The sequence below is a fragment of the Helianthus annuus genome, chromosome 15, assembly GCF_002127325.2.
Source record: "Helianthus annuus cultivar XRQ/B chromosome 15, HanXRQr2.0-SUNRISE, whole genome shotgun sequence".
Taxonomy (NCBI): Eukaryota; Viridiplantae; Streptophyta; class Magnoliopsida; order Asterales; family Asteraceae; genus Helianthus; species Helianthus annuus.
In genome coordinates this window covers 170811539-170883627 of record NC_035447.2, presented here as the reverse complement: position 1 = coordinate 170883627, position 72089 = coordinate 170811539, and the positions used below count along the sequence as shown (strand labels likewise).

The 72089-nt window shown below is 37.0% G+C and overlaps 5 protein-coding genes across 8 annotated transcripts in view; 2 read left to right on the top strand and 3 right to left on the bottom strand.

Moving 5' to 3' along the window:
• Positions 1–8469: 8469 nt before the first annotated feature.
• Positions 8470–12948, top strand: LOC110912785 (WEB family protein At2g40480). Of its 2 annotated transcripts, none has more exons than XM_022157592.2 (3): positions 8470–8861; positions 10767–11610; positions 12238–12948. In XM_022157592.2, the coding sequence occupies exons 1-3, from the start codon at positions 8490–8492 to the stop codon at positions 12735–12737; spliced, it is 1716 nt and encodes a 571-aa protein (XP_022013284.1). In that variant the 5' UTR covers positions 8470–8489; the 3' UTR covers positions 12738–12948. The 2 variants fall into 2 exon arrangements, with proteins under 2 accessions (XP_022013284.1, XP_035839551.1); XM_035983658.1 differs by lacking the exon at positions 8470–8861 and adding an exon at positions 9960–10658.
• A 1185-nt stretch (positions 12949–14133) lies between these two features.
• On the top strand, positions 14134–17744 carry LOC110912782 (CBL-interacting protein kinase 2). Of its 2 annotated transcripts, XM_022157591.2 has the most exons (3): positions 14134–14373; positions 14497–14563; positions 15842–17744. In XM_022157591.2, exon 3 carries the CDS (start codon positions 16140–16142, stop codon positions 17439–17441), a length of 1302 nt encoding a protein of 433 aa, XP_022013283.1. In that variant the 5' UTR covers positions 14134–14373; positions 14497–14563; positions 15842–16139; the 3' UTR covers positions 17442–17744. The 2 variants fall into 2 exon arrangements, with proteins under 2 accessions (XP_022013283.1, XP_022013282.1); XM_022157590.2 differs by lacking the exon at positions 14497–14563.
• A 1436-nt stretch (positions 17745–19180) lies between these two features.
• LOC110912781 lies at positions 19181–29118 on the bottom strand. Of its 2 annotated transcripts, none has more exons than XM_022157588.2 (14): positions 28912–29118; positions 28664–28828; positions 26009–26107; positions 25775–25906; positions 25094–25162; positions 24922–25018; positions 24695–24797; positions 23751–23970; positions 22994–23107; positions 22285–22416; positions 22134–22214; positions 21033–21149; positions 20843–20947; positions 19181–19509 (listed from the first exon to the last, which is right to left on the bottom strand). In XM_022157588.2, the coding sequence occupies exons 1-13, from the start codon at positions 29020–29022 to the stop codon at positions 20861–20863; spliced, it is 1527 nt and encodes a 508-aa protein (XP_022013280.1). In that variant the 5' UTR covers positions 29023–29118; the 3' UTR covers positions 19181–19509; positions 20843–20860. The 2 variants fall into 2 exon arrangements, with proteins under 2 accessions (XP_022013280.1, XP_022013281.1); XM_022157589.2 differs by having other exon boundaries at positions 19181–19470.
• Positions 29119–49831: 20713 nt separating this feature from the next.
• LOC110914413 (beta-fructofuranosidase, soluble isoenzyme I) lies at positions 49832–54436 on the bottom strand. The gene is made up of 7 exons (XM_022159206.2): positions 54109–54436; positions 53842–53850; positions 51611–52470; positions 51301–51465; positions 50663–50898; positions 50472–50559; positions 49832–50175 (listed from the first exon to the last, which is right to left on the bottom strand). The coding sequence occupies exons 1-7, from the start codon at positions 54434–54436 to the stop codon at positions 49984–49986; spliced, it is 1878 nt and encodes a 625-aa protein (XP_022014898.1). The 3' UTR covers positions 49832–49983.
• Positions 54437–70289: 15853 nt separating this feature from the next.
• Positions 70290–72089, bottom strand: part of LOC110912780 (beta-fructofuranosidase, soluble isoenzyme I) — an 8428-nt gene continuing 6628 nt past the window's right edge. Inside the window, exons 5-7 of the mRNA XM_022157587.2 lie at positions 71218–71450; positions 71021–71108; positions 70290–70636 (exon numbers count right to left, since the gene is read on the bottom strand). Of these exons, the coding sequence (XP_022013279.1) occupies positions 70445–70636; positions 71021–71108; positions 71218–71450 (513 nt within the window). The 3' untranslated portion in view covers positions 70290–70444. The remainder of the gene's footprint in view (positions 70637–71020; positions 71109–71217; positions 71451–72089) is intronic.

Sequence of the window (72089 nt, the reverse complement as noted above, 5' to 3'; positions counted from 1 at the left end):
AACATAAATGTGTAAATATAAATATAGGTGTAGACATAAGATGTAGAAATACGAATATGGATATGAGTGTAATAAGCAATAATTTTGTATGTGGTATTAATCGTAATATACGAATTTAAGCACGTAAAAGGCCGAGATGTTTTGAGTATAAAAACAAAATGAGGGGTATATGCGAATTTGTCGTGAGATATAAACCAAAACACGTAAGATAGTATGCATGCATAGTTGTTTGAGCAAAGCGTGAAGTTTAGTTAAAATCAAAATAGATTGAGTTGACATGTAATATAGAATCTAGTTCATAAATGTAAAGAGGGTATAAAATATCTATTGGTTATGTGTGTTATACTTTGTGAAAGAAAGGAAATGCTACTCTTGCTTTAAAAAGGATTTACATTCATTGAAGATGGTTGGTTCTTATGAAGTTTCCTTGCCCACACATTTTAAATTAAATTGACGTATTGAATAATGGTTGGAAAGGTTCTAGAAGTAAATAAGTTTGCATCGTCTCGCATTAAAGAAGAAATTCGAAGCTTAGAGATTTTTGCGACAACGTCGATTCTTAAGAAAAGGATTTTGGTATACGATCTTGGTGATTGGTGAAAAAGCGTTTTTAATAAAACATTTTACTGATTTTGAAAGAAATTTTAGTAAATGATTGAATAACATTGGTAGTATTTTATAGGTGTGCGGGAAAAGTTGATTTGATTCCTAATTGAAAATAGAAGATCTCTAGTTTAAGGATATAAGATGAGCCTTTTTCAATAGTTACATTGGATACAAAATTTCGTGGGCAATGGATTTATTAAACCAACTAGGTTGATAAGTAGCATTTCGTAATTTTTGAAAATCGAGGCATAAGCGTTTATGGTAAAGGTTAAGAATTTTGTGTGTATGAGCAAAAAAAAATATATATATATATATATATATATTGTAGGATAAGGAATTCGTTCATATAAACAATGCATGCTGAAATAAATAGAGATTTGCCTAATGATAAAAGATTTAGATATAAACGTGATCATGTTTACGTAATATAGTCTATTAAGGAAAATATTGGTAACGATCACCTAGGTAAGGGAATCACCCTTAATACGTTGGCGAGGCCGTTGTAAGATGAGAAAATAAATGGAGTTAGTCGTCAAGGTAAGGAAATCACTCCCATCTTGATGATATGTCTCCATTTATTATTACAAGGGGTATAAATAAAATTATGTGAAATCATGCATGTAAATAACGTATAAATGTACGATAAAGTATTTGTACGATATATGCGTAGAAAATGAAATCTCAAAAATAATTTGAATTCGAAAAGAGGGAATAGGTGAGACTTGATCATAATGCTTGTTTAAGAAAACGAAATTGATTACATAGCATAAAGGGTCACATAGCATAAAAATTTGATTCACATAGCATAAAAGTTTAAACGTCTTATATAGCATAGTCATGAATTCCACATAGCATAATATGAATAAACGAAAGCATTGTAAATTTAGTTTGTTCACGAGGGATTATTATTGTTGGTGATTGCGATAACGTGCGAAATGATTAAAACGACATTTGGAAATGAATGAACGTTCAAGTATAAGAATCACATATAAATTGAGATACATAAAAGAGAGGCTCAATAAAACATAGGATTGTTTCGGGTAGAGAAACGTCGACAATTCCAAAGTGGGTCGAAAGTCCGTTCGATTTAGAGATATTGTGCTTTGGCCTATAAGTAAGATACTCTCGTCGAGAAGCGATTAACGATATCTCACCCTTCCGGTTACTACACATCTCTAAATGATTGGGACATTCGGGACTTTGGCGAGAATAAAAATCAAGGAATGGGACTTAATCGACAAGATGCGGGTTTCACCCCTAACTTGACGATTTCGTACCCTAAATGTGGTTGGTACTTGTCGGCCAAAATAAAATTTTGACACTTTGACAAGGGTCCACTAGAGTTGAAATGGAAATTACCATTAAGTTGTGGGTGTCACTCCTAGCTTAATGGTGAAATTTCGTGCAAAAATAGATTAAAGGTAGAGTGAGAGTCGTTTACCAAATTGTGGGTTTCACGCCTATTTTGGTAAAGTTGTCTCGTTGATGTCACAAGAGTATAAAATAGCATAAGTGTATTCGTGTTAGCCTTAGGAAAGGCATATAATTTTAATAACAAGAAGTGTAGCTAGGAAGCACGTAAGGTAGAGTACAAATGTTTTAAACAACAAATAAGAGACAAAGTTCCTAAAACTATAGACTAGGGCAAAAGCATGGCAATTTTCCTAATTCCCTATAGTTATGGCTCTAATACCAATCTGTCACACCCCAACCAATGGCGGAAACATCGGGATGAGACGAAGTGTGAAGATTGCTCGAGACATCATAACGCTATTTGTGACAATAATTTAATAATCCAAATTTCATTTCCAAACTTCAAGTAGTCATTGATACAAGATCCAAATAACAACAAGTTTAATCAAAATAACAAATCAACATAACCAAAATTCGATACAACATATTAAACCTAACGTCTAAAGTGTGTATCTAGGCATCGTGCTACCTCTTTCATTTCATCATCATCAACCTGTAACATGTTTAAAATACAATTCAATGCAAAAGCAAAGGCGAGTATACAAGTTTGGTACATACATAGCATAAGATAAAAGTGTGAACAATTCCTCATAGCAAGCATGCGATTCAAGATAAACATTAAGTATGGCATGTGTCTAACATATCAAACCAAGAAAACGCAACTTGCTCATGACATAGCCAAAGTTTCAGTAGAGGCGGGTCGTTAATCCTATAGCGCTACATATGTCACGGTTTGGCTCGTACGAAGTTAATGATAAGTTCAACACATAAGAATCACCCAAATTTAAAGTATCAAGCCATCACATATAGAAGCATGTTATGGGAATGTTAATGTGTTTAGACAAAAGTTCATGTGTAAGTTTCAATAGGTAAACATGTTACACCCCAAAAGTGGTAAAAGTAAAAAGGGGAAAAATGCGAGTATACTCACGGTTTTCAAGTCTTTAAACTTGAGAATCCGAGAGCAAGTTGGTGGATGGATTAGTTTGGAGCACCTTGTCCTTCTACACGGGAAAACAAAGGTGTGTGAGTTTGGCGTATAACGGAAGATTATAGATTCGGAGTTTTTAAAATATATAGAAAGTAACATAGGTGAAAATAATCATCTTGTACACATAACTCTTGTTCTTGACACTATTGAAACTCAAAAGAGTTGGTATGATTTCATGGATTCTAAGATCCATTAGAGTCGTAACAAGGGCATGGTCATAGATGATGTAACGTCCACTTAACAAATAACTATTAAGTCATCATCAAGTCTTAGTTACTTAGATGTATACATATAGAATAACTTAGATATTATATAGTTTACAAGTCTTATGATTCAAGCATGAGGTAGGAGATTAATGTCTCCATTTAGGTACCTCTTTGTGTCATAGAATACATACATGAGGTAGGAAGAACAAGCTTCCATTTAGGCACCTCTATTGTTCACCACTACACTTGTTGTTATAAACAACAAGGAGGGTCATGAACATACAAGTATTAAGGTAATAACAACAACTAATCTATAGAAAAACATCAAGTAATGAGTGGATTCTTATGAAGGATAGCCTAGGCTAAACCAACCATCACACATACATCGAGTTTCACACTTGAACACTACTTGTGGGTAAAACCCTAATTAAAACAGAAAGTTTGTGAGGTTTTAACCTCTGATTTAAGTGTCTCAACCATGTTTTTAAGCTTAACCAACCATAAGAGAGGTTGTAAGCATTAGGACATTGGTGTGAGATGTGTTAGACACAAGTTGGATAAGAAATAACATGTTGTTGATTAATAGTAAACAAAACAGAAAGTTTTAGTCCATTTTAGGGCAAATCCAAGCATGATTCTTCCAAGGAAAAACCAAGGATTCAAACCCAAGGACATAACAAAGCAATAGGAAGAAGAACCAAGTGATTTGGTTAAGAAATAAGCAAGTTACACTCACTTTAGTGAAGTTACAAGAATCTGTCCAAAACTCAGATTTACTGCAGATTGAGAGTGAATTTGTGAAGATTAGAGAGTTGTGAAAGTGTCAAATGGGTTGGAGAAGGTGGGTATTTATAATGGAGGAGTTAGAAGATGATTGGAGGTGATTAGAGGTGGATTAAAGGTGATTGGGTGAGGTTGGAGAGTTGGATTTCGTGCATGCAGCTCAAAGAAACACACCTTCTGCCGAAACAAGGGCGTCGCGTGACGTCTAGGACCCTCGCGTCACGCGGCGGGTAGGGGTCTTCCAACTTTCGTTTTGTTACACTTTAGTCCCTGAAGTTTGTATTTGATCCTCTTAGGTACAATCTTGAGAGTTTAGGGACTTGTTTTGATACAAAAGCATAGTATAAGGTGTAGTTAAGCATGATAATCAAAACCAAAGTATGTTTAAGCGTATAAATGTCATAACCAAGTATCGTTCTCGTTCAAAACACGTTCAATGCATAAGTTTAGATTAATTACAAGTTTCGCACATAGTTTCCAAGAATAACGATTAAACATCGATTGATTCACCAAATCGAACATACGAGCATACATAGAGTGTGTATAACATAAATGTAATAAAATACAAGCTTCATTAATGATCCAAGTCTCGGTTTGATGATGATTACAAAGAAAGGAACGATTACAAGAATACAAAGTTTCCAAAAATAGAAATACAAGCAAAACTTTCTATAAATGGAAAGTACAAAAGAGCCGGGCGTTACATTAGGGTTTTACGCGGCCCGCGTAAACCCTCATATATCTTTTACGCGGCCCGCGTGGCCGCCCAGTCTACGAGTAGGTTTGATTGGTCACGAGTAGGTCCCTCCGTTAGTCAACACGTGGCCCCGTCATACTTATCCGGTCAACCCCAAGTTGACGCGGCCCGCGAAAGACATGGCTGGTCTTTTACGCGGCCCGCCTGAGACCCAAAAATTCTGTTTTTCTTGATTTTTGATATGGTTTAGGGTTTCAGGGTCCGGGTTTATAATTACGGATATAATTTAGGAAGTTTTGAGAGTCCTTACAATATCTTTGTCATCCGCAACCAAGTAGTGGGTCATATGACTACAATTTAAGTGTAATGTGTAACGTATTGTGAGTCTCGATTTTAAACATTATAAAGTAGAGTAAAGAAAACATTTGCTGTTAAAGAAAATCTTAATTTTATACAATGCATCATTGTGTAATAAACTTACATAGATGTGTACATTTCTTTAGGCTCACTTGTGGTATGCACATATAATGTATATATGTTTGGACACTCGAGGGGGGAAAAGTGAAAGTGCACTAATTTTAAAGTTATTTTACTAAATTCGTGAAAATAACGTTAAAAGATGAGGATGGTTAATCATGCATCATGCAGTGGCGTTGATAGCCGAAAGACAAAAGGGTACATACACTAATCGGCCTTTGTCCCGATTGTTGAGTGTTATATGCCTTGTGTCAAAGGCTTGATGCAAAACTACTATCGAGTCGGAGTCTCACTGGAAGCAGTCTCTCTGTTCCTACGGGGTAAAGGTAAGATTGTCTACATCTTACCCTTCTCAGACCCTACATTAGCGTTGCTATTGATGTAATTTACTAAGTATGATGATGTTGATGATGATGATGATGATGATGATGATGGTGAGATGTGTAGATGATGATGATGGTGAGATGATAATGATGGTGAGATGTGTAGATGATGATGATGGTGAGATGTGTACTTCTCTTAATTTTGAAATCCTGGCCCACGATTCTTTGTATATATTAATCTATAGAGTTAACTTTTGTTTTGCTTTCTGTGGTTTGGTAATTTTAACAGTTTTGCTTCAATAATTTAAAAATAGTCATTTTCCTCCCTGATCTTTCGAGTTTGTCGCCAGTTTGCTCTCTGGCTCTAACTCAGTTAAAACGTTCAATTAAAAGTAGGGGTATTTCGATAGTTTACTCCCTGGCTCTAACTCAATTAAAACGTTTAGTTAAAAGTCGCGGTAGTCGTGGTCGGCAGGTGGTAGTTGCAGGTGGTGGTGGATAGGGGTGGCCGGTAGAAAGAGTGGTTGGAAAGATGGGTGATCAAAAAGAATTACTTATATACATGTAAATAAACAAGTTATAGGTTTATTTAGGTTAAAAGACTTACATACCCTTGCTTTTATCTATAAAATTACCAAAACACCCTTCTAGTTAGTGGATTTTTTGGATGGAGTTAGAGGCGGGGAACAAAATGACGATAAGTTAGAAAAATCAAGAAGGAAAATGGCTATTTTTAAACTATTGAGCCAAAACCGTTAAAATGACCAAATTATATGGAGCAAAATGGAAGTTAACAATAATCTATAACATTGTAAGGAATAGTAACTATCTCTTATTGGTTTTTTTCATGGTAAACTTAAGGTTTTCTATTTTTATAATAAAAAAATGATTTTTAAAGTTTTGCCATAGAAGTTAAATAAGTTAGTTTTTTTTTTATTAGTTTTTGTTTTATGTTTTTTCTTGGATTTGGTCTTCGTTCGATTGCTACTTAGATAGTCTTTGGTGGTCATATTTAGTCCATCATGTCCCCACAACGCTGGTAGCACGGTTTTACGCCCTCAACTCGCAACGTGAGAGACTTAAGACTAGTTTCAAATTAAACTACATGGTTATGTACTTGAATTATACGTAGTTGATCATGTGTTTTGAGTCAATTCAACAAAGTTGATGTTTTTTACATACCAATTCATCAACACTATAAAAGAATATTTTTGGGTGATATTCAAGTATCAGAATTGGTAAATAGTCAAAATTAAATCTAGAGCGGCTTTTGATTAAATAAAGAAAAATCTAAACTAATCAATTATTAGCTCTCATTAATTAGAATCATCAATTTTGAATGATAATTGAATTATTGGAATGGCTAATTACATATTTTGAAGAAAATGAAGTAAAACTGATCCAAAACAAAAATTTTGTTATTTTGTTGAAAAAGGTTTAGAAATTATAAAACTCATGTTAGTGCTTTTGGTGATAAACCCCAGGTTGAAAAAGGTGTCTTTTGAAATGAAAAATACATGATAAATTGTATAAAACTTTTAGAAACCAAAACAACAATAAATTGGTCAACTAGAATTAGATTGTCGAAATCACTAGTAAGACTATACAGAATGGACGTGAAAAATTGGCGTGGAAGCCAGTCCACGCCGTGCACACCACCCCGGACATGGCATGGGGGGGGGGGGTAGTGTGGGCGCGAGTTTTTTCTACCGGTGTGGAGGGCTTTTGTTTTGTGCTGTAGAGGCTCTTGATTGGTGTGTATAGTTTTGGTTGGTTTTGATTCGTTGATGTTTGTTTTATTTTTAATTTTTTATAACGTCACTTTCATGACTTTTTCACTCTATGTTTTTTACCACGCCTCTCTGCTGACATGGCTGACACATAACGCTTCATGCCCCTCCATTCCGTATGTTCTAAAGGTGTGATAGAGCAACTTGAAATAGGTCTCCAAAGTGAAATTCACAAGATATACATGAACTTTCATTTCCATAATAAAATTTACTAACATATATAGTGATTTAATTTATGTGATATGCGCCATTGAGTGAAAGTGTGATCATGCTTGTATTATAGCTAACTTATTTCCAGCCTAAATTGATCATGGAAAATGTTAATTTGTATGTGCTAAAACAACATAACTAAATTGTAATAACATGTTTAAATTATGTACCCTATATGTCAAAAAAAAATGTTGGTCCACCTTTCTATTGGAGCTCTACATTATGTACATGTTGAATGCTTTTTGTTACATGCCTAACCCTTACCTCATATCAATGGGTCCTACGTTATTTATAGGATTCTCTATATCGCGTAGTAAATCCTACCTTGGTATACGTCATCATTGAATTATCACAACGAGGCCATCTACAGTCTAGAGACACCCATCAAACTCACTTCGCCCTCACCTCACCTCATAAACTTCACTACTCTCTCTCCTCTCCTACATGTCGCACATTCTCTCTCTCCTCCCAAAAATATTCAATGCCTGTCACAAACAGTGCATAGCCAGTGACCTTCCAATCTCTTTCCCTACCACGTTTGCAGTAACCCTCCCTCCCTCTTTCATTCTTCTCACATCCGTCTCCGTAGCAACTAACTCCATGTTTTATATTATTTACAAATTCTTAAACCCAAAATCTTATTGGAATCAAGAACACAACGAATTCGATAGTGTGTGATAAATGAATGAGAGAATAACAATGTGGATAACAACTGAGAGATTAGATTGTCGAAATGATCCATTCCATTCTCTCGTCTATTCCATTGTTTCATCCATCCCCGTCATCATTTACGACAAACCTTTGGAATATTTGCATGTATTTTAAACAAAAGATTTCATAAAAAGAAAAGGGTATATGTATGTATATACAAAAGTGGTCAGGCAACAAACAACTTTGAACGCGTATCTTTAGCTTTTGTCCCTCCACTATTCCATGCTTTCCCTTTTTCCCCTATACACACACACACAAAAACACTCAATTTACCGACGCTTAACCCACTATTATCACTGGGACCAGCTTACAATCCCAACACTATTATTACCACCTTCTTCTTATTCTTCTTCTTTCATCATTCTCATTCTCATTTTCATCATCAATAACCATTGCCATTGCTTCCTCTTAAACATGGCAGAAATGCTTCCATCGTCCGTTGTTTCGGACAATTTGGGTTCAGAGACCGCGAAGCTGATGAACCCAAGGGTTGAGATTGATACGTCGCCGCCTTTTGGGTCGGTTAAGGAGGCGGTGACGCGGTTTGGTGGAAGTGGTTCGTGGATCCCCCTTCATATCCTTCGACTCGCCGGTGTTAGTTTCTCTTTTTTTTTTTTTCTTTTTTTTTTCTCAACGGCGAATTTCTTTTAAGCCAATTGTTTGTGTGACTTGAGTTGTTTTGAGAAACATATAGTTTTGAATTATGTCGTTTTGCCAACAATAATACATTCAAAAAAAATGTCCGTACAAGTAATGTCTTATTTTAAAACATTCCCCTATAAAAATATCTTAAACTAAAACATCCCCTATAATTAATGTCTTATTCTAAAACATTTCATGCTGGTCGGTTTTAGATTTTAACGGTATGGTTCACGATTTAACACTTTTAACTGTTTATTTCATTTCATTTCATTTCGGTTTGGGATTTGTAACCAACCGCGGTATAACTTTTACTGTTTGCATATAACTTTTATCATAAACCGTTTTTGTCACTTCAAAATTTTACTAGAAAATAATGATTTTGATAAGAAAAAGTTGGTTCAACCTTTTCTTCAAGCCAGTAAAACCGGTGAGTCGGTCATCGCACCTAAACCGGCCGGTTTGGTTTGTGGTAAAACCGTAGTTAAGGATTTGATACTTGTTAGGATTTGATAAAAGAAAAAGTGTGTAAGTCGTATATTAAATTCGTTTGTAATAAAATAGATAAATATAAAACTTCCAAGTATTTTATGTAAAATATTTTTTTTAACGGTCAACAAATCAATCCCAAGCAATCTCAGCGCACCCACTGGACAATTTATGTAAAATACTTCATACTAAATTTTAAACTGAGATAATACGGTCGCATATAACTTTTAAATTAAGATAATATGGTCGCATACAGAATTTTTTTAACCACTAAACCAAAGTAACAATATCAAGTTGTATTAAATTTTGAAATGGCTTGTCTTGGATTGTAAATAACCAAACATTTAGTGAATTATTTGATTGAAATATGGTTTATGTTCATATGTGTATAGAGAATAAAAATTTATGTTTGTTTAGTTAAATGAGTAAACACGGAAGATTTTTCGTTCGTTTACGTATATGATTTTTTTTTATATAGTAGCTATATATGAATAAAACATATAGGAACGTAGATTTCATTAGTGTTTTTAAATTAAACACTGTTTTGGTAGGTTATAATTTATTTATTTTCTGTTTGTTCATGTATGTTTATTTTTGTTTGTTCACTGTCAAGAATAAACACATTTTTCTTAATAAACGAATACAAACAAAAAAATTTGTCCTTAAACAGACCAACAAACCCGCTCATACTCATTCGGTTTGTACTTTGTAGGCCTATTTGTACCTATTATAGTACATTTTAGCTTTAGAAGAGCTTGGTGTTTGCAAAAGCCTTAAAGGAATATTAAACTTTACAAAGTTAAGCATGAGTGTTCTTTTATATAATTAAAGTAAGTAGAGGACCATTAAACACATAACCAATATTGATTAGAGAACTATGACAAAACGGTATGAACATTTGTACTTATTGCTTTAGTTATAATAATTAACGTTGTTATTTAACAGCATAACCACTAGCTGGTAAGTGTGTACGTAGTTCTCGCAATTCTCTATTTAATATTGGTTCTGTATTGCCAATGACCTCTAGCTCAAGTGGTAGGAGAATTTGAATTCTTCTTTGAAGACTCAAGTTCAATTCTCATTTGGTGCAAAAAAAGGAGTGCTGCACTGGTGGGCAGTGATAGGAGATTCAGGGAAACCTGGGTTCGATCCTTGAGCCAAACAGGGTTTTACTGGTAATTTACCGTCGTGCCTACGGGCGGGTGGGTTACCGGGTTTTCCCCGGAATTGGTTCTGTATTGAACGTGCCTAAGTTATATATGTGTATGTTTTATAACTATTAACATTTTCTAGACCTTTTACAAGTATATATGTTGTTAACTTGTTATATGCTTTATAACTCTTTAGTCTAATAAAATTTGTGTTAAACAGCATGATCTTGGAGAAATTGACATGGAAACAGTAGAGAAACAAGCAGCAGAGTTAGAAAAAGAACTAATCATAAAAGAACAAGAAACACTAGAGGTACTAAGAGAACTAGAGTCAGCAAAAGGTGTAATGGAAGGATTAAAACTCAACATCATGAAAGAAGTCTCATCAATCCTCAATCTAAATCCAGATTCAGGAACAACTGTGACATCTTCCGACAAGTCAACCGCGAGTTTGACCTTGTGTTCGGTCCCATTGCCACCCGCGATCATCTTGTCCGAGCTAAAAGAAGCAAAGTCAAAGCTAAATAGAACAACCAATGATCTTGCTATGATTCGCGCTTCGGTTGAAACTTTGAACAAAAAGATGAGGACCCATAAAGTGAATTTGGCCGAAAATGGAGACACGAAATGTGTGATCAAAGAATCGATTGATGTGTCGAATAATGGGTCCCACAAACCGACGTTTGAAGCAGAACAGTTTAGAAGAATGGAAGAGGCTGCACAATATGAGGTGATAAAGGCAACATCCGAGATTGAACACACGAAAATGAGTATAAAGATGGTGGAAATGAGGTTGTTTGCGGCTAAAAAGATGGAAGAAGCGGCAAGAGCTATGGAAGCTGTGGCTTGTGCGGAGAGTAGGCCGTTGGTTCGCGAAGGAATAACGCTTTCGTATGAAGAGTATTGTGAACTTACTCAAAAGGCGCGAAAAGCCGAAGATGTATCTAAGAAAAATGATTATCATAGGAAGGATGCTAATCTTTCTACAATGGCGTTTCTAAAGAACTCGATGGATCACACGGATGATGCCAAATTTAGACGAAAAACCCTTGGAGAGGCTTTAGGTAATACTAGGGCGTTGGCGGGTTGACAGGTTTCGGGCTGGTGGGTTGAATTGCTCAACCTAAACATAACCCATAAATTTATTCGAATAAAAAACATGAACCCCGAACCTGTGTGCAACCCAAAACACGACCGTTTAACCCATTTATCTAACTGAATCAAATAGGTTGGTGGGTTGTAGTTAATGGGTTAAACGGGCCGTAAATGGGCTGGGGGTTGACAGGTTTAGGGCAAGTGGGTTGGCGGGTTGAATTGTTCAAACCTAACACAATCCATATATTTATTCTTGTAAAAAAATCAGCCCTAGTCCGGACACACTTAAATTTGTGTAACCCATGCACGGCCCGTTTAATCAACTTATCTAAATGTGTCAGATCGGTTGACGGGTTGTAATAAATGGGTTAAACGGGTTGTCTGGTTGACATGTTTAATTAACTAAATGTGTGAGATGGGTTGACGGGTTGTAATAAATGGGTTAAACGGGTTGGCTGGTTGACATGTTTAATTAAGCGTGTTAAACATGTGAACCTGAAAAGACACTCTTTATTGACCAACTCAACCCAAACACGACCTGTTTTAAACATGTCATATATGACACCGTCTTAACTAACATGTTCCTTTAAAAACAGGGACCAAAACGGACACTGCAAACGAAAGAAATCTTGAATCCAAAGCCGGGTTTCCCCCACGAAAACCAGAAACTCATAATCACCCAAAAACCCGAAGCTCAAACCCTTTTCATGGCCATGTGCCTAGACGGTTTGAGCCATTGATTGGGGACTATCCAAGCATGATCAACAAAGAATCAAGGCCGGTGTTGAGAACAAGCGTCTCAATTGGTGACATATTAAGCCGAAAACTGATCCTACAAGATAATATAATCGTTCGTGATGATGTTGAAAGTCAAACCCAAAGAGACGATCCATCTTTAACCGAAATGCTTCGCGATCAAAGTGGTCTTATATTTCATGATTCTAGCAAAACAAACAAAGAAGGTAGAATTGATAAGCAGTTTTTTAGTCAGAGGAAGAAGTTTGGTTTCATTCATGTGTCACTACCTTTGACCAAACATAACAAGAAAAAATCAAATCCACAAACTCCCCAACCATTAAACATGAGGTACCCTTAGTATATGATTTTTCTTGATTTTTTTTTTTGGGTTTTCGCTTGGGTTGTGGTTGATTTTGTTGTCGTAGATGGTTTACGAGGCGTGTGTGACGCGTAGTTTTTACTTGGTTAATGGTTGTTGGGTTGAAATAATTTATAGTGTGTTATATAGGATATAACTTTGTTTTGATGATTGTAATCTAGATGAATATGTTATGTTATTGATTCTATTACATGGAAGTGCATTCTACCAAAGTTAGCTATACCATTATTGTTGCTAAACAAACCCATGTATCAATTAGCCACGATACCAAAACTAAGCCACACATTTAAATCGCCATATATGACCAAATATATAATTAATGTAATGAAATATTCTTAACTTGGAAATTATATCGAAATAGAAGGTAAACGAGCAACAAGTTGCACCGCTACCTCTTTTTTAATAGCAAAAGACAAGCTACGTCAATACCCATATCATTGCCGGTCATCTCATCCACCATCTACCAGCTCCTACACAACCCTACCAAATATCAATGAAACTTACAAGTTTGTTAAATTAGTAAAAAATAAGTTTAACCCACTACATAATTATAATACACGTGAAACATTTTGGCGAAATTAACCCTTTTAAAAAAAGGGAACTGGATTTTAATAGTCCTACCTTAAGATGGTTGGCCAAAAGTAATCCCACCGTCAAATATCGCCATTGATAGTTCTACACTTCTGCCTTTTAAAAAAAATTATCAATTTGATGTTTTAGGGATTTTGATCAGAATAGAATACAAGTCGATTGATGTAAAACTTACCTTAAAACGATGCTTCAATTCGGGTGTTTAAACTTCCTATTAACAAAAATCAAGTCGCGTGGAGCACCGTTTTGAGGTAAGTTTTACATCAATCGACTTGTATCCTTGTTTTGTCAAAACCCAAAACATTAGTTTGGAATTCAGACAAAAAAAAAAAACTTAACGAAGTTTAGTTTTTTTAACAGAGATTGAGTGGGATTTTTTTTTTAAATGTGAGACTGCTAGTAAAGAAATTTAAAGGTAGGGTTAATATTGACCAACCATCTAATGATTAGATTATTAAAATCCAATTTGCTTTAAAAAACCAAACAATTTATATCTATTCTTAGTTTAATTTCAACTTTTGAATCAAAAAGTCATACATCAAACTAGGGATGAGCTTGGTGCGGCTGTTCCGATACCAATCCCGAAAATCATCAAAATTAAGTACCGATATCGAAAATGCTCAATACGTTACGATATTTGAAGGCAAAAATCATAAAACACTAGTACTGTACCGAACTGAAAACCGACATATCCCTGCATCAAACACCAACAAACTATTAAGCCGAAACATTCGGCTAACCTACAAAACCAACCAATTTCAACTCCAACTCACGGCTAAAATCCCCTATACCCTACCCCCACCCGACTACCCTACACCTACACCAATCATCATCATCCACCACCCTATCCCCTACCGACACGTGTCCCCAAACACTCAAAAACCAAAGTCCCACTCTATCCTCAAATCATCATGCAATTTCTCCATATCTTCTTCGATATGTACGGATCTCGCAGTTGATCAGTTTCTCGATCCGATCTCATCGTCAATCTCTAATCTACGCCTCTGATTCTCGCTTCAAATAGGTAACGCCTACTTTCAATTTCGTTTCAGTTTCCGTTATTATTATTATGCGTTTTGTTTCATAATTTGTTAATATTATGCGTTTTGTCAAATTCGAGGAAATGTAATCGATGATGAAATGTTAGGTTTTGTTGAGATAAATATGTTTGTAGCTGTTATGATTGAAGATGCGTGTAAAGCAAGTTATTTTAGGTAATTTAATTCAACTGAAACATGTGTTTATATGCTTATCTATGTTTGTTTAAACAGTTATGAAATGTTGTGGATGATCAATTAGGTTTTAATTTTTTTTTTTTTGTGAAATTGTTGTTTGGATGACGTCAGCTGGTTAAGAATTAGGGTTTGTACAATGCTTGGTTTGAATTGTGATTTTGTTTATGAATGTTTTCGAGTTAGTTATGTAGATAGTTTAATACGTTTGAGTAATTAGGTTTTCGAGTAACAGGTTTAGGTTATATGGTTTAGTTTTTGTAACGTCTTTGAGTATTAAGCATGGTTTTAAGAAAACGCTTGAGGCGTGCGTCCCTCGAGGCGAAACGGCCAAAAAACGAGTCTGAGGCGCGCCTCATGCGGTTTTTATTGTATATGCGCCTCAGAGGGGGTGAGGCGTTAAGAAACTCTGCGCCTCAGGGGATTTTGATAGTTATTTTTGATGTTTTTGACTTTTTGTGTCAATTTCAAGAATTTCATGTCTTTTTTACGAGTGTTTTTGATGATTTTGATGAATCTGATGATGAAATTAGTTAGTAGTATTATTTTTATAATAGTATAATTTTTATATTTATTTATTAATACCGCCTCGGCCGTATGCCTCGTGAGGCGAAGGGAAAACGCCTTGAAACTCATTTCCATTCTTTTAAACCGTGGTATTAAGGCTAAGTATTAAATTTTCCGTTAAGTTTGGGTAAAATGACCAAAATACCCTTAAAAAACCTTTAAGTAAATGGAGGCTATTTGTGAAGATTTGATTTGAGCATCTGATCACTTGTTATACATGTTTTGTACAATGCTTGGTTTGGCTTGTGATTCTATGTATGAATGTTTCGAGTTAGTTATATAGATGGTCGTCGTGGTTTACCAAACGTAGTACGTTTGAATACTAAGGTTTTCAAGTAACAGGCTTAGGTTCTATGGTTTCAGTTTTGTAATACCTTTGAGTATTAAGGCTAATTGCCGTTAAGTTTGGGTAAAATGACCGAACTTCCCTTAAAAAACCTTATGTAAATGGGGGCTATTTGTGAAGAGCATGTGATCCTTGATTCTCCATAGGAGATTTTCGATTTGGAGATAGAATCAGATGGTTAGGATTGCGTATTAAAACGGCTTATCTGCTTAAGTTAAATCTGCTAATTAAAAAGTTATATTGAACCGATGGCCCTATCTTGGATAGTCATAACTCGTATGTGGATTAGATTAGTGATAAATGTGGTTAACAAACTTGACATTCCATTTTTTTTTCATTTTCTGCAGAAGTTTAGTTATAGAAACTGTCAACTACCTAGGAATGCGGAATGATGTGTTCAAACGTCGGTAATACCTTCCTTAAAAGCTGCGTGGTTGCAAGCCCATATGATCTACTCGTGTTGCTTGATGAAATTGGATTCAACCATCAAAACACATTCATTCTTTATGCGCAAATGCACAATCGATATGCAATTCGTGGGCTTCCTGTCGTGTTAAAACACGACCTTGTTGAAGACGGTTAGTAGTTATCCTAACAGGTAATAAGATAAGTTAGTAGCGGTTAACTAGATTTTAATTTTGAAATATGGAGAATATGGAAAACGTGTTGATGCAAAAGTACGAATTTGGGAAAATGCTCGGTCAAGGTAATTTCGCTAAAGTTTATCATGCCCGGAACTTGATATCGGGCGAAAATATAGCCGTTAAAGTGATCGACAAAGAAAAGGTTTTGAAAGTCGGACTGATCGATCAAACTAAACGCGAGATATCGGTTATGGGAATGGTAAAACACCCGAATATCATTCAGCTTTACGAAGTTATGGCAACCAAAACGAAGATCTACTTCGCAATGGAATACGCAAAAGGCGGTGAGCTTTTCGATAAGGTAGCTAAAGGACGGTTGAAAGAAGATGTTGCAAGAAAGTATTTCCAACAGTTGATCTGTGCCGTTGATTTCTGTCACAGTAGAGGCGTGTATCACCGTGATTTAAAACCCGAAAACCTGCTGCTAGACGAGTATGGAAATTTAAAGGTAACGGATTTCGGGTTAAGTGTTCACGCGTCGTGCACGCACTTAGATGGATTACTTCACACGACATGTGGCACTCCGGCCTACGTGGCGCCTGAAGTGATTAGTAGAAGAGGGTATGATGGTGCTAAATCTGACATTTGGTCTTGTGGGGTGGTTTTGTTCGTTCTTTTGACCGGTCAACTTCCGTTTAAGGACTCGAATATCATGCAGCTGTATAAAAAGATCAGCAAGGCTGAATATAAGTGTCCGAGTTCGCTTCCACCAGACGTTCGTAAGCTGCTAAAACGAATTCTTGACCCGAACCCAGTTACTAGAATATCCATGAACAAGATTATGGAAAATTCGTGGTTTAACGAAGGATTCGACGCTAAACAGATGAAGAACAGTTTGGAAACGGACCCGCCTTCGTGTCATGCTGATGTCATCGTCAAACCGCTTTTTGACCCGAAAAAGCCCGACTTCAATAAGGTTTCGAGTTTTAACGCTTTTGATATCATCTCTCTATCAACCGGATTCGACTTATCGGGTTTGTTTGTTGAAAATGATCAAAAGGATGAAGTTAAGTTTACTTCGTTAAAGCCCGCATCGGATATTATATCGAAAATGGAACAAATCGCCACCGGTTTAAAGATGGAAATTGGTAAGAACAAAGGAGGCTTGTTAAAGTTTAAGAAAGTTTGTGAAAGTGGAAACACTTCATTGTTTATTGATGTGGAGATATTTGAAATCACTACCGGTTTTCATATGGTAGAGGTGAAGAAATCGGGTGGTGATGCGTTCGAGTATCGGAAGATACTGAAAAACGACATAAAACCGGCTCTTGGAGACATTGTTTTCGCTTGGCATGGCGAGTAAGAACTAAGAACGTTGGATGATTTACCGAATTTGCTGTTGCTTTTGCGTCTTTTATCATTTAATCTTAGCCTATTCTCAGGATAATATTCGATTTGTGTTGTGTGACATGATGATTAGATTTGTTTTGAATGGGGCATGATGTTTCATGATCTATGATTAGAAATTTATGGTTTCATGTTATTAGAACAGATTCAAACATGTCTATAACTGGCTATGTTCTGATATGCAGTTACTCATTACCCATCGGGTATCAGGTGTATCTACAAATCTATACATATAATAAAAGAAACCAATTGATGGACACATGTCGATACAAGAGACATCTATTTTTTTTAGTTTTCTTGCCATATATTTATGTTTATTTTTATCTTAAAAATTACAAGTTTTAAAATAATTTATCAAGTTATCCCATATTTTAAGTCGACGTTTATCTATAACTATATCTCTATATTTATATTTATCTTCTAATATAATCTTTATACTTATCTTTAGTTTATTATTTTGCGAGTAAATTGCACAAAACGTCCTTTATGTTTCCTCAAACTTGCAGGTTCTAGCCTTAATGTTTAAAATTTGCTAAAAACATCCTTGAAGTTTATATTTGTTGCTGGTTTAATCCTTTATGACTAACGAAGTTAATTATCTCAGTTTATTTCCCTCACATGCCAAACATGTGAGGATCCCACTATCGTTTGATGACCGACATCAACTGACTCGCAAAATGAAATGGGGATGTGGTGCAAACGCAAAACTGCCTGAAACCCAAACAAAATTGCCTCTGTTTTCACCGGAGATGTAGTCAAACACAATTGGATCTCTTAAATTTATGGGGTCATTCACATGGAGCAAGCCCCTTTTCATTCCGAGCTATCAACATCCACTCGGAGGAAAGATCCAGCCCGCGTTTCGCTGACTAAATGCCAAACAAGCTATATTTGCAGGTTGATAGCCTCATGTTAGTTCTGTATGTGAATTCAAATTGATAAGTGCATATTATTTTTTGTAATTGTTTTCCTGTTTAGTTTTAATTACTTGATTGAGATTACATGTATTAAGTAGGGAATAATAAAAACTAATATTTAGGTACAAAGCAATGGGTCATGAATGCGGAAAGAAGAAATAAGTGGATTTAATGGACTTTTGTAATACATAAGTTTATAACCTAATAATAGAAAAATAAAAAACAAAATGTTCTAATAGGTAAATAGCATATCAAAGTTCTTTTTATCAAAAACGTATTTTGACGACTATGTGTGTTAACTGATTACATTATATTTGTTCAAGTCGTGTAGTACACGTGCTTATTCAACTCATGTGATACACGGATAATTAAAAAAGTAACTTTTTATTATATAAAAATATATTTAATCAACCCGTGTAATACACGGGGTTCTAACCTAGTAAAAGTATAAATAAATAAATAAACTGAGTTTTTACTAATCTCAAACTTTTGACTAGTGATGAAGCATAATTTCTTGTTTGAAAGAAGTTAGATCAAAGTAAAAGAAGATTTAACCAATTTTGGACTCACTGAATCAAAACGGAGCGTAAACCATCTTTCGCTTTGGTCTTACCGGCACTAAGCCACTAACCTAGAAGAGGACCGAGAATGTTGGTTTATTGTTTTACAAGTTACGATCCAGAATCTAAGCCCGATCTCAAATTGTAACCATAGATTACGAGACGAAACCTCTTTATTACATGCGATCATATCATCATGATATTCAAATCGAAACACAAACAACAAAATATAGAGCATTAGAGCAATACCTAGTTAAGAAACATTTTACTTTTAAGCTTAATGTACAAGATTCCTGCCAAGTTTTGGAAAATTGGTGAGACCTTGTTACCCATCCTAAAATGTTAAAATCCTAAACAATATTGTCACGATAACTTGTACAAGTTTCGGATATTTCATCATAGAAAATGTATTAGAAATGTTTGTCAGGAATTTCGCGACGGTTATCCATCCGCTAGTATAGATTTAGCATCCACTATGAATCAATGTCTAGAGTCCATGTAGAGTCCCCTTGTATAAAGAGAATAAAAAAAAAGGCTTTAACTTTACCTACAAAAGAAAGAAAACCAAGAAACAAAAGGAGCTTTCAATACTTGAGAAGCATTCACATCCCATCATTTTGGGACAATCTTCCTTTTTATGTAGACAAAGTGAGTTGATAAATCATGAACCAACTCAATGTATAAATTAATAGATTCAACTATAGTTATATTACAAAATTATTATAAAATAATCATCTAAAGATGCATGTGTGGATAGTAATGTTATGACCCCGAGACCTATGGACGTAGTTTTTTAAATACTTAGTTTTGCTATTCAAAAAGGGATAGCAGCGCGGCTTGTTGCCCGTTTACCATCTATTTCGATGTAAATTCATAACAAGTTTCAATCTAAAGATATAAGGATTTTTTTATATAACTTACACTATATATGTGAATATAAAACACACACACACACACACACACACATATATATATATATATATAGAGAGAGAGAGAGGAGCATTTCAGTATAAAACTAAGCAAAGAATTGTGATAACCACATAAACACATGTACTTATTATTTCAAGTGTGATTCGTAAGAAAGTTGTATAACCGCTTATCATCTCTTTCTCTTATCTCATTATATATGATTAGGGGTGTGAATTTCTAACACGCCACACGCCTAACACGTAATTCACGGATCTAGTTTAAGTCTAAACAGGTTTGGATCGGTTTCGAGTCGAGCGTGCAAACACGTTTAACTAAATGGGTTGTCTTTAGGTCGACCTAGCGAGTTCGCAGGTTGATTCGTTTAACTCGATAATTTAATAAATTTTAAAAGGAAAAGTTTTATTTTATAACATAAACTGATGATTATATAGCTTAAATGTCATTATTTTATATATTTGTTTTTTTGTCGTAAATTTGTAAGCTTAAAATATTTATATACAAAAAAAGAGTATTATAAAGTAAAAAATCCAGGTTAAACGGTTTTGTTTGTGCCAACCCGCACAAAACTCGTGCCGTGTTTAGGTTCATCTGTCTGACACGAATTTTAGGTCCGTGCCAAATTTTTGTGTTTGTGTCAGAATCGACCAACTAACCTGCATACACGACCCATTCAACACCTCTATATCCCTATCTAACATTCTAACCGGCACTACGTACGAAAATATTTAGAAGTTTCTCTACTTAAAACTGTATTGAATATACCATATACAGTGTGTCTCTGTGTGTGTGTGTGAGAGAGAGAGAGAGAGAGAGGCAATGCTTTGCATAGTTCATCTAAAATTTAATATTACCCCCTCCCCTAACTTATCGAATTTGGAACATTACTATGTTATTTTGAAATCCATTCACATGAATTACGAAAAACCATGTAACAACATATGACAACTTACCTCAAACAAAACAAAGTTTTACGAGGATGGAAGAGTTTGGGACTTCGCCAATTGTGTTTGTCGGCGTCCCAAGTGGAATCCTGTAACCACCCATATAACGCAGACCTAACAAAAAAAAATCGCGTATTAAATTTTATGTATTTTATATCGAGAACATAATAAAGTAACAACTGACAAAGAGTCTGCATACAGGCAAAGCATAAAGAGAAATGTGAGTTATTTTGCCATCAAGCGTGCTATGAAGTAATTTGTACATCCCAGCTGCCGTTGCATCCCCAAACCTTTGTACAAGAACATCTATACATACCTATACAAAATATACATATTGTGGTGAAAAAAGATAAGGGAAATTGGCCTGTAATAATCCCACCTAGACCTTATTGGCCACTAATAATCCCACCTCAGAATATTCCCCCCACCAGTCCCACCTTTCACCTATTTTTCCTACAATGGTCCCCCGTTAGAAAAACTTAACGGAGTTAAGCTTTTTTCCAAATTAAAAACAGATTTTTTAGGGCTTTTGATCAGAACGATGATACGAGTCCATTGATGTAAAACTTACTTCGAAATGTTGCTCCAAGTGACTTGATTTTGGTTAATTGGAAATTTAAACACCTGAATTGAAGCGTCGTTTTCATCGTTTGGAGCACCGTTTCGAGGCAAGTTTTACATCAATGGACTCGTATCGTCGTTCTAATCAAAAGCCCTAAAAAATCTGTTTGTAATTTGGAAAAAAGCTTAACTCCGTTAAGTTTTTTTAACGGGGGACCATTGTAGGAAAAATAGATGAAAGGTGGGACTGGTGGGGGGAATATTCTGAGGTGGGATTATTAATGGCCAATAAGGTCTAGGTGGGATTATTACAGGCCAATTCCCCAAAAGATAAAAGACATTTGAATAGAGGTAACAATTTTGACCCGTTTATCAATACGTCGATTTTGGATTAGGTTTTATCTTTAACGGGTCAAACAAGTAAAAACAGATAAATTAGCAAAAAATGAAACATGTCAGTAGGGGTGTGAATTTCTGACACGACACAAACCTAACACGAAATTCGTGGGTTGCGTTTAATCTAAACGGGTTCAGGTCAGTTTTCGGTTGAACCCGTTTAGCTAAACGGGTCGGGTTCGTGTCAACCCGCTCGGGTTGGTGGGTTGAACGGGTCGTGTTTGGGTCATATTTACCCGCAAATTCGACCCCTTTAGCACCCCTGCATGTCAGTTTTGGGCTTATCTGACACACTAACTATTTTAGATGAACAGGTTGGGTTGTGGGGGGGGGGGGGGGTTACCTTTGCTTTGTATTTCTCATCCTGTGAGACGACAGTAAATAGTAATTCTCTTCCTGGCCTAGTTACAACATATGTTACCACCTGCAAAACGATATCGGGAATTTAAGTTAAGGAAACGAATCTATAGCTTCAAGGAAATAGATAAACAAACCTTCCGAACGGTCTCTGAGATAGCAACTGCTACATAAGTAGGCCAAACAGCAATTGCGATTGAATTCAAGAAGGCAGTGAATGGTGCAGCGCAAAGAGCTATAGTAATCCCAGCTACCGTAAGAATCCGGCCCTGAATTTAAATTAAAAGATGTGAATACAACAGTTGGAAAGTATCATTTACGGGTCGGTTTTTGTGTAAAACTAAAACCAAAGTACCAAACCGAAAAGTTTGGTTTTTTTTGGATCCGAATCCGTTCGGTTTCAGTTAACTTAGTTTTTGGACAGAGTTTGGTTCGGTTTTGTTAGTCGAAATGTGGACATTTTCTATTTACCAAATAAACTACTTAAAGCTAGCATTATAAAAAAAAGAGTTAATTGCCCGGATGGTCCCTGTGGTTTCATGTTTTTTCACGTTTAGTCCTCACCTTTTGGAAATAGCAGGTATGCTCCCTATGGTTTGTCATTTTATTACTCGCATAGTCCCCTGACATTTACTCTGGGGACTATCCGAGTAACAAAATGACAAACCATAGGGAGCATACCTGCTATTTTCAAAAGGTGGGGACTAAACGTGAAAAAACGTGAAACCACAGGGACCATCCGGGCAATTAACTCTAAAAAATATATAAAAAATTAAATGATATATATGGATTGGGTCACTTTTAATAAAATTATATCCAGAGAACTAAATATAAGAGATGAGATACCGTTAAAGTAAGCTGTCCAGCTAGGATAAAAACAGCAATAAAACTATTGATCTGTGCAAATAACCGTCGTCTTCCGGTAGGAGTTGTAACAGTTAAGGCAATTACTGTTACTTTCTGCAGATGAAAATAACAAAATAAATCAGCATGAACATAAAAAAATAATATAAATATTGAAATCATGTTCGAGGGTAGTTTATTATATAAAATATACTTTTTTGGACAAATAAACATCTTTTAGCCAGCGGGGAATTGGCCTGTAATAATCCCACCTCAGAATTCCTCCCACCAGTCCCACCTATTTTTCCTACAATGGTCCCCCGTTAAGAAAACTTAACGGAGTTAAGCTTTTTTTCCAAATTACAAACAGATTTTTAGGGCTTTTGATCAGAACGATGATACGAGTCCATTGATGTAAAACTTACTTCGAAATGGTGCTCCAAGTGACTTGATTTTGGTTAATTGGAAATTTAAACACTCGAATTGGAGCGCCGTTTTCATCGTTTGGAGCACCGTTTCGAGGCAAGTTTTACATCAATGGACTCGTATCGTCGTTCTAATCAAAAGCCCTAAAAAATCTGTTTGTAATTTGGAAAAAAGCTTAACTCCGTTAAGTTTTTTTAACGGGGGACCATTATAGGAAAAATAGGTGAAAGGTGGGACTGGTGGGGGGAATATTCTGAGGTGGGATTATTACAGGCCAATTTCCCCTAGCCAGGTCGCCCATTTTATTACATCTACAAATAAGACTCGTTTTTACCTGAAAATAGAAGAACGAAGAGGTGACTGCACTTAGCCACAAGAATAACGAGACACACAACAAATAGTTTGATGACCATATAAGCCAGAATCCATCCAGTAAAGCCCAGAACCGAGGCGTTGTAGAGTCGATAGTTGAACTCGAAGCTTTCGGTGAAGATTCTTTGTGATCGGATGTATCTACTTCACCGATCTCATCCTGCTGGTCAACTTCAGTCTTTCTAAAAAACAAGAAAAAAAAAAGATTAAAAAAAAAAGTCACGATTCTATGTTATGTGGTACAAATGAAGCAAAATGTAATAAACTAGTTCTTTTGCCCGCCGCGCGTTGCGGCGCCGCCATACGCGAAGTGATAAATTATAGACTACAATCAACCCGACTTGTTTCTGAATTAAACTTACGTTGAAACGTAAAGTAATCCGAATTCATACCATTGAATGAAAATATATTATATTTGACACGACTGGTTTCCAAACAAAATTTACGTTGAAACGTAGACCAACTCAAAACGTACATAAAATAAACATGCGTGTTGGCGTCATACGCTTAAAGTATAGACTACAATCGACCCGACTCGTTTCCGAACTAAATTTACGTTGAAATGTATAATAACTCAAATTTATACCGTCGAATGAAAACGTATTATATTTGACCCGATTTATTTCCAAACAAACTTATGTCAAAACGTAGTCCAAGTCAAAACGTACATAAAAATAATAAAATATTATATAACTGACCCGACTCGTTTCCAAACAAAAAATTACGTTAAAGCGTAGACGAACTCGAATTTATACCAACACGTACATAAAAATAAAAACGTAAGAAATTAGTTTTAGGGTAAACTCGAAACTTTAAAAACTTAAGGGGGTCAAAGTGACATTTAAAAATTAGAGGGTTATTTTTGACATTTTGTTTTAAGGTATTATAAATAACTAATATAAGGACCTGAGAGGACGTAGTTCTTCCAAAGGATTAGATAATTCTTTATTGATCATTTTCGATGATTGCGCAGCGAATTCCATCATCAACGAAGCAAATAGCAGGAGATCTGGCAAAACGAGAGGCCAAAACAATTCGAATACGAGAAACGAAAGTTAATAAGCGAATATTAAAACGCAGATTAATTATTAATAGCGAAAATCAATTTCCAAAAGCAAAAACTGGAAGCATACATGGTCCCAACCAGGCCATTCCGGTGGCGAACAATGAACCAAAAAGCTGACCGAAAGTCGCACCCGCACCGATAAATCCAAACAGTCTTGAACCTGACTGAACACAAGATGGAATTAAAGCACGCATGACCACCGTACCAAAGATATACTTGCAATACGGGATCATATTTACCTCGTTGTCCATGACATCAGCGACTCTTGCCCATGTTGACGATATAGTTATAAGATTTAGCAGAGCAACCTGAAGAAAAGGGAGAAATTACTTCTTTATTTGTGATCATCTATGTAGTTAATATCGCGATATATCGGTTATCGGTCCCCTGGTGAGATATCGGTGCAAAATAATTGGTCAGAATATCGGTACCGACATTATCTGCGATCTCGCCCGATATTTGACCCTATATCACCAATTTTCCCGATATCAGTACCTTTCTTCTTAATCCTCCCCCCCCCCCGAACTTTTCGATGCGTAGTGTTATGAATAGTACTTTCAGTGGCGGATCTTGCCCGTTGAACGTGCCAGGGCCGAAAGACACGGGCACTAAAAAAAGCCCGGGCAAGCCCGGGCCAAACATAGTATATATAAAAATTTCGATCGAAATGCGGAAAATTAGCACTACGGCCGAAAAACTTGCCCGGCCCGTGGCCCTGCCACACCCCTACTATGAACCGCCCCTGAGTACTTTCGTATAGAAATTTTTTAGGTATATATGTTTCCGCGATTACCGATATCTCAACTAATATAAATTACCAATATCCCACCGCGATTACCGATATCTCAAATATCGGTCCTTGACCGATAACCGATTTTTTACCGCATTAACTACCAAGTTGAAAACGGAACAGCCTATACCCATAAGAAGAAGCATATTCTAACGGAAATGTAAAACCATCCATGTTTGTCCCAATCGGCAGGCTTTGTAGAAGCGGACGAAGTTTCAACCTTTAAGTCTTCTTTTATGGTGGATGACATGTTAAGGAAACCCTAAAAAGTTTACAAATGATTCAGGGAAAATGTAAGAAAAAAGTGTTTTAAGCAACAACTTTAAAAAAAAAAAAAAAAAAAAAAAAAAAAAATTATCTTTACCTTAAAGTTTGGTAATGTGTTTTCGGGAGACGACGCCACCCATAATATAAAGAATAGCACAAGACTTGCGCTGAAAAACCTGTATATTAATACCAAAGCCTGGAAATCCAACGGAAACTTATTACACGATGACGTACAGAGTCCGGATTCACAATGGCAATCAGAACATAAAATCATATGTGTTAAGATATTTGATGCTTATGGACATGGGCGGACCCAGGTGAAGCCCAGGGTGGGCAGGCGCACCCCTTGAAAAAAAATTAGTGTATTTTTTAGGCAAAAATCCCGACCGCACCCCCTGAAAATCTGCTTGAACCACTCATCCGCACCCCCAGCAAATAATTCCTGGGTCCGCCACTGCTTATGGAAAGTGTGGCATGTAGAACAGATAAACACAAAATGGACACAACAATTGTAGTCCAAAATGTGTGGCGTCAATGAAGTGTTATCTACTTAACAACTCAACTCGGGTATCTTTATTGAAGTATCGTAAAAAGATCAAGCATACTGGATTTTAATAATCCAAACTATGACCCATTGGCTGATAATAATCTGTAGTTGTAAAAGTCGCTAGGCGCTCCCTAGTCGGTCGACCGGGGAGTTGAGAGTACTCGGCCTAGGCGGAGAGTACACGGGGAGTACTCGGAGATGCCAAATTATAAAGAAATTAGTTTTCGGAAATTAAATTTATGTAAAATAACATAAATTTACTAATATTTATAATAAAATACGTGAAATTGATATTCATTCTTTAACATGATAGGCATAGAAATTATTTTTTATTTTATTTTAAGTCAAACTCGGCCCGAGTTGACCTACTAGATCCGATTTTGACCAATGTTGACCGCATTTGATCGATTCCGAGTAATTAGTCGGAGTTGAAGAAAGTCGCCTCGGCAGCCTACCTTGTAGCGACTACTCAGGGAGTACTCGGCCTTGGAGACCTTGTTTTACAACCATTCTGTACTAGCAATATGAGCAATGGCACTCCTAACTTATATTTTTGTTGTTAACGGCCGTTCCACTTTAACAAAATAATTACTTCTGACCCTAACTTTCATTTATCTCGTTTACATTCTGATTGAGGCATGGTTGTTTATGGCGAATAGTGACAAATAAGGATAGGATATCTATATGCTACATAGCGAATACCAATAAATAATAGGCGCTCCGCGCTATTTTATAAATAGCGATGCACTAGAATTTAAAAAAAAAAATCATATGTATATTATATCAAAATACCCTGGTATATACGCTATTTTATACGTGTATTTAACAAAACCTAAAAATCCAACTATTTCGTAGCTATATTTAATCGCTATTTATATAGAAAATCATCATCATCATCATCACACTCGGTAAATCCCACCAATAGCAAAGCTAAGGTAGGGTCTGAGGAGGGTAGATGTAGACAACCTTACCTCTACCCCGTAGGAATAGAGAGGCTGCTTCCAGTGAGACCCACGGCTCGCCACATACCCTGTAGCGACCTTCGACCTATACGCTACGCTATTCGCTATAGCGACCGCTATTGAAAACTATGAATTGAGGTAAAAACCAGTCAATCGTTAAGGGCAGACAAAGTTACTTTTCCGTTAAGAGTGGAATCGTCCTTGTCAACAAAAGTAAAGGTTAAGAGTGTCAATGGAGATACGGTCACAATGGATTATTATTATTATTATTAGCCAATGGGTAATAATTCGGATTATTAAAAACCCAATTTGCCAAAATATTATATAAAATCATAGATATCAACATAGTTGCTGGAAATTAAGCAGAAAATAACCGGCTAAACGCATTCTAATTAAAACTAACCAAAAAATCAAAATCCAAAACAATCCATCTCTCCCAAATAAATAGTTGTTAATGGCGAATAGCGATAAGGTACCTATATGCTACATAGCGAATAGCGATAAATTGCGGTGCTATTTTATAAATAGCGATACACTAGAAAATTATTTTCTTAATTTTATATGTATATTTATATCAAAATACCATGGTATATATGCTATTTTACATGAGTAAATTACGTTTTTGGCCCCTGTGGTTATATCACTTTTAATATATTAGCCAAAAATAAGAATTTTTAACATATCTGCCCCCATGGTCTCTATAACTAACCATTTTGGCCCCTTAGTCTAACCATTTTAGCCCCCATGGTCTGTATAACTAACCATTTTGGCCCCCATGATCTCTAGACTTATGGGCCAAAATGGTTACTTATAGAGACCATGGGGGCAGATATGTTAAAAATTCTTATTTTTGGCTAATATATTAAAAGTGATATAACCACAGGGGCCAAAAACATAATTTACTCTTTACATGTATATTTAACAAAAAACTAAAACCCAGCTACTTTATAACTAGATTTAAATATTGCTAATTATATTAAAAAAAAACAAAAGAATAAATAAATTGTCGCTATTATCGCTATTTATCGCTACAACCCTAATAGCAAGCCTAGACCTACACGTTACGTAGCGCGCTATAGCGATCAAATATCAAGTTAACAATAATCAACTAACCTCTTTACATAAACAAACCTACCCATAAAGCAGAATCAACTACTAATTTATCAATTCAACAAAACCTAAACATAAAAAAAAAAAAAAAAAAAAAAAAAAAAAAAAAAAAAAAATCAGTTTTTCAGTGTACCTTAGGTTTAGGAAGATTGGGCAAAGAAAAGATAAGTGTAGAAAGAGGTGCAGCAATAAGGGTAAGCATCAAAGACCCTAAAAACAGTCCTGGAATATTCCCTATACCCAATGATATAGCCCCTTCATCTCTTAAGGGTAAAACCACAAAGTAAGCACTCAATACCTGCAAACAAGAGTCGAAAAAGATTAGATTGAAGGTGGGAATGGTGATGAAAATTGAATTGGTGATGTGGGTGTAGGAGTTACGAAGAAGAAAGATGAAGCGGAGTAGAAAACGGTGTGGGTTTCATGAGGGTGGATGTTGAGGAAGATTGAAAGAAATGAATGAAGTGGGGATCTGTTGTTGTTCATGATCATGGAATGTTGAAGATGGTGATCGATAAATATAATGGAAGTTGTTGTTGATCGTCCAGATTCAGATTCCAATGGTAGACTTGGAGACCGACGAGATTCTATATAGAAACTAGTTTGGTTCGCCTTAGGGCTGAGCAAAAGGAAAAACCAGACCCTACCCGACTATTACCCGATCCGACCTGAGAACCGGTCAAACATAAAATACAGAACCGATTCACTACCCTAAATATAGGGTCGGTTCCGGTCCATAGGTCCAAGTCGGGTTTCACCATGAAAAAAACCGAGAACCGACCCGACCCGACCCTGTTTTATATGAAAAATTGGAACCGATTTAAATACCTAGGTACTTGGGTTCGGGTCGGGTTGGGTATTTTTCGGTTCGGTTCTCGGTTATTTTCGGTCCGGACCTAAATTTGCTCACCCCTAGTTCGCCTAATGGTTTTGACCAAGAGATTTTGATTTTAGACCATTAAAAGTTAGTATAAAGCTTAATCGTTTAGATGTCTGATTCATTCAGATTAGAGGTTTTAATCATTCAGATTCTATATAATACTTAATCATTTAAAGACAGATGTCTGAAAACAAATATTCAGACATTTATTCGTGAAACAAACAGTTTGAACCATTAAAACCACATTAAGAGCTAAACAAACAGCCCTAAGGCATGAAAACAAAAAAAAAAATACAAATAATTAAAAAATAAAAGTATTTATCTTCTGTAGGGACGTTTTTGACAAGATCATATGGAAGACTAAAGTGTGTATTTTCATCTCGCAATGCATTAGTTACATGGTGGTCTACAAATGCATTAGTTGGAGGGTCCAACATGTAATTGGATGATATTGCATTTATATCATGCCTTATAATAGTAATATTGTGCAATGTGCAATATGACGCATGTGTACATAAAATTTTGTGTTTTCTTAGGTTTTATTACCTGTTGCGATCGATTAAGTAAACACCTTCTACCTTTTAAAACACCAAACCCTCATTTGACATCTTTTCTTAGTGACTTTTCAATCTCTTGAACTTTTTTTTTTCAGGTTTTTCGGGTCAACGGGATCTGGACATGTAACACCTCGAATTTTTGCGTCCAATAATGTGTTAACACGTGTCATTTGATTACACGTGGCATTTGTATTTAATAAAGGACTAATTTTGACAAACCTTGAAAGTATGTAAATTCGAGGGTTATAAATGTCAACAAGGGTAAATATACTGTATAGTAACCCTAAATAAATGCTTGAACCTTCAAATGAATGTATCATGGATCGTACGAAAGCGAAACACGAAAGAAAGTGAGAGATTATAAGCTACAGGGGTTAACTGTGTCAACATGTTTAATTATACCTCTGAGTGACCCTTTAACGTTCCCAAGGCTTTGTAACGGTATTATACACTCACTAAAATATAATATATAAATTTCGCGAAGTTTCGTTATGAAACGAGAAAGTTACGATCGAATTCGTAGGAGAAGGGTTAAAAGCGTCAATAATGAAAGTGAAGGCTTTCTGAATAAATTAATAAACTAACCGGGGACTTAATAATGCGGGTAAATAACACGAGGTCCTTAGTTGTAATTAACCGAGGGCCAAACCGCAAAGTTACCCCTTCAAACCCGAAAGGTCAGGTAAATCATTACGAAAGATTTTGTTATTAATTACCAGATTCTGATAATCATTTCAAAAGATTTAAAATTTCTGGAAACCAAGCCTCTCGCGACCCGCGTTAAGTAATAGCCTAAGTGTAGGCGGGCCGCGAGCCTCCTGTTTTACGCGCCTGTTATTTGAATCCCAGGCGACCCGCATTAAACAAGCATGGAACTCTCATGCGGGCCGCGTAAAACGCCCAGATGCAGAAAGTTAATAACTATTTGCCTTTTGAGCTTGTGAATGATCAAAACCTCAATCAATGAGGCATGGGCGCCCCCTACTCGACCCATATCACTTAGGGGCACCTGCCCATCATCCATACTCAGTGTAGCATGTGTTGTAATGATCCTAGAGCCCAAATTTCACTATAAATAGCCACATTATGTGCATATCATTCACACAACACAAAACACATTCATCTGATCATTCCAAGAGCTCTCTAGCATTCTCTTCTGCTCTCTAAGCAAGATACCACTTCTGTAAGTCGTTCATAACCATTTTGGTCTTACATTTCCATAGTTTTAGCTTATAAACCAACCATCGTAACTAACGGTTGTCATTACAATAACTTGCAAATGGTTCAGTCTTATGACGAATCAAAAGTGGTTTTGAGTTGGTATTTATGTGGGTAATAAACCTCTAAAAGGGTTCCCCCTGATCACCACTCTAACTATGTCAAATATCGAGTCAAACGCGCACTTAAAAAGTCAACAGAAAGCTATTTTAGCGATTTATGCATAATCTGTAATGTACATACTAAGAAACCTGTTTTGACACTCATAAAATATGATATTAAGTATATAAACTTGTTTGCGCTCGTTTGAATCGACCATTTGCTATATTGACCCGGTTCGGAGCCGAATGTCGCAAAAGTTTGACTTTTGCATTGACTTCAGTTCTGACCCGTTTTAGTGAGGTATAGATATACCTTAGGACACTCTTAGGACCAGGTTACATGATGGTATAAACCTCTGTAATCGGTTCATGAGTTATCCGAGTCTTTTGCGCATTTCCGTTAATCGCCTAAAAGTTGACCGTAACGCCATTTTGAAAATAAAACGAGTATTTCGGACACATGAACGGACCAGAACCTTGCTTATTGAATTATAAGCATGTCCTTAAAGTTTCACGTCAATCCGAGGTCTAGAATGAGAGTTATGCTAATTAGCGTAATTTAAATAAACTTTTGTAATAAACGGCGCAATTAGCATAACGCCCATCTAAACCAAGATTCGTCACCAAAACTTTTACCCACTGTTATAAATTAATATTTTGGGAATTTTAAAGATTTTTAATAATTTTTACCTCGCTCATAACCTGCGGTTATGGCTACGGTTCGGTAAATACCGAATATGCCCTTTTCGGCCAAAACATGAGTTCTACAAGGTCTTTTGACCCGATTCCAGTTGCTACTGATTTTAAATAATAAATAAAGTATTTTAAGCTTTATAAGATGTTCGGGAAACTCAGATTTCCAGTAGAACTCGAAAACCCCTTTTAAAAGTCTTTAAAATGACCGAAAAACCCCTACGGGGCGTAATATTAACTAAAACTCGTTACGGGCATCACGGAAGGTATCCTACTGATACCACAACCTCTTTAAGGCATATTGACTTAGGAAATAAGCGTAGGACTCTCATGGTTAACCGTTTCGCCTATTGCGCACACGGTTCGGCTTATGAAACTAGTTTTCATAAATTAGCCGATACGGGTCAAATTATATTATCTGGACCCCAAAATCCAGAGTGTGAACCATGAACCCATATAAAACAAGTCTCTGAACTTGTTGGGTCAGAATCGCACTCCATTCTCGGTTTTCGCCTTTTCACGCGATTAAACCATATTCACATATCGGAACCAACCGGTCTAGGCTACGGCCATTATAACGACTCGTTAGGATTCTAAGAGGTTAATTAAAACCTTCGTTCCAGATTAGGAGCCCCAGTAAAAGCTATCGGTGACTAAATCAAATTAAGGAAATATACTTGCAAAGGTAAATACTTTAACTTATTTCCCCTATATGGGCTTGGGTTACGGTATATTAATACCGCTTGATTGAGCATTATATTCTTCCATCGCTTAGGTGGTTAATTAAATAATATGATCGGCTCATTTAAACAGTTTTGTTTCTTAAAAGCCTTTGGGGGGTTTAATGACCGTTGTCCCGGATATCCTTGGCATCATTTTACGAAATGGCCACGACCATCGACATCCCGGTGTAGGCGTACACCCGGTATATATTGTCGACATTAAATTAAAAGACGTAGCCGTTGGTTTTTATACTACGGTTTTACGCAATGTGGTGTGTCTATAAATCTTTAACCCGGCACGACCCGGGCTACTGAACGCATAAAAGAACATGTAAAACGTTCACAAGATTTTAATAATTTTCCCAAGTTATAAAAGAGTTTGTGCCTTGTGCATTCAAATCAATTTTAATAAACATTTTTAAATGTGTCAGTTGAATGTATTTACCAGTGTAAACTGACGTATTTTCCCCAAAAAGATTAAGTGCAGGTACTATACGAAATGGGCTGGTATAGGCGTCCTAAGCATCGTACATAGTCTCGCAAACTCGATGCTGCATCTGAATGAACAATATTTATTACTTTTGATCCGCTGTGGATATATTCAACTTCTGTAATACATTTGATATTACAACCAGAGGTTGAAGTTTATATATTTATCTTAAAGCTTCCGCTGTGCATTTATATAATTGTGTGGTTTGACTATATTGTTGCCAACATCGTCACGGTAATCCCCCACCGGGCCCACTGGTGAGACACGTGGAAATCGGGGTGTGACTATATTGTTTCCAAGCGTTGTTTGACCGACATGAGTGGTACTACACGCCACCTCAACAGACATCACAACAACCACGACATCCACAGGATCCCTCTGAGGATTCACGCTTTGTGGCAGTTACGCCACCACCTCCGCCACCGACGCAACCAGTAATACCTGATCCGCCGAGGCGTAGGAGGACAAATGCTCGTATGTCTACACGAGGAGGAGGGGGTATCCACTTCAGCACTCCTCGACACTCTAGTAGTAGCCATTATCCGCCACTACAAGAAGAAGGACCTTCAAGTCCTATACAGGAGGCGAACTCCGCACCAGCTGCACCAAATTCGCCACCATTTGGGTATGACCAACCCATACGTGCTTACACGGGTCCAACGGCTTACAACCCGTTCGAACCGTCACAAGCACAATACAACTACGGCTATGAGCGCGACCCATATGTGGTGTCGGCAAGATATAATGCGCGCTACCCTGACGGAGCACATGGGAACATGGGACCACCGGACTACTCAGCTCATGGGTATCCAATACCTCCCAGACCCCCAGTTCCGCATCAAGCGCCGCAACCACGTTTCTCTCCTCCTGAACAGGAAGAGATACTCCATCGACTAGATCGTGTGGAGAGAGAGTTCGAGGAAGAAAAGAAAAGCCACCGAGGATTTCTCAAGGGTTTGGCAAACCTACTAAAGGGCAAAAAGAAGAAACGTGACCACTAGCCCTTAATAGTTGTACTAATGTAATTTCTACTTTGAAATAAGTCCCTGCGTGGACACTTATCGTATTTCAGTCCCTACGTGGACTTATCTTTTAGTCCTTACATGGACACCTATCTTGTATTAGTCCCTGCGTGGACTTGTCACTTATTTTATACCTCTAAGGAGGTATGTACTATTTGAAAGACCCGTTTAGGGCAATATGTAATTGTATTTGAGATTATGGAATGTATTTTATGAGTTTTGTTTTAATATGTATAAAATAAATCAAAACCATTCCTTTTATATTGATCTGCCTAGATAAAGAATCTTAAAAGGTGAAACCTAGCTTGGTGTCTTTTAAGATCCAGTCAAGATGGTACGACCTAATTGAAAAGATTCTGATTCCCTGTTAACCTCTGTACGCATGTTAACAATCATGGCAGATGTGATTCGTTAAAATCACGCACGTCATTCTTATACAATAATCCTTAAGGATTTCAAAACCCAACTAAATGATTTATGAATCGTGGGTTAAATCACCAATGAAGGTGATCAATCTTATTAAAACATCCATTAGTGATGTAGTGCCTACGGGCCAATATTATTAAAACATCCATTAGTGATGTAGTGCCTACGGGCCAGTATTATTAAAACATCCATTAGTGATGTAGTGCCTACGGGCCAGTATTATTAAAAACATCCATTAGTGATGTAGTGCCTACGGGCCAACCTTATTAAAACATCCATTAGTGATGTAGTGCCTACGGGCCAATCATATTAAACCATCCATTTGTGATGTAGTGCCTACGGGCCAACCCCATTAAAACATCCATTAGTGATGTAGTGCCTACGGGCCAATTATATTAAAACATCCATTAGAGATGTAGTGCCTACGGGCCAACCATATTAAAACATCCATTAGAGGTGTAGTGCCTATGGGCCGTAATAATTGTCTTATAACGACAAAAGGCAGTGGTGGTCTATGACTCCCTGTCAGAAAGAGATAAAAGAACTACGGTTCAAATCTCTATGCCTTTGATTCTCTGAAATCTCGGTAAAAATTATAAAACATCCTCGTGATTAGGCTTTATGCCGCCAATACTATTTATATAGCTGAAATAGGATATATTCAAATCCTAATATGTAATGAAATAATAAGTTAACCAAATATGGTCTCTGTTACCATGGTTGACAAATTGTCATAAAAGACAATTATATAATAAACTCCGGAATAAAATTTTGTTATCTTCTGTAACAGATTCAAGTTACAATGGCGGATCCCAACGGAGAGAATAGCCATACTAATGAAGATGACTACGACAATACGCCAGTGCATTTGACAGGCGCACAACTGAAGGCTCTGATTGACAATGCTGTTCAGGCAGCTCTTGATCGTCAATATACTGAGTCCCAAGGCAGAACCGTGTCAAAACCACCCTCTAAACCAAAGACACACTCCAAACCACCCTCTCAACCCAATAAAGATGACGACAAACACTCGTCCACTGAGAACAGCGTTCATCGCGATAGAGAATATACTGATGCATCAAATGCTAAGGGTTGCACTTACAAGTATTTTGTATCTTGTAAGCCCTGGGAATTTACAGGGGAGAAAGGTGCTGTTGATTGTATCACCTGGCTAGATGAGATGGACACTATTGTGGACATCAGCGGGTGTGCAGCGAGGGATGTGGTGAAGTATGTGTCCCAGTCATTTAAGGGCGAGGCCCTGGCATGGTGGAGAGCGTTGGTGCAGGCATCTGGTAAGTCTGCTTTATACAAGATGACATGGGAGGAATTTATTGCTCTCATTAAGGAAAACTACTGCCCTCAGCATGAGGTTGAGAAGATCGAGGCTGACTTTGTGTCACTGGTAATGACGAACCTGGACTGCCAGGCTTATTTGACGAGCTTCAATACGATGTCTCGCCTAGTCCCATACCTTGTGACACCAGAACCCCGAAGAATCACCCGTTTCATTGGGGGCTTGGAGCCCGCAATAAAGGCGAGTGTAAAGGCCTCTCGGCCGACGACCTTCAGGTCAGTTACTGACCTCTCCTTGTCTCTCACCTTAGACGCTGTCCGTCTGAGGACACTAAGGAGCAAGGAGGCTGAGAAGAGAAAACGTGAGGATGATACCTCACGAAGATCTGGAAAGAAGCACCGTGGAAACGGTGACGGCAAGAAAGGGGCTGAGACCAAGAAAGATGGGCAAGCTGGTGAAAGGCCTAACTGCAAAATCTGCAAGAAACCCCACTCTGGGAAATGCAGATTTGCATCAAACTCACAGTCGCAATCAAAGACTCCTTCCTGTGGACTATGCAAGTCCAAGGACCATAAGACTGTGGAGTGCAAAAAGATCAAGGATGCAACCTGCTATGGTTGTAATGAAAAGGGGCACATCAAGAGTAACTGCCCTAAGTATGCCAAGAAGGCGGAAGAGACAAAGAAGTCAAATGCGAGAGTTTTTCGCATGGATGCAAAGGAAGCGGTCCAGAACGACAACGTGCTTACAGGTACTTTTCTCGTAAATAATATATTTGCAAGAGTACTATTCGATTCTGGCGCCGATAAATCCTTTGTAGACCAGAAATTTTGCCAACTACTAAATATGCCTATCAAAACCCTTGATGCGAAATACGAGGTAGAGTTAGCAGACGGCACGATAGAAACCGTCTCTACTGTTCTAGAGGGATGTGAAATGTCCATTAAGAACCATTCTTTTCCCCTATCTCTACTCCCTTCAAACTAGCGGGTTTCGACATAGTCCTAGGCATGGACTGGTTATCCCGTAATCAGGCCCAAATCATTTGCGGCAAAAGGCATATAGTAGTAAAGACTCCGAGTGGTGATTCGCTTACCATTCGAGGAGATACACAGTTCGGATTGCCCGAGGACGTACCTATGCTCAAAGCTTCTAGGTGTTTGAACAGAGGCTGTGTAATTTACATGGCTCAGATAATTGAAGAACCTAAGCCAAAGATCGAGGATCTTCCTGTCATTTCTGAATATCCCGAGGTTTTTCCTGAGGAACTACCTGGTTTGCCACCAGATAGACAAGTGGAGTTCAGAATAGACATCATTCCTGGAGCGGCTCCGATAGCTAGAGCACCTTACAGGCTAGCTCCAACGGAAATGAAAGAACTGAGGACCCAGTTGGATGAACTGCTGGCGAAAGGTTTTATCAGACCTAGTTCATCTCCCTGGGGAGCACCAGTCCTATTTGTAAAGAAGAAGGACGGATCGATGCGGTTGTGCATCGACTATCGAGAGCTAAATAAAGTGACCATAAAGAATAGATATCCTTTGCCGAGGATCGATGATCTATTCGATCAGCTGCAAGGAGCAAGCTATTTCTCGAAGATCGACTTGAGGTCGGGCTATCATCAGCTAAGGGTCAGAGATGAGGATGTACATAAGACAGCATTTAGGACTCGCTATGGTCATTACGAGTTCCTAGTGATGCCTTTTGGGCTCACAAATGCACCGGCTGCGTTCATGGATCTCATGAATCGCGTCTGCAAGCCGTATTTGGACAAATTTGTCATAGTCTTCATCGACGATATCCTTATATATTCCAAAAACCAAGCTGACCACGAGAAGCACCTCCGTTGCATTCTCGAATTACTACAGCGTGAGAAACTCTACGCTAAATTCTCGAAATGTGAATTCTGGCTACGAGAGGTTCAGTTTTTAGGTCACGTTGTGAGTGAGCGTGGTATCCAAGTGGATCCCGCTAAGGTAGAGGCAGTCATGAACTAGCAAGAGCCAAAGACGCCTACCGAAATCCGTAGTTTCCTGGGGTTAGCAGGGTACTATAGGAGGTTTATTGAGAATTTTTCAAGGATTGCTGCGCCCTTGACTTCTCTAACCAAGAAGAAAGAAAAGTTTATTTGGGGCCCAAAGCAGCAAGAGTCCTTCGAAATCCTGAAGCAAAAGCTGAGCAACGCACCTGTGTTGACACTACCTGAAGGTACAGATGAATTCGTAGTTTACTGCGATGCATCACACACAGGCATGGGGTGTGTGCTTATGCAGAAGGGCAAGGTGATTGCCTACGCTTCAAGGCAATTAAAGGTGCATGAAAAGAATTACACCACCCACGACTTGGAGTTGGGTGCCGTTGTATTTGCACTAAAATTGTGGAGGCATTACCTCTATGGCATTAAATTTGTGATTTATTCTGATCACAAAAGCCTCCAGCACCTGTTCAACCAGAAGGAGTTGAACATGAGGCAGCGCCGTTGGATGGAAACCTTGAATGACTATGATTGCGAGATCAGGTACCATCCCGGCAAAGCGAATGTGGTCGCTGATGCCTTAAGCAGGAAAGAAAGGGTAAAACCTATTCGAATCAATGCCAAGAGCATTGAAGTCAAGAACAATTTGATTGAGAAGATATTAGCTGCACAGCGAGAGGCTGTGTTGGAAGCTAATTATCCTAATGAAAAGCTGGGAGTAACTGAGGAGCAGTTGACTCTTAGCAAGGATGGAATCCTTAGATTGAACGGACGTATATGGGTTCCAATTTATGGAGGACTACGAGATGTTATCCTTCAGGAAGCCCATAGTTCCAAATACTCAGTCCATCCTGGTGCAGACAAAATGTACCAAGACTTAAAGGCAAATTATTGGTGGATAGGCTTGAAAAAGTCTGTAGCCGCCCATGTAGCAAAGTGCTTGACTTGTGCTCAAGTCAAAGCCGAGCACCAAAAGCCGTCTGGCTTGCTACAACAGCCTGAGCTTCCCGAGTGGAAGTGGGAATGCGTAACTATGGACTTCATAACCAAGTTACCCAAAACCAGGAAAGGAAACGATACAATATGGGTCATAGTCGATAGGCTGACTAAATCAGCTCATTTTCTACCCATCAAGGAGACGTATAGCTCCGATATGTTAGCCCAACTTTATGTTGATAAGATTGTAGCCTTACACGGCATACCTGTGACTATTATCTCCAATAGGGATACCAGGTACACGTCTCACTTCTGGAAGAGTTTCCAGCAATCCTTGGGCACGCGTTTGAACTTCAGTACGGCTTACCATCCACAGACGGACGGTCAGAGTGAGCGTACCATTCAAACGCTAGAAGACATGCTTCGTGCATGTGCGATCGATTTAGGTGGTAACTGGGATAAGAACCTACCCGTGATCGAATTCTCCTACAATAATAGCTACCACACCAGCATAAAGGCTGCGCCTTTCGAGGCATTATACGGTAGGAAATGTAGATCGCCTGTTTGTTGGGCGGAAGTAGGAGAGGTCCAATTATCGGGACCAGAGATTGTTTTCCAGACAACGGACAAGATTGTCCAGATCTGGGAACGTCTCAAGGCTGCCCGTGATAGGCAGAAAAGCTACGCTGATCCAAAACGTAAGGATCTTTACTTCGAAGTAGGTGAAAAAGTGTTGCTTAAGGTATCACCCTGGAAAGGGGTGATGCGTTTCGGCAAGAAAGGCAAACTGAGTCCGAGATACATAGGACCTTTTGAGGTCATTGAACAGGTCGGGTCAGTCGCCTATAAGTTGAACTTGCCTGAAGAGCTCAATGGAATTCACAATGTGTTCCACATCTGCAATCTCAAAAAGTGCTTCGCCGATGAATCATTGGTGATCCCACACGCAGATGTGCATATAGATGAGAGCTTAAAATTTATAGAAAAACCTTTGTCGATTGAAGATCGACAGGTGAAGAAACTTCGAAGAAAGCACGTACCGATTGTAAAGGTCAAATGGGATGCTCGTAGAGGTCCCGAATATACGTGGGAAGTCGAAGACACAATGAAAGAAAAGTACCCCTATTTATTTGAGTAAATCTCGGGTCGAGATTTATTTTAAGGGGGTGAGGATGTAACACCTCGAATTTTTGCGTCCAATAATGTGTTAACACGTGTCATTTGATTACACGTGGCATTTGTATTTAATAAAGGACTAATTTTGACAAACCTTGAAAGTATGTAAATTCGAGGGTTATAAATGTCAACAAGGGTAAATATATTGTATAGTAACCCTAAATAAATGCTTGAACCTTCAAACGAATGTATCATGGATCGTACGAAAGCGAAACACGAAAGAAAGTGAGAGATTACAAGCTACAGGGGTTAACTGTGTCAACATGTTTAATTATACCTCTGAGTGACCCTTTAACGTTCCCAAGGCTTTGTAACGGTATTATACACTCACTAAAATATAATATATAAATTTCGCGAAGTTTCGTTATGAAACGAGAAAGTTACGATCGAATTCGTAGGAGAAGGGTTAAAAGCGTCAATAATGAAAGTGAAGGCTTTCTGAATAAATTAATAAACTAACCGGGGACTTAATAATGCGGGTAAATAACACGAGGTCCTTAGTTGTAATTAACCAAGGGCCAAACCGCAAAGTTACCCCTTCAAACCCGAAAGGTCAGGTAAATCATTACGAAAGATTTCGTTATTAATTACCAGATTCTGATAATCATTTCAAAAGATTTAAAATTTCTGGAAACCAAGCCTCTCGCGACCCGCGTTAAGTAATAGCCTAAGTGTAGGCGGGCTGCGAGCCTCCTGTTTTACGCGCCTGTTATTTGAATCCCAGGCGACCCGCATTAAACAAGCATGGAACTCCCATGCGGGCCGCGTAAAACGCCCAGATGCAGAAAGTTAATAACTACTTGCCTTTTGAGCTTGTGAATGATCAAAACCTCAATCAATGAGGCATGGGCGCCCCCTACTCGACCCATATCACTTAGGGGCACCTGCCCATCATCCATACTCAGTGTAGCATGTGTTGTAATGATCCTAGAGCCCAAATTTCACTATAAATAGCCACATTATGTGCATATCATTCACACAACACAAAACACATTCATCTGATCATTCCAAGAGCTCTCTAGCATTCTCTTCTGCTCTCTAAGCAAGATACCACTTCTGTAAGTCGTTCATAACCATTTTGGTCTTACATTTCCATAGTTTTAGCTTATAAACCAACCATCGTAACTAACGGTTGTCATTACAATAACTTGCAAATGGTTCAGTCTTATGACGAATCAAAAGTGGTTTTGAGTTGGTATTTATGTGGGTAATAAACCTCTAAAAGGGTTCCCCCTGATCACCACTCTAACTATGTCAAATATCGAGTCAAACGCGCACTTAAAAAGTCAACAGAAAGCTATTTTAGCGATTTATGCATAATCTGTAATGTACATACTAAGAAACCTGTTTTGACACTCATAAAATATGATATTAAGTATATAAACTTGTTTGCGCTCGTTTGAATCGACCATTTGCTATATTGACCCGGTTCGGAGCCGAATGTCGCAAAAGTTTGACTTTTGCATTGACTTCAGTTCTGACCCGTTTTAGTGAGGTATAGATATACCTTAGGACACTCTTAGGACCAGGTTACATGATGGTATAAACCTCTGTAATCGGTTCATGAGTTATCCGAGTCTTTTGCGCATTTCCGTTAATCGCCTAAAAGTTGACCGTAACGCCATTTTGAAAATAAAACGAGTATTTCGGACACATGAACGGACCAGAACCTTGCTTATTGAATTATAAGCATGTCCTTAAAGTTTCACGTCAATCCGAGGTCTAGAATGAGAGTTATGCTAATTAGCGTAATTTAAATAAACTTTTGTAATAAACGGCGCAATTAGCATAACGCCCATCTAAACCAAGATTCGTCACCAAAACTTTTACCCACTGTTATAAATTAATATTTTGGGAATTTTAAAGATTTTTAATAATTTTTACCTCGCTCATAACCTGCGGTTATGGCTACGGTTCGGTAAATACCGAATATGCCCTTTTCGGCCAAAACATGAGTTCTACAAGGTCTTTTGACCCGATTCCAGTTGCTACTGATTTTAAATAATAAATAAAGTATTTTAAGCTTTATAAGATGTTCGGGAAACTCAGATTTCCAGTAGAACTCGAAAACCCCTTTTAAAAGTCTTTAAAATGACCGAAAAACCCCTACGGGGCGTAATATTAACTAAAACTCGTTACGGGCATCACGGAAGGTATCCTACTGATACCACAACCTCTTTAAGGCATATTGACTTAGGAAATAAGCGTAGGACTCTCATGGTTAACCGTTTCGCCTATTGCGCACACGGTTCGGCTTATGAAACTAGTTTTCATAAATTAGCCGATACGGGTCAAATTATATTATCTGGACCCCAAAATCCAGAGTGTGAACCATGAACCCATATAAAACAAGTCTCTGAACTTGTTGGGTCAGAATCGCACTCCATTCTCGGTTTTCGCCTTTTCACGCGATTAAACCATATTCACATATCGGAACCAACCGGTCTAGGCTACGGCCATTATAACGACTCGTTAGGATTCTAAGAGGTTAATTAAAACCTTCGTTCCAGATTAGGAGCCCCAGTAAAAGCTATCGGTGACTAAATCAAATTAAGGAAATATACTTGCAAAGGTAAATACTTTAACTTATTTCCCCTATATGGGCTTGGGTTACGGTATATTAATACCGCTTGATTGAGCATTATATTCTTCCATCGCTTAGGTGGTTAATTAAATAATATGATCGGCTCATTTAAACAGTTTTGTTTCTTAAAAGCCTTTGGGGGGTTTAATGACCGTTGTCCCGGATATCCTTGGCATCATTTTACGAAATGGCCACGACCATCGACATCCCGGTGTAGGCGTACACCCGGTATATATTGTCGACATTAAATTAAAAGACGTAGCCGTTGGTTTTTATACTACGGTTTTACGCAATGTGGTGTGTCTATAAATCTTTAACCCGGCACGACCCGGGCTACTGAACGCATAAAAGAACATGTAAAACGTTCACAAGATTTTAATAATTTTCCCAAGTTATAAAAGAGTTTGTGCCTTGTGCATTCAAATCAATTTTAATAAACATTTTTAAATGTGTCAGTTGAATGTATTTACCAGTGTAAACTGACGTATTTTCCCCAAAAAGATTAAGTGCAGGTACTATACGAAATGGGCTGGTATAGGCGTCCTAAGCATCGTACATAGTCTCGCAAACTCGATGCTGCATCTGAATGAACAATATTTATTACTTTTGATCCGCTGTGGATATATTCAACTTCTGTAATACATTTGATATTACAACCAGAGGTTGAAGTTTATATATTTATCTTAAAGCTTCCGCTGTGCATTTATATAATTGTGTGGTTTGACTATATTGTTGCCAACATCGTCACGGTAATCCCCCACCGGGCCCATTGGTGAGACACGTGGAAATCGGGGTGTGACAGGTTGGTATCAGAGCCAACATTGAGTGAATTAAACAGTTTCTTGGGTCTTATTGGGTAGTCTGATGTTATCAACAAGTCAAAGTCAACAAAGTCAACGTACCTAAGACGAAGTCGATGGCGTAAGTCAAACATGAGATGTTCAGACGAAGGATTGACACGATGTCAACATGATGTGTAAGAAAGGAGGATCGACACGCACATTCAAGATATGAAAGAACGATGACTCGTATGGAGATCTGTTGAATAAATATATTTAGACAAAATGTATTTATTACTTTTGTCTAAAATAGATTTATTTTTTTAGCTCAAAACTCTAGGGGTCTAAATGTAATTAGTCTAAGTGGTTTAGGCTATAAATAGATAAAGATGATTTGGGTTTTGAAAACACACATACTAGAGAGATTTTGTTAGGTCTGAGTATACAAGACTTGTGATTAAATGACAAATAAGTGCAAAAAATTTTGTATTGTATATGTAAAGATACACAATCATAAGCGAGGAATCATCATCAACATCTGTTTTCAATTAGAATCAAATGATTACAAAAAGTTTTACAGAAGTTTGACTCTACAGACTCCCCTCAGCCTGATCACTAACAATTATGTTCGTACAAAAGAAAAGGTGATGTATAGTGATAACTAGATCTCTAACATGTGAGATCTATTTATACCTGATAGTGACATCTAACATTCCTAACAGAAAAGATTCCACAGATGTTAAACATCTGATCTGGCTATGCTAAACACTGTTAATATGATAATACTATTACATTGGGAAACATCTGTTAGTTTATCCTCTGTTGCTTTGTTCCAAACATCTGTTTGGCCAGACAGATGTTTGGTCTTCATAAACAGACCTTTGCTTCAACAGATTTTAGGACTTTAACAGACATTGCTTCTTCATGAATAGCGGTTCCAAGGCTTCAAACAGATGTTAGCTAGTCTTCAACAGATGCTCTGATTTAGGTGTTCAAGATTCACTATGTTTGGGAGAAATCCGGTTCAAACTTCTGTTTATTTCTTGATCACTTGATCTGGCATTTGAATATCATTTGTTCTTTTGTAGATCCAACAGATTTGGGGGCTAATTGTTTTTATCATATGCAGATTTAATCTAGTAGGTTATAAAGAATATTTTGTGTATTCTTCTTGATTTTCTTATCTAAAACAAATTTTTAGCTCGCTATTATTGGAGAAAATCATGACAGTCTAAAATTGAAGCAAATTTAGAGTCTAATTTCTAACTAATTTTCTTGTTCTCCTTTGTTTTTATCTTATTTTTGTATTTATTGAATAATCTACAGCTTTGGCTCTAAGCAGTAATGGTATGTAGATAACGGTGCTCACGACACTTGACCGGCTTAAACGAATTTCTCAAATCTATTGATACATAAAGCGTGATTTTGTATCATGTGCGGGAAATGAAGAAGGAAGAAAAATCGTGTGGCAAGGAAAAAATATGATTTTAATCACTAATTTGTAGATGGTTAAATCCTAAATTCGAGTACCAAAGCTATGATACAAAATTGTAGATCCCAAAAACTACGAATCATAGTGTTGGTGATTGATGAAACACACAAACACCTATTCACTAGGTGTTTGAATGTTCTAAATGAAGAACTAAGATGAAAATAAGGTGAAACTTTGTAGAAAATGGTAAACCTACACACAAAGATGATAAAAAAAAACGTCGGCTACTTACCCCCCCCCCTTTAAGCAAGTTTCTGTTGTTTAGAACTAAGTCCCTCGGATCTTGGTTAACCCATTAGAACCCTAATAAGCTAATCTAGTATCAATGGTCTCTTTCGGTTCCAACCCAATTTAATAAAATTGTCTCTAGAAACTTGAATCTTTGAAATCTTCACCGCGAAGTGATCTTCAAGTTTGTTGTCCAGTTGTCATATATAACCTTCTCAATCCTTGCAAAAATTTTGCATAAAAAGGTTCGCACCTTAAAGGATATAATCATAGAGTTCTATAGCAAGGATACCTGACACTAATGCTTCCAAAGCATGTTATAGCTTCGGTTATCCCGGGCATTTCCCTTGTCTGATTCCTTGGATGGGAAATCTACTTCTCGGTAATCCACAGAGCAGTCTTGCCTTTGTCGTTACCTTTAACAACTTTCGTCTTGTACTCTCGAAGTAGCCAACTCCTTCTATGTTCCTTATCTATGATCACATCAGTAGCTAAGCGTATATCATCAGGAATATCACCGATGAGATTGTTACCTTGTCTCACATGATCGACGAGGCTCCTTCCTTTGCATAACATGCAACTAGAACTTCTAGGAATTCATAAAAATTCCTTTTTGTGTGTATTGAACTGTTTCTTTAGTTCTTTGATCATGTCAAGAGCAGACTGTTAATTAAAAGTAGTTCGTAGATGTGAATTTCCTAATGTGACATAGAACCTGTATCACGAAATTTAACCCAGACATTGTGTAAAAATATATTTGATATTTAATTTAGATGGACTCTCAAAGATTAGACATTTGAGAACACTTTAAATAATCGTTTACTTGAGTACTTTCTTCAAGTCATGCCAAGAAGTGAGTTTTATGTCTAATACATTCAGAATGGAAGTAAGAAGTGGGATATGTTTTGAGACATTTAAGCAGAAACATTATATTATTTAAGGATTGAGATCCATAGTTTATCAAATTCAGCGAATGGCGTGAGCACTCTCCACCTAACTTGATATTGCAGGTTAGGGTCATTCTTCTTCCCATCGCCAGCGACTCAGCCCCTTCGTCATCACCAACGGCATTTGAAGGTCCGTACGTCCCGTGGCGCAGCTTAAGAGGGGCCAAGGGGCGCCCGACCCCCCGAACTTTTTGCTCAGTAGTGTTATATATATAGTTTTCGTATAGAAATTTTTGGGTATATACGTTTTCGCCCCCCCCGGTCTTCATTGTCAAGCTTCGCCACTGCATACGTCTTCCCATCGAAGATCATAGATTCTTCAAATTAAATGATTTGCAAGTTGTCTTTTTCGTTTGGTCAAAGTGCGCTTTACAATAATCAAATTATAATCCAATATTTTGAAAGATCTAATAGGTATAGCTAATTATGTTATTGCATATTTGCACGTATACAAGGATTGGATCTTTAATGTTGGTATCATCGTCATCGGAAACCCAGGACCATTCGGAACGGACGGTGTTGTGACCGCACACACAATCGTTTTCAAACAACCCACAGTAATCACAATACATCATCATGAAAACGAACAAACTGAAATTTCTGAATGATAAACTAAACTAACCGAACAAACTTGAATCGAACTTGAACTTTGAATAACAATAACTTGCAATACAGAAACGTACTGAACGAACGATTATGAACAAGGGTTGCGGCCGGCTTTATATGCAGTGAACAGGTATGTCTTCAAACGTCACACCGTTTCGTGAAGAGATGTGATGATCCATGATAACCGCTCGTGCAGTTATTTACTTGACGTACCGGTTCATCAAACATCGGCCCAAACCCGCTTGTTCTCTAACTAGACATAACCTACTGGACTTGATAGTTTGTTCGACCCACTAGACTTGGCCTCCGGCCCAAATACATAACATAAACAATAACTTTGTTCGACCCATTACGAAAACTAAAAAACAAATATAAACAAGTGATACCGGCCCGAGCCCGTTTCGGATGGACTTGATTATTGATCTTCATTCACCGCCCTAAGCAAGAACATCCGAGTCTCCGGCCGTGATCATTCCTTATGATTGTTGGTGACCTCTATCTTGACCACCACTTCGTCGTCGCTTGATTCTTCGAGCCAACCGCAGTTGTTACTTGAATTTCCAACCATGACATCTTCCTTTTTTCCACGCTCTTTCTTCATGTGGTCGAAGTACCACTCGACTAGTTCCAAGTAGTAGATGTAGGCGACTTTCATCTCGTATGCATCATCCGGTTCATAACCGTACTTGGCCGCGATCACATCCCACATATTCTTCTCCATCACTTCCTTGAACCCTCCGTTGTGCTTTACAATGCGATGTAACAATATGAGACTAAGGTCTCGGTCATCAATCAACTCGGGTGGCATTGCTTTCTCACATACAATTCCAAGGAAATCCGAAATAAACCAAATCAAGACTTCTTCGAACGGTGCATCGAAGAACCTTTGGTGTTTCTTTATTTCCTCGTGCAATGTAATAAGATCTCCCGGTTCTACACAACTTTCCATAATCATGTTCCTTTCGATGACGTCTTCCTCGAGTTGTGAGAGAATTAACGCTCGTTCCTGAAGCGTTTCTCTTGATTGACGCGGGTTATCTTTTTTGCCTTCAATGTAAATCAAAAACGCCTTTTTCGCTTTCTTGGAATACACGACTTCCTTCTTTCTTACCCTTGAATTTTCACCGTACACCCTTTTCTTGTTTCTTTCTTTTTCGAATTCCCTTTCGTAGTATTCACCCAAACACTCTTGGAATTCTTTCTTTTCCTTCTTGTGGCCGTTGTCAACGCCAAGATTATCATAGAAAGCGTTGAGATAATCTTGTTCCAAGTCGACTTCCGACTTATCTTCATAAATGTCGAACCCTTTCGAGCGACATCCAAACATCTTCTTTAACACACACGTATCCCCCATTGTAACCGTTTCTATCCCTTGAAACAAAAGTTGTTCTAGACTTAACACGTTCTTGTCTAGACTAGGAGCATAACTTACACACGGGATCGTCTTGTCTTTGCCGTCCACCGGCACTCTAACTTTTCCAATACCATGCACAAACGAAAAATCTTTCCTACTTTCGTTTGTTACTACCCCAAAGTGCCTCTTGAAACATTTAAACACATTTCGGTTTCCCGTCATATGTGTTTTGAACGTAGGATCAACAACCCATATTGAATCCCATTTACCGCCACAAGTGTCTTTAACCACATAATCACTTTCAATTGGTAACGGCGACAAATTGATATACTTACTTGGGCAAATCGAGGCGATATGACCAAATTGCTTGCACTTGAAACAACGGATTCCCGGTTTCCTTGGCCTACCCACCGGTGCATTTGCTTTCTTACCGGACTTCTTCACGAACCCCTTTGGAACCATTTTCTTTGGAAACTTCTTCACCGGTGACTTCCCGGTTCGCATGGTTGGCTTCCCCTGCGCGTACTCATCCTCTTCCGCCGCCCGGCCGCACTTTCCACTACGAACAACATCTTCACCGTAATCGGTTTCCACCGATTTTCCCTTGTCTCCACATACCCGGTTCCCATCATGATCACAACTCCTCCCGCTTCCTGTTAAACCTTTGGCTCTGATACCAATGTTGGTATCATCGTCATCGGAAACCCAGGACCATTCGGAACGGACGGTGTTGTGACCGCACACACAATCGTTTTCAAACAACCCACAGTAATCACAATACATCATCATGAAAACGAACAAACTGAAATTTCTGAATGATAAACTAAACTAACCGAACAAACTTGAATCGAACTTGAACTTTGAATAACAATAACTTGCAATACAGAAACGTACTGAACGAACGATTATGAACAAGGGTTGCGGCCGGCTTTATATGCAGTGAACAGGTATGTCTTCAAACGTCACACCGTTTCGTGAAGAGATGTGATGATTCCATGATAACCGCTCGTGCAGTTATTTACTTGACGTACCGGTTCATCAAACATCGGCCCAAACCCGCTTGTTCTCTAACTAGACATAACCTACTGGACTTGATAGTTTGTTCGACCCACTAGACTTGGCCTCCGGCCCAAATACATAACATAAACAATAACTTTGTTCGACCCATTACGAAAACTAAAAAACAAATATAAACAAGTGATACCGGCCCGAGCCCGTTTCGGATGGACTTGATTATTGATCTTCATTTAAATCATTGTTATTTACATGGGTTGGGTTTATAATTTTGAATGTTAATTGTTTAATAGCAGTTTGATTGTTTGAGTTTGAATTTATGTATGATTTTATTAGATGGTTTTTGTTTCCAATGTGTAACACTTGGAATATTGAATACCTAGGTTTGGTTTTACTCTATTTAGGAGACATATTTTTTTATATTTTTAATTTCAGATATCCGTTTAAATATCCTATCCGAGCTTTTGGATATACAAAAGTTTGGATACAGATTCGGATATTAAAATCCACTACCCAACTTGTATATATATATATATATATATGTGTGTGTGTGTATGTGTGTGTGTTTAGCGTGTGTATGTATAATCTCATACAATCGCACACAGAAAGTAGTACGAAGGAGCAAGGAGAAATGGTGGCTATGGGAGACTACTCTTCGTAACTATAACAATGAGCAAACAATAAAAGAGGTCAATTACATTCAACAAAACATGTTGATCACATATATTCTTGTTTGATTCATTTGTTTTGACATGTGTGTCAATGATTGTATGTGTTTAGCCATAGATTAATGTTAGGATAAAAAAAAGTTTAGTTTTCAAAAGAAAAATTAGTGAAAGTTTAAGGACATAACCATATATAACTTACCTTAACCAAAATACGAATAATCGCCCTTACAAGGTAAGCCCAAATAAAACAAGCTAGCTCTTATTTCCCAACATAACACTTAAAAATATTTAAACGTGAAAAGGCTCAAGTTTTGCTTCACCCATCTTCCATATCTTGAGAGATGCCTTAACAGTGATACCAGTGCCATTGTTGAACAAAAACACTTTGGCTGCATCATATATGGCCTTTGTAGGATACACTCTTGATGTGATCACCGTTCTTCCTCCTTGTGCAAAGCTTTCTACGATTGAGTGGTCCACCTACATTCATTGCTATTCATTAGGATATATACACACATGTTATACATAATGTCGGTGAGAGAAAAAAGAGGTAGAAATGCACTTACACAATGATCTTATGTATCTTAATAAAATGATTGATATAAGTGTATATGTTATTTTGACAGTCCTCTATTTGAAATAGGTTATACATTCAATGATTGTGAATGTGTGTTTTTATGCCTTTGTATGTGCATACTTGGGTTAGGTTGGTTTCTATACGGTTCTATGGCTTTTATTTTAATATACTAAACCATAGTCTTAGGAATTTCACATACCAATAACCTCATGTTGTAGTTTTCACCATGGAGTACTGGAACAGTGCTTCCATATACAAAATTGCGCACACCTGAGAGCTTTGTTGATCTGCATAAATTTGAATTCCATAAAATAATTTAGTTACTACTTACTAGAATTAACGAGCCAATATATTAAGGTAACAAAAAAGAAAAAAAAAACTAATACCAACCTTAATTCATCAACACAGAAATAGGTTCTTGAGGTGCCATCAGTGTTCTTTGCAATGTAGAAATAAACTGGAGTTTGTTCCGAAAGTGCTTCATCGGCTAGAACCACTACCCCGAACGGTCCCAAAACGCCCCTCATGGCTGAACCGTCGCTCGTTGTGCAGTTGAAAATAGTATCGGCTTCTAAGGTTGCATCCAATAAAGCTTCATCTACCTCAAATGAGGCACTTATGTCCAACTATAACCATGCATTGTCATATCAAATGCAAGTTAATTAAGCATATCATAACCAGTGGCGGACCCAGAAATTATTTGTTGGGGGTGCGGATAAGGTGTTCAACCATATTTTCAAGAGGTGCGGTCAGATTTTTTGCTTAAAATATACACTAAAATTTCTTTTTCAAGGGGTGCGGCCGCCCAACCTGACCAAAGGGTAGGTCCGCCCCTGATCATAACAAACTATGTACTGATAAGACTCGTGTAACGAATATGCGAGTGTAGTCTCCCAGTGGACCAATCCAGAAAATAAAACTAATAGGTAGAATCGATCTTGTAAAACTAATAACATTTGTTCATCATAATTTACTTTTTTTTAAATAGGTGTCGATAAAATTACCCTCGTCTATAACGTATCATTTACCTGTGCAGTTGAGTCTATATTAAGCGGAACAAGTGACCCGGGCGCTAACTCGACATCTTTGAATTCATCGTACGTTTTAGATCTTAATGTCTCTGCTTCCTCGACGGGCCATTGGATCAAGTTACTTTGTGTATTCGGGTCCAACACCACGGTTCTTGGAACATTCTATAGATTAATTAACAAAAATAAACTATCAATAAATTTAAAAAAAATGTTCTTAAAACATGCCAATGTTAGTCACAACAACAAATAACTCAACGTCATACATGTCTTATTGTTTTTATATACATTTGACATTTTTATTACTTACCAACATATTTGCCCATCCTTTTTTTATATCATCATTTTGAAGATCCGTTTCTCCAACATAGCCCCATAATACCCGTCTCCTCTTACTCGGGTCGTAAAACGTCTTTGATGCATAAAACTTTCCATAATCATATCTCAACCCGATACCCACATCCATTTCCGGATCATCTGGATACCACTTATCTTTCACCACGTCATACGATCCGATTGCATACCAATCATGCCTATCTTCGTCCCCACTTTGCTTCAACACATACTTAGCATCCGACTCATAACTCGACATATCCAACCCGTCTGTCTTTGTGGTGGATACCGGGTAAAGATCCACGCATTCCCACATACCTGTATGCGGAACTTCATGGAGCACCTCATCCATCAATTCAAAATGAGTGAAATTGGTGGTGTGGTAAATTAGGGCACAACCTATGGTATTGTTATGCTTCGACCCCATAACCATTCGATACTTTCCGTCCGGCCCCATCCAGAGAGATGACGGGTCACGGAAATCTTTGCGACCGACGCCTAGAGGAGGACCAAGAATGGGGTTATCTTTGTATTTAACCCATTCAACAAGGAGGGGATCGGATGAATTGGCGGCGAAAGCTAGGCACTGAAGCTGAGATAGATCATGGGCATTGCCTGTATAGTACATTATGATTCGGCCATCCGGGAGGATGGTGGCGGAGCCAGTCATGACACCCTTTTGGTCGTACCAGTGGTCGGGGACCATGGCTAGAGGGAGTTGGAACCAGTTGATGAGATCTTTAGAGACTGCATGGCCCCAAGTGATATTTCCCCATATTGCTGAATCTGGGTTGTATTGGTAGAATAAATGGTACCAACCCATGTGATATAATGGACCTACATTTCAATTTCATGCGGTTATTATTAATATTTAAATTACAGAAAACCCAAACTTAATAAACTATATAAAAAAGTTGTATGAATATGGCAATAAGAATTACATTTTTGAAAAATCCTATTGTGCTGTAACTTTGATACATGTATATATTTTTGTGTAATAACAAATAATACTCGGGGGAAGGTTCATTTAAGAAAATATTTAATTAAGAAGAAAAAGAACAAAGGGTAATTTTGTAAAACATTAAATAGTTTTTTCACTTATCTCATTTATTATTATTTTTTACTAATTAATTAGTCATAAAGACTACTATTCTCCACACTAACTTTTTTTGCCTACACACATCAAAAGTTATCTTACACATTTCGAAATTCATCCTACACGTTAAAATTTATCCTACACAACTCGTAATTTATCCTACACAACTCGAGATTTATCCTACACTTTAAAATATTTTATTTTATTTTTTTGAAAAAATATATATTTTGAAGATAAGTTACAAAAAATTTAATGTAGTTAGCTATTAAAGAGGAAGACTAGAAATTAATGACATATGTAGATTTACCAATGTACCCTTATAGTAACATTAAATACTTATATTAAATGAAGTAAAATAAAGCATTCTTATTGATTGAAATTTCTTCTTTTTTCTTCTTACAAAAATTTTCTTCTCATTTGAACTCTCCACTATATATATATATATAGGGGATGGTTCAAATGAAAACCACTTTTATTGTGAAAACTCGAAAACTAACTAAAAAAAGCCTAAAAAACACACAAAATTTTTTTTTTCAATTTTTTTTTATAAAAATCGCTAGTTTTTATATATAAAAAAAAACTTTTTTTCAAAAAAAAAAAAAAAAATTTGTGTAGTGCACATGTGTAATAATACACATGTGTAGTACACATACATATGTGCAGTATTACACATGTGCACTACACAAAATTTTTTTTTTTTTTTTTTTTTTTTGAAAATTTTTTTTTATATTAAAAAACCTGCGAAATTTTGATTGCAAAAAAAAAATTAAAAAAAAAATTTTTGTATGTTTTTTTGGCTTTTTTTAATTAGTTTTCGAGTTTTCACAATAACTATTGGTTTTCATTTGAACCTTCCCCTATATATATATATATATAAACATATATATTTAACAAAGGTTGAAATAAAGCAGATACAAGAAATAATTTGACGTATGTCACATGTAATATAAATAATTTACTTGTTGTTACAGTTACATAATCACATTATAACATATTTCCATTTATAAAAATTGATATGTTTCTACTCATATAAAATAAATCTACATGATTTAATAAAACCTACAAGATTATGAAATAAACAAAGTTTTTTTCCCGGTTACAAACCTACTTACCATTAGGGTCTTGAAGAGGAGATCAGCAAAACCATCCATCAAAAATTAGCCAAAGCCATGACAAATAAATTGAGAAGAAAAAACATATATTAGTGGATGATGTATGTTCAAAATAAATTTTGAATATAAAAAGCATTGTAAGAACCGTATAAATACTTATATCAATTGTTTCAATTTTAATTTAATAAATAAAATTTTACGTACTAGTATTTATTATGTTCTTAGTATTTTTTTATTTATCAAATGGATTCAAAATGTGATGCATACCACCAATAAAATTCTTTTGGGGATGAAAGTGATAAACAGATCTTTCGAATTCTACGTTACTACCAACAACCTTCTCTTGTGACAGGACTCCTATCGATGATGGTTTGATCTTGATCTCCAAATTAGTTGAGACGGCAGCTAATTGCCGACGACCTTGGGGTTTTAGTAGTTGGTTGTGAATTACAATAGTTAACGATGAAAGGACTAGAATGGATACAAATAAACCAGCGACAACTTTTGATAAACGACCAGTCGGAATTCCAGTGGATTTCGGCCACCTTTCAAGGTCATTGTAAGTAACAAAAGGGGTGAAGAAGGAAAAAGCCATAGAGGGTAATGGTGTTTACGTATGGTGTGACCCTGAAGGGATGAGTTCATGGGGTTTTATAGGAGCGTTGGAGTCATAGCTTTAATGGAATATATGGGTCTAACATAAATATAATCATAAATGTGAAAAATACTAAACATAAGGTAATTAATGTTTAGCTGTTTTACTAACATCATGAAACCAAAGATATATATTACTTTTTTTTTTTTGAAAGGTAAACTTTATAAAAACCACCAAACCGCCCCATGTCTCCAAGTAGGAGACATAGGCACGGGCAACTTACATCACGTCAAATTTACACCATGAGTTCCAATCTATAGAACCCTTATTGTATCTAGACCTAAACCAAAGAAAACTTAAACTTTTAATCTCCGCGATAACCTCCATGACCTTTAGCTTTTTATCCGAGAAGATACATTGATTCCTAGCCCGCCAAATGCTCCAAACGGCAACATACATGACCCCATGGAACGCCACCTTCTTAATACCTTTGAAGCCCACGAAATTATGCATGGTAACAACATCCCGAATAGAGAAGGCGAAAAGATTAGGGACGCCGCACCAAGAAGCTATCGCCAACCAAACCCCTGACGAGAATATGCATCCCGAAAATAATTGCTCCGTCGTCTCTATGAAATCATCACAAAAAACACAGTTTTTATTAGGGACCATAATGTTTCTTCTTTCCAAAGCCGAAGTTGTAGCGATTCTATCCAACTCCGCACGCCACACGAAAATATTGACCTTAGCCGGAATCCACTTGCACCATTCCAAAGCAAAGCCCGTATTATCTTCAGCTTCCTTTTGCAACCAATTTTTAGTAGCTTTCACAGAAAACAGACCAGAATTACCTATCGTCCACGTCCACTCATCTAAGCGATCCGTGCAATGAAAATCCTCCACCATTCTCAAACAAACAGTCAGATCTTTCTTCATAGATTCAGTAAAATTCTCTTCCCTTTGATTCCACCCACACGAACCATCTTTCAAAGAGGCTAGCCGATCCGCAACCGTCACCAACTTGTTCTTTTCAATCTTAAAAAGGTTAGGAAACTTGTCTTTGAACGCTTCATCTCCACACCAAACATCGATCCAAAATCGTATACTCGTCCCATTCCCCAATTTGCCCTTCAAGCAATCATGTAAGGTTCGACTTTCGACTTTAGTGTTGTACCCATGTTTAACAATCTTCTTCCACGTACCGGATATACGCCCATTAATCGGCATTATTCCCCATTTCCTTTTAGTGCAATGTAATGAATCAACTATTCGTCTCCATAAAGCAAAAGGCTCCACCCTATACCGCCAAACCCACTTTAGTAACAACGCACTATTACAATAATCCAATTTCTTCAAACCCAAACCTCCATTCTTCTTGGCTTTCGTGACCTTATCCCAAGCAACCCAATGAAGTTTTCTACCTTCTTGATTTCCTCCCCATAAAAATTTTCTTATCATCGCTTCCAACTCGTTGATAATCTTCATCGGCGCCTTATAAATAGAAAAGTAGTACGTTGGCAAACTCTCCAGGACCGACTTAATCAATGTTACTCTCCCCCCAAGGGATAAAACCTGTGACTTCCATTTAGATAATCTTGCACGAAAAACATCTTTCACTGGCTCCCAATTTATAATACGATTCATATTTGCCCCCACCTTTACTCCCAAATATGAAAATGGCATAACTCCATATCTACACTTCAAATGGTGCGCCTGTTCCTTAAGCATATCAATATTAACACCATAGCCGTACAAAGACGATTTATGTATGTTAATTTTGAGCCCGGAACATAAATGGAATATCCGCAGAATCTGCATGACACTTGAAAAATTATCATCATTCCACCCTCCCATCACCATAACATCATCCGCATATAGGAGGTGAGACACTAAAAGACCCCCATTAGGAAGCTGAATACCATTAAACACTCCTAAATCCGAGGCTTTACGAAATAAACTAGAAAGTGCTTCCATCACAATGACGAATAAAAACGGAGATAGAGGATCACCTTGTCTAACGCCTTTCGTACATTCAAACTCAAATGTGGGGGAGCCATTAACTAGACCTGAAGATCGAGCCGAAGCTAGAATACCCCATATCCACTTGCACCATATATCCGGGAAGCCCATTTGCCTCATAATACTAATCAAAAAATCCCAATTAACATTATCATATGCCTTTTCAAAATCAATTTTGAAAAGGAACATGTTTTTCCCCGACACCCAAGCCCAAGAAAGAATTTCATTAATGATTAACGGGCCATCTAAAATATACCTTCCACTGATAAATGCCGACTGGGAATCAGAAATCAAAATACTAATCACCAACCTCAACCTGTTAGCCAAAAGCTTCGATATGACTTTACTTATCACCCCGATTAAATTAATAGGTCGGTAGTCACCCAACCCCGAAGGATCCGCCACTTTAGGTATCAAAGTAATGAAAGAAGACCCGACACCTCTCTTTATATTACCGGATGCGGAAAAATACTCTACCGTACTCACAAAATCTTGCGCAAATAGTTCCCAATACCGCTTAATAAATTTGAAATTAAAACCGTCGGGTCCCGGAGCCTTATCGTCACCGCACGAGAAAACCGCATTTTTTATCTCCTCCTCTGAAAACCTTTCTGTCAGAAATTTAGCATTAAACTCGGATAAAGTCTTTAAATTATGGCATCTCAGAATCGGCCTTTGAGCCATGTCTTCAGCAAACTTCTTTTTAAAAAAACCATACACCTCTTTTTTATCAAATTTGGCTTTGTAACCCAAACATTATCAATTAGCAAACCCGGAATTGAATTCGTTGCTCTCCTTTTGTTAATAAAACCATGGAAGTAGCTCGAGTTATCGTCTCCAAACTTTGCCCATTTGTTTCTCGCCTTTTGTTTTAGATCATTATATTTATGCTCCTCTATCTCGTAAAGCCTCTTCTTTATTTCTTCCCAAACCCAAACTTCTATATTACTTATATGACATTTCATAACCATAAAATAGTTAGTAATGTATTTTAGTTTGTAGAGGAAGATGTGGGCTTTAAAGTGATATATACATAATGATAAAATATATCAAACATAGGCTAGTTAATGTTTACTTTAAAGTTTTACTTAAAATTGTATATTAAGTATTTGCTTTATTATTCCGCTACTAACAATATGTAATCGCAAATGTAACAAGAGAAATTAACAACTTATTAAAGGAGCATGGTATCCTTCTTTAAAAACTTTATCTTTCATATTATTTTATTACTATTTTGTTATTGTACAATATGAGACATGTGTACATCAAATTCCGTATTTTCACACGTTTCATTACCCGTTGCGATCGATAAAGTAAACTCCATCTACCTTTTAACAGATCAAACCCTTGTTCGGCATATTTTCTTGCCTTGCACTTTCTTCAAGTAGTTTTTTTTGGTCAATGGGATATGGAAAGATAGACCAAGACGGTAAATCCTATCAGCAAGATAGTAGTCACGTTTGTATTGACGCCTGTTAATGTAGCATCCAATATATTTTAACTATGATTTGCTATACCATTTATTTCCATTATATTTGAACACCCATCTCAATCAATAAATTACACTGAAAAAATGGAATGTTATATCAAAGAAATATTTAATTAAATAAGAAATTATTTAGTTAAATTTCATATTTAAGAAATACATTTTTATTCATGATAAAAATTAATAATATTTAGTATTATTTTGCATTTTCAGACTTTATAAAAATATAATTCTTGAATTATTTAAAAGAATTAAAGATTTGGAAGTTTGTTAAAAAAGTTTATAAACAATGAAGAATTAATAAATGTGTTTATAAAAATATAAAGTTTTAATCAATCTAAAAGTGTTATTTTTATTGTAATTAAAGTAAACTGCTAGGAACTAAATTTGCATTTTTAGAAATTCAAACCTTTAGTTTTTAAAAAAGGTTTTACTTACTTTTGATACTCCCAATTCTACCCGACGACACACCCGTGAAGAAATTCAAGACTCATCGGAACTGAAGCTCCGGCCAACCCACTTCCTGATGATCCGAATACTACAGGTGTAGAAAAAATTGGTTTCAAAAATATTTTTTGTAGTGAAGATCGACGAACTATGCAAGATGCACGATTTTTTTTACCATCCCGCACTTTGAGGAGTGGGTCTTTAAAAAATAGAAAGTCACGAAAATCGTTTATTTAGTTTTTGAAAACTATTTTTGCTACAAAAATTGAGTTAAAAGGGGAAATATTTTTGGGCTTTTGATGGTTTTTTTTTTTTTTTTTTTTTTTTTTTTTTTTGTATGGGCTAAGAAATGAAAAGTTAGGTCCAAGTGCATGCAAAATAAAGATAAAATGTAAAATCTATACTATATAATAAAAGAAACCATTTAGGGACACTTGTCATTCTCTCATTTAATTGATTAAAATTATTAATAATACTAAAAATAATAATATTAATCTAAATTTATACAAATTCTTATTATTAATAATAATTAATCAAATCTAAACCTGAAAATTATTATGATTTTTCTATTATGATATCTTCGTATTTATAAATATAATCTTTTACATGTTAATAACTTTAAAGATCCAATGGACAAAAAAATGGTTATTATATGTAACAATGCACCAAAGTCTTTGGAGGGGGAAAAGGCGTAAAACGTTCTGTCAAAATCATACTTTGGTACATGGGTTTCATAAAGGATATATATATATATTTTTTATTTTTTATTATTATTTTTTTGAATGGCTAAACTTGCATGTCATGGGGATTGAACTCATGACCTCCACCTATTCTATACCTTATCTAACTCACCAACACCATTGGGTTATTCCCAATGGATATAAAGGATATATATTTACATTTTAAAATTACCAGATGAGAAAGTAATATTTTATATTCCGGTAACTTTAATCTACAAATCAAATTTTATTTTCATTGATCTAAATCTATACTATATAATAAAAGAAACCTATTTTGGGACACTTGTGATTCTCTCATTTAATTGAATAAAATTATTAATAATACTAAAAATAATAATATTTAATCTAAATTAATATAAATTCTTATTATTAGTAATTTAATCAAATCTAAAATCTAATCTAATACAAATTTTTATTATCAATAATATTTAATCAAATTTAATAAGAATTCATACGAATTCCAAAGTTAATATTAACTTTCAAATAATTAAAAAAAATCCGCCTAACATCACAAATGTTTCTGTTAAATTCGATTAATTAATTTGTTCAACAATCACTATTATCTTTATCATTCAGTAGGGTTAACCGATTTATCATAATACAACATCTCACCTATTCAATCATATGATTTTTCAATCTTATATTAACTAACTAAATAAAAATTAATATTCATTCTTATCTTACTTTAAATATAAAAAAATCCGTTAGTTCAGATTAATATTCAACCTTATCCTACTTTAAATATAAAAAAAGCCGTTAGTTTTTTTAAATATATTTTTTTATTATTTGGTATATAAAATCATATTTATTCAACCCATGTAATACATGGGGGTTTTTAAAAATATAACTTTTTTTATTATTTGGTAAACAATGTTACATTTATTCAACTCGTGTAATACAATAGTTTTAAAGATATATATTTTTTTTTATTATTTAGTATATAATATTACATTTATTCAACCCGTACAATACATATGGTTCTTATACATATAACTTATTTTATTATTTAATATATAAAATTACATTTCTTCAACCCGTGCAATAAAGGAGACTTTTAAAAGGTAATGTTTTATTATTTGATATATAAAATTCGTTTATTCAACCCGTGTAACACACGGGATTATAACCTAGTGTATGATAAGAGAAAAGGAAGATTGAAAACTCCCGTGAATGGATATGTACCCACTGCATGTTGTCGATACACATGCTTGCCTGAAATGCACCAAATTAGACAAGTTGATCTTCAGAAAATTGACATCCAATACCAATACTAACAGACAACCATCAGTCCATCCCATTTTATTTGATAATTTTCAACTCTCCAGAAAAAAGAAAAAGAAGAAAAACATAATATCCATGGTGGAGGTTTTGGTTATTAGTAGACGTGTTGTCCAACATTTAGCTAGGCGAAAGAGGAACCAAATGTGCGCCCGACAAACCTGAACCTCCATAATTAAGATAGTACCATAAAGCATGAATCTGAAATCAGGGTGTTGGTTGATAAGGCGAGAGCAAGATAGAGTACTTGGGACAACCTTATTCCTAAGTGCATGCAAAATGAAGATAAAATGCAAAATTTAGGATAAGGGAAAAAGACAAAAACTCCCGTGAATGGTTATGTATCCACTGCGTGTTGTGATGCTCATACTTGCCTAACTTACACACCCCCCCCCCCTCCCCCCTGTTGGTTACAGGCCCCACTCACACACACTAAAACTCACGCAGAATATATTATGTATGTGTGAATATGAAGTTTGAGAAAGAAACCTTCTGTTACTATAATATCGAAAAGAAGTGGTACATAACAAAAAAAAAAAAATAATAAACAACTATTTATGGGATCATGCTAATCACACACAGCCAAAATAATTTTCACACCCCTAAGCGCTCCGCTTTGGCCATAACGCGGCGCTTAGGGCGACAAAAGGCGATACGAGGTTTCGAATGACTGACTGAGTGACAGACTGACAGACATAAAGGTGACGAGGTTTCAGTCGCCCCGTGAACCCTAAGCGCCGCGCTTTGGCCATAGCGCGGCGCTTCGATCCCAAATTTTGGCTTTAAATCACTGGCCAGACAACAGATTCATCACTCGAATTGTTTTCTGTCGATCTTCTTTGCTCTATTAGTTAAATTTTTTGAAAAAACGATGTCGTGGTTCAGTAACTATCTTTTCGGTGAATATTCTGACGAGTCAGTTGTTCCTGATTCTTACGAGGGGACCGCTATTTCTGACTCGTTTGAGAAACCGGTGTCGTCCAACTTGAGGGAGACAGAGGTTGTATCTGGCATTCGTTATCGTGATAACACGGTGCAGCTGGATTTGAATACCCCTGTGGAGGACCCATACGCACAACAAGGTTATTCGAATTTCGGTTACGGTGGCGAGTATAGCTTTGTACAGCAGGAGTGTTATCCAAACGACAGTTACGGTTGTCAACAAGGTTATTCGAATTTCGGTTACGGTGGCGAGCAAAGCTTTGTACAGCAGGAGTGTTATCCAAACCAGAGTTACGGTTGTAAACAGAGCTTTGAACATCAAGTCTATTCGAACCTCGGTGACGATGGTGAGCCGGAGGATGTGTCTGTTGACGAGGAAGGTTGTTACCCGGTTACATTTTCGTTTGATACAACGCAGACCTTTTCGTCACGTAAAGAGTTGGTGCGTTGGGTACAAGACACGGCAAAAGACAATGGTTACCTCATTGTGACAAAGAGGTCGAATAAAAGAGGAGAGAATTACAAGATTTGGTTTCAATGTACTTTTGGTGGGGAGCATAAGAGTGTAGCTACACAGAGGAAAACGGGTAGCAAGAAAATAGGTTGCCCGTTCGAGATGATCGGGTTTTCGGAATCATCCGGAAGTGTTTGGAGGATCGAGGTGACGAAGGCGAAGCATAACCACACTCCTATTGAAAACTTCGAGGGTCACGCGTATGCGAGAAGGCTTTCTTCGAAGGACAAAAAACTGGTTAAGGAGTTGGCAGAGCAAGATATTCGCAACCAAAGTATTTGGCGAACGCTGACAAAAAACAATCCGGCTAGAAAGCTTATTCCGAAAGATATACACAACGCTGTTCAGAAGATCAACGCCGAAAAAAATGTCGGTAAGTCTCCGATGCAAAAACTTGAAAACATTCTTATCGAAAAAAATTACACTTATTACATGCGCACGAATGAGATATCGAACGAAGTTGAAGACGTCTTCTTTGTTCACGAAAAATCATTCACTATGTGGTGTGCCTTCCCGCATGTGCTAATGATTGACGCCACATACAAAACGAACATGTACAACCTGCCATTTGTTCAGGTCGTAGGCATGACGTCGACAAACAAATCGTTTACGGCTGCATGTGCTGTAATTTCCGCCGAGAAGTCAGAGAACTACCTATGGGTGTTGCAGAGGATCAAGTCTATGCTGGCAGGATGTATGGAACCGCGCGTGATTTTAACAGACAGGGATTTTGCGCTAATGAACGCGTGTGAACAAGTTTTTCCAAAAGCGCATAAGTATCTTTGTCGGTTCCATATTCAACAAAATATTAATAAGAACAGCAAGAAGAAATTCTCTGACAAGGAGTGGAAAGAATTCGTACGTACATTTTGGACATTGTGCGAGTCTACGACCGAGGAAATATACATGTATAACTTGGAAAACTTTGAAGCACAGCTGAAAGAAGCTGACCGTGAACGTGAGTATTTCTTACATAATTATGTTCAAATTTTATATAATAACAAAAACTGACTATTTACGTTTTTTTAATTTTAGAGGTTTATGATTATATGAAGAAATCCTGGTTGGATCCGTACCGTGAAAAGTTTGTATCTTGCTGGATTAACCGAACTATCAACTTTCACCAGACTACGACCAACAGGGTTGAGAGCATGCATGCAACATTAAAAAGTCACTTTCCAAGTCATCGCAACACACTGGATAAACTTGTACTGTATGTTGATCATGTTGTTGCTAAACAATACACCGAGATTAGAAATACCTTTGAAACAAGCCTCCGAAAAGTGATGACGCACCACAAGAATCAGCCCATGCTTGCATATATTCTCAGAAAGGTTTCAATATATGCGATTGAGCTTTTGAGTATGGAACTAAAGCGTAAGGAAGACGGGTTGAGAGCCTACGGTGCAAGCTGTGGTTGCCAACTTTTTACCAGCTGTGGTTTGCCATGTGCCTGTCGTTTGGAAAAGTTGGAAAATAAAGGTAATTATTATTTTTGAACTTTCTTGTTATGATTTTGCCACCTAATTTGTTTTCATCCACAGGTCAGCAAATCCGGATCACACACATAGACGTGTTTTGGAAGAAGCTTGACTTCAAGCCTGCAAGGAATAAAATAGAGGATATTAATGTAGACGCGGAATTTGAAAAATTGAAAAAACAGATCGATCCAACACCCCCTCAAGTGAAAAGGAGCTTCTTTGAAAAGTTTCAGCAAATCCTCAATCCAGGGAACAGTAACAAAAAACCTCCTGCTGTTCTGAAGAAAACTCGTGGTCGACCAACATTGAAAACGCAGGAAGAAAGAAAGGTTGAAGCTGCTAGACAAAGCTCTTACATTCCGTCAGAAGAAACTTGGGTCGATGCCTCAGACGATCTTCCCCGTCACAGCTCGTACATATCAGCCGAAGATTCTAGAAGAGAAAAGAATACCAAACCGCTCAACCTACACCCTGATTTCCCGAATATCAAGCTCGGTCCTAAGACGGATATAGCGATCCGCAACTACGCATCTCAGATTCCCAAAGTGATCCATCCATACATCGTTAAAATAAAGGACGTGAAACCAGATGGTCATTGTGGATTTAGAGCGGTGGCTGTTGGGTTAGGAGTGAAACAAAATTCATATTTGAAGATCCGGGAACAGCTTCTAAAGGAGTTACGTATGAACGAATCGCTTTGGAGGCAGGTTTTCGATCCGGAAAATGTAGGACATTATGATGAGCTGGTTAAACGGATCGATTTCAAGGGGGTGGGACGAGCAGGTATCGAAAATTACATGTCGATGCCTGAGACGGGGTTTCTTATTGCCCAACGATACGGTGTGATTGTTCACACCTTCGACATTCGTGGGAGCGATACAATTTTCCCTATGCTGGGCGGCCCAAACGAAGCTGAGGAACCTCACCTGGTAGTTGCGGTTGTGTTCGTCGACAAGGGGCATTTCATACATGTAGAGCTTGGAGGTTGTTATCCAATGCCTCCCCCAAACCTACTCTGGACAGCGAATAGAACAGAGCGCGCAGCAGCCTGGCATACATTATACAGGGATCAGATCAACACGTACGAAATGCTTACGTATCGTGCCCCCGACCTTAATGCAACCCCATATATTCACGATGTATCTTAAATGTGTTTAATAATAATCACGTTTGTGTTTGTGTATCTTAAATGTGTTTAATAATAACCACGTTTGTGTTTGTTCAATATACGCGTTACATCACGTTAAAAACCGAATGTCACCGACACGACCCAATCGGAACAAAATACGCACTTGTATGACCCGAAATGACAATATACATCATAATACTAAAATTAATGAAAAAATACGTCATGTTCATGTACGGTAGGCGGCTGATACACATAACACTTCTCACAGGAGTACTTGTGATTTCAAACCTAAATGATACGAGATAACGGAATAAGACATCACACGTAACCGATTTGATCCGGAACTTGCCGTATAGTCCATATATATTAAAAAATTATGTATAATGGAAAAAACGGCAAATTTAGACTATTTATTGACCCGTTTGTTAATTAAATACAATTTTAAAAAATTTAAAAAAAGCCCAAAACGCCCCGCTATGCTCATAACGCGGCGTTTTGGAACCAAAGCGCCGCGCTATGGCCATAGCGGGGCGCTTTGGACCCTCGTTATACACTGAAGCGGGGCATCTCCCCCCCCCCACTTCACCCAAACAACCAAACACACACACAAGGTGCGATTCACACACACTCGAGCCATTTTCGAAGATTTTTTGAGCTTTCAACCGCATAAAGGTTCGATCTAAACCCCTTAATCTTTCCTTTATCTTTGCATTCAAAAATATTGGTTGATTGTTGTTGATTTTGAGCTTGATCCGCTGCTGTTTGGGTTCTGTTCTTCAGAATGAAGAACCAAAGCGCCGCGCCGAGGCCATAGCGGGGCGCTTTGGTTCATGTTTATTTTTTTTTTAATTTGTTTAATTATTATTATTTGTTTATTTATTATTATTTGTTTATTTATTATTAGTTTATTAATATTTGTTTAATTATTATTATTTGTTTAATTATTATTAGTTAATTATTATTTGTTTAATAATTATTTGTTTAATTATTATTAGTTAATTATTATTTGTTTAATTATTATTAGTTAATTATTATTTGTTTAATAATTATTTGTTTAATTATTATTTGTTTAATTATTATTATTTGTTTAATTATTATTATTTGTTTATTTATTATTATTTGTTTATTTATTATTAGTTTATTAATATTTGTTTAATTATTATTATTTGTTTAATTATTATTAGTTAATTATTATTTGTTTAATAATTATTTGTTTAATTATTATTTGTTTAATTGATATTATTTGTTTAATTATTATTATTTGTTTATTTATTATTATTTGTTTATTTATTATTAGTTTATTAATATTTGTTTAATTATTATTATTTGTTTAATTATTATTAGTTAATTATTATTTGTTTAATAATTATTTGTTTAATTATTATTATTTGTTTAATTATTATTATTTGTTTATTTATTATTATTTGTTTATTTATTATTAGTTTATTAATATTTGTTTAATTATTATTATTTGTTTAATTATTATTAGTTAATTATTATTTGTTTAATAATTATTTGTTTAATTATTATTTGTTTAATTATTATTTGTTTAATTATTATTAGTTAATTATTATTTGTTTAATAATTATTTGTTTAATTATTATTAGTTTATTAATATTTGTTTAATTGATCAACGTGCAGGGATGGATTTATCCGATGAGGAGATTGAGCATATGGATGAGGGATTGGTGGGGGACGAGGAGGAGCCGGCATGTCCGTATCTTCAGTTTCCAGTGGGGTCACGGGCGAGGGGGAGATGCGCTAGGTTGCGCACTATACCGATTGGGGAGCACGTAGGCATAGACTGGGAGCTGCTATCTACCGTGGGGGAGATCGAGCGGGCGCGTGAGATAGTTGGGCTAGATACTCCTTGGTCGCGCCTATTTGAGTTAGCGATGGAGGACTCGTACCCTGAGCTTACGGTCGAGTTTTGCTCTACGTTTACAAACGCGCCACATCCGGCGGATTACGTGGAGGACCCTTTATTTCCGGTACACGAGGTTACATTCCGTCTGGCCGGTCAGCAGTTTGAGATGAGTGTGCGGGAGTTTGCTGTCCACACAGGTTTGTACACTGAGCCTGAGCTTGATACTGATTTATATACGCAGGCTGTTACGATGATGGAGAGGCAGACGCTTATTAGTTTCTGGAGGGCCATTTCCAGGGTTCCCTTTGGGAAATCCTGGCAAAAGGCCACCACCATTATAGATCCCTTGTACCGATACCTGCACCAGGTGATTGCGTCGACTATCGTGCCGCGGGGTTCCAGCAAGGAGAAGGTCAACCTTAGTGACCTTTTCTTTCTTTACTGCCTACTACGCCGCCAGCCCTGCGATCTAGCAGCCAGCCTGGCAGAGTACTTTGCTACTGCATACCACCGGCAGCTCCGCGGGTTTCTTCACACTGGCTCGTTTATCACCGCCATTGCACGATCGCTAGGAATCGTGCCCGAGCTTGATCCGCTGCTGTCCGATCCGGTCCCGTCATCCAGGTTGGGCCGCGCGTCAGTAGCCGCTATGCAGATCACCCGTACCTTTGATGTCGGTCTGCGGTTCAGGGGTGCTGACGGGCTGATTTGGCAGCCAGAGGTGTTGCCGGAGGTCATCCCGGTTGTTATTGAGGTGAAGCCTAGGGTGTTAGCCCCTCCTGATGTTCAGCGGGACGCTCGGCGGGCTCAGCGACAGGCTCTGGGCATCGATGAGCCTGAGGATCAGCCTGAGGGTCAGGCTCAGGCTCAGGCTCAGGATGATCCGGCGCAGGAGGACCGGGTCGAGGAGGTCCACGTACCACCAGTTCAGCCAGCTCCTGAGCCGCCACAGTACCCGCAGCACGTTTACGCTGACCTACCTCCGGTAGCGTGTGAGGTGGCTCGGGACTTCGACCGGCGCCTCAGACGTCAGGGCGCACTCATTTACTGGATGGTCCAGACGCTCGTTGAGCTACGAGAGCTCGCTGCGTTGCCTCCACGTCCCCTCCCACCGTCCCCACCGCACGAGGATTAGTACATTAGTTTGTTTGTTTAGTGTTTTGTTATGTATTATGTACTCAGTTGTACCTTTTTGTTGTGTATTGTATGTACAAACTGATATATATATATATATATATATATTGCAGTTAATCTTCTATTTACATCACGTTGGTTCTGGATTGTTTACGTTTAATTCTTATGGCTTTCTGTATATTTTATTTAACGTGTTCGTTTTATTTAACGCTCGTTGAACTTATGTTATACACCTTCTATAAAAATAATGACGTAACGACGTAATTATAAAACAACGTTAATTTAATAAAATAACAACGTTTTAATTCAAAAAAGGCAACATTCAATCATTCAAAAACAAATTCCCATTCACAACGGCAAATCTCACATAAAAATTTTTTACTCTAAAAATCTCTACCATACTAATTCAACCAAAAATCCCTACCAAACTAACCCACATCAACCCAAATAATCCCTAACCAAGGCTGTTGTCTTTTTTGCACATCCAAAGCGCCTCGCTATGGCCAAAGCGGGGCGCTTTGGCTTGGTCAACAGACAAGGACTGAGTCCTTGTCTGTTGACCAAGCCAAAGCGCCCCGCTTTGGCCATAGCGAGGCGCTTTGGATGTGCAAAAAGACAACCAGCGTGTGCGAATAGACCCAGCCCTATTTATAACCAAACTAATAACAATCTGCACGTTCACTTCCTTTTGCATGAAACTCGGTCAACACACCACTCGGTCAATACACCACGTTTTCTTTCATTTGCAGCCTCTAAACCATGGTATAATCCCATTATTCTAATAAGATTCCATCACACAACTTTTGACCCGTTAACTAGTGAACCATGACCCGATAACGTGCTGACCCGCGATCCGTAACGAAACCGATTAACCCAACATTCACCCCCTTAATCGGTTTGTTCACACCATTTACTGTTATCACCGGTTGTATACCTGCTGCGCAAACCCGCAACTAACAACCGAACAGCCCCGTTCTTCCTCCTTTCATCACCACTAACAGCCACGGACGCAAGTGTTTATCACCGGTCACCCCCGTCGTCTTAACCGGTACGTCTACCACAACAACGGCCTACCGAAAACACCATAACGCTTCCGTCTAACGCTGCATAATAGTCCCGAACAGCCCCCTGCTGTCCCGAACAACCCGTTTTCTTGCTGCGTTTGCCCCGCAGCGACGGGCTAGACCCTTTTCACGAAACCGACTCTCAAACCGGCCTTCTCCGTCTTCACGAGCCCTAGGCTCTGATACCAAATGTTGGTTACAGGCCCCACTCACACACACTAAAACTCACGCAGAATATATTATGTATGTGTGAATATGAAGTTTGAGAAAGAAACCTTCTGTTACTATAATATCGAGTAGAAGATGGGTTACCTGGGTTAGTTTACTGGGTTTGTACGTGGAAGATTTAGTCACTATTTGACCGATTCTTGTGGTGATGCACGTTGGAAGAAAGAGTCGTTAGTTGTTACCAGCTATTTAGTTGGACTTAATATTTTATTATTTTTATTGTTTCTCACGTGTGTGTTTGTAAGGCTATATATAGCCAGGTGTTTTATTGATATACATAACCCTCTTTTGATAATAATCGATACCACAGTTTGCATTCTCTTGCATATTTACACACAACACATACAAACAAATACATAGTGTTGAGTGTGGAGTGGGGCCTGTAACCAACACCCCCCAAATCAGAATTTTCAACCAAATGTTAATCCCCCAAAACCCTAACTTGTTCCCAAAGGACTTACCATATCTAATCTAGTAGAATCAGTTTATTTTCTTAGTCACAAAGTACTTATTTAACCTCATCCATAAGTATGTTGTTAATGTGTATAATAGTGGTAATATGTCTGAGGGGGGATGTTATAAATCATCATAATGTGCAAACATAATGCACCATCATTCTCCACTTTATGATTCTATATCGGTTACAACTCATATGTGTATATGTGTGTGTATGTTGTATTAGATGGTTATGGGTTAGATGAATGGAATACCTTTCTGGCTTGCTCTCTCTTGTTTATTTCATGTTTATGTTTTTTATAATTCTTTTTACCCTTTTCCTTTTTTGATGAGACATCTTTTCTTCTATTTTGGTCTTTGATCTTGCAAGTGTACTTGATATTTAGCGAACCTCGACCAATTTCCTTCATGGTATACGATGTTGATCCTTGATATATTTTAGTCTTCTATTTTCAGTTTTTTCCTTTATCACCAATTCTTCCGTTTAGTTTTCTTTTTTCTCCCGCTTGGCTCGTTTTTTCACAAATTCCTACAATTTCTTCAAATAACCAAACAAATGCCAATTCAACGTTAATTTGTAACGAAAACCAATCAATTGCATAGATAAATGTATCGAAAATATGTCTAAATCCATGTATACAGGAACGAGAAAGGATGGGTAAAGGAGACTACGTTAGTGAACAACAATGAGCAAACAACAAAAGATGTTGATCACATTCGTGTTTGATTAATGTGTTTTGACATGTATTCGTGATTGTTTGTACGCTTTTAGCTGGTGGATTAAATGTATGGATAGAAGAAAAGGTTAAATTAAGGTTTTACTAAGATAAATATTGAAAGTCTAAGGATAAAAACATAACTAAATATGTATTACTAGGATCCCTATGTTAAAATTGAAACTTAATTACTGTTAACTTAGATTTCGTAACTGAAAGTACGAATAGTTATAGTTACAATTATAGGAGTAAGTTAATGTACAAAGGACCTTTAACATACAAAGTAATTACGTATGGAGGAAATCAAAATTACAAACAAAAAATTACACATGAAAGAAATAACAAATGAAAATTATGTATGAACAAAAATCAAAATTACGCAACATGTAAAATTCTTTTTACACTTTGGACGATGACAACCCTTTGTATTTAAATCTTTTACTATAAGCATAACCCATATAAAACAAGCTTATAAAATTACCAAAATGCCCATCAGAACAAAACAAATTAAAAGGGATATTTGTTAAGTTTTGCTCCACCCATCTTCCATATCTTGAGAGATGCCTTAACAGTGATGCTAGTGCCATTGTTGAATAAAAACACTTTTGCTGCTTCATATATTGCTTTTGTAGGATACACTCTTGATGTAATTACTGTTCTTCCTCCTTGTGCAAAGCTTTCTACGATTGAATGGTCCACCTGCGCGCATTCATTACTATTAATAAGGATGTAACATACAACTCCCACACCTACCAATATCATCCGTTTGTCCACTCCAGAGTTCACGGATTTACTTTTGTAACCTAAGTGATAACTATCGGTCACACATTCTCATGCTCACATTCAAACATACTTAACCATCGAGTTATCATTTCATTCACACGAAACACTTTGGTAGAATTTAAAGTCGGACATTTCTTATGACCAGAATCTACTTTACCCACAAACAATGTGGATTTTTCTAGGGTATACAATGTGGATATATATGGGTACCTTGTAATTTTCAAACTCTTGGTTTTTTTTTTTTCGTATCACGGTTTTTAGTTTAATATACTAAGCTATAGTTTTAGAGATTTGACATACCAATAACCTCATGTTGTAGTTTTCACCATGGAGTATAGGAACCGTGCTTCCATATACAACTTTACCCACATCTAAAAGCTTTGATGACCTGCATACATACAAATTTCAGAAAATAGTTATTTAGATTAATATAATAAAGAAATAGAATTAATAAGGAAATAAAAAAGAAAAAAAATACCACACAAATTAATACCAACCTTGATTCATCAGCACAGAAATAAGTTCTAGAGGTGCCATCTATGTTCTTTGCAATGTAGAAATAAACAGGTGTTTGTTCTGAAAGTGTTGCATCGGCTAGAACCACAACTCCAAACGGTCCCAAAACACCCCTCATGGCGGAACCCTCGCTCGTCGTGCAGTTGAACTCATCAGCTTCTAAGGTTGCACTCATTGAAGCTTCCTCTACCTCAAATGAGGCACTAATGTCCAACTATAACCATTGTCATGTTAAATATAAGTTAATCACATCACAAATATTAATTGACAAAACCCATTTAACAAAGAGGAGAGTGTCAGTATATTAGTGACGGATACATAAAATAATTTACAGATTGATCAGATCTTCTAAAAATAATTAAATTAACTCGTAACAAAATTATTAATTTTCAAAGACCACTTGTTGATAAAATTACATGAGCCTTCAACATATTATATATACAGGGGATGGTTTAAATGAGAACGCTAAATATCGCGAGAACCGTGAGAACGAATAAAAAAACCACAAGAACTTGGTCAAAAACAATTCAAATTCAAAATTTCTTTTTACACTTATCATTATTATTCTAATACAATGTTAGAAATTAAATTTACACGTTTAAATTTATGTGAATTCGTAAATAACAAAAATTTACACATGTGTAAGTTTGTCATTTACACATGTGTAAATTTGTTATATTTACACATGTGTAAAAAAAGTAGTAAGAGTGATTTTAAGAGGGGAAATGAATTATATGATGTTGTGAATACTTTTTTGATGTTGTATTTTAATTAGAACGAGATTTGTATTAAAAAGATTCGGTTTTGATTGGTTTTCTCACTCGTTCTCACGGTTCTCGCAATAGTTAGCGTT

Coding starts and splice junctions, on each gene's coding strand:
- LOC110912785 (XM_022157592.2), top strand. CDS start 8,490: ATGCTTTCCCTTTTTCCCCTATACACACACACACAAAAACACTCAATT. Junction 8,862..10,766: donor ATATCCTTCGACTCGCCGGT/GTTAGTTTCTCT, acceptor TGTGTTAAACAG/CATGATCTTGGAGAAATTGA. Junction 11,611..12,237: donor AACCCTTGGAGAGGCTTTAG/GTAATACTAGGG, acceptor CTTTAAAAACAG/GGACCAAAACGGACACTGCA.
- LOC110912782 (XM_022157590.2), top strand. CDS start 16,140: ATGGAGAATATGGAAAACGTGTTGATGCAAAAGTACGAATTTGGGAAA.
- LOC110912781 (XM_022157588.2), bottom strand. CDS start 29,022: ATGATCATGAACAACAACAGATCCCCACTTCATTCATTTCTTTCAATC. Junction 25,907..26,008: donor ACACATTACCAAACTTTAAG/GTAAAGATAATT, acceptor TAAACTTTTTAG/GGTTTCCTTAACATGTCATC. Junction 25,019..25,093: donor CTGATGTCATGGACAACGAG/GTAAATATGATC, acceptor TCTTGTGTTCAG/TCAGGTTCAAGACTGTTTGG.
- LOC110914413 (XM_022159206.2), bottom strand. CDS start 54,436: ATGGCTTTTTCCTTCTTCACCCCTTTTGTTACTTACAATGACCTTGAA. Junction 51,466..51,610: donor AAGGATGGGCAAATATGTTG/GTAAGTAATAAA, acceptor ATTAATCTATAG/AATGTTCCAAGAACCGTGGT. Junction 50,560..50,662: donor TTCTGTGTTGATGAATTAAG/GTTGGTATTAGT, acceptor AAATTTATGCAG/ATCAACAAAGCTCTCAGGTG.